Consider the following 72,089-nt stretch of genomic DNA (forward strand, 5'->3'; position numbering starts at 1 on the left):
TTTATGACTGTATCTTGTTTCATTTTATACATATACCACAATCACTAATGCATTCATCAGTTGAACTGATATTGTGTCTCTACATTTTTGCCATTATCTACAGTGCACTTCTGAATTGTTTAGTAGTTTCTGGGTATCTGTTTTACACTACTATGTATATATCTATGGTCACATGATATTTTTATTCTCAACATACTGGAGAAATAGTGAAGTGTTTTCCATGGTAACTATATCATTCTAGGTAACCACCTGAGATATGTGAGCTTTCCAGTCCTTCCACGTTGCATTGACAATGCACTTGTGATCTTTTCTCTTTGCTTTATCACTGCATTCTTGATGAACTAGCATATTGTCTCACTGCATTTTCAATTTTCCCTCCGTGACGGATAGAGTGTCTGATTTGCATAGCAAAATGTCATAGATTGTGTGGCTTCCATAATAGAAGTGAATCTCTCACCATCCTGAAATTCCAAGAAGAAGGTGCCAGAACATTGCTTTCTCAGGAGGCTCTGTCAACAGGAAACTGCACAACAGGGTCTGACACTGAGGGTATCAGGATAAAGAAACAGCACTAGCAGAGCCACAGAAGTTGCTCTCCTCACAGACTCACACTCTGTTGACTGCTGTGCACTGGTGCTTTAATCCATGCTCAGCAGTTGCCTGGCCAATCACATAATAGTATCATCGTGGGTCATAAAAAACACAACTGTGACATCATCATCCACTCTCCAGGAGACCAGAGCCACTGAAGTGCCTTGAACCATTTCCTGTCCAGGGACTGATCCAGGACAGTCCTTAATCTTTGAGCCCTGAGTGTGACTTCACCATTCTCTGTGTTCCGTAGAGCCTTCTTTCTCATACTATAGAGGCCCTTGAGCCCACCCATAATGACTTGTCCAGAATCACCTTGCCACTTCAGAGAGGAGCAAGAACTGACATGAAGTTGGGTTGAGCACTGGCTAGAAAAAGTGCCCCATCAAAGAGTGTAACCTGATGAATATGATATCCTGATTGGTGCAGACAGGGTCTTCTAGTCTCTGATGGAGATTTTCAACAAGAACCACTTATCATAACTAGCAAGTTTGGGTATCAGACTCTTGATTGTCCTCATCATTTGCTGAGTAATGTCAAGGGAGTATTGGTACATGAAAGGGAGTATACAGATTTGTTTGGTGCTCTTGTCAGTTCTGACAGTCAGTATGAGCTCCGTGGATCTACCATCTGATTTCCACATGTGTGCCTATCAACTGGATGATTTCAGAGGGTTGAACGTAATTAAGTAGAGGTCAGGTTCGGCAGGAATTACCTGAGAATGAAAGGAAGGTCCACTGTCTTTTTGTGTGGGCTTAAAAGGAAGCTCAGTATATACTGTAGTTCTCCATATTTTACTTGTCAAAAACACTGAATTTCTCCATGGAAGTCAAACTCTGCCACCCCTTGGTAGGTGACATAACACAGAATTGGAAGTAACGATAGATTCTCTGTCCACACATGGAGTCCCACATGCCAAATATACAGACTCTCTGAGTCAAATGGTGAAAATAGGGAATGTTTCCGCATTTATGGTGATCAGAGTATTAAAGAAACACACATAACATGCACAAAATGTAGAAGATGAAACAGATGGCATGCAGTAGGAGACCCTCAGTAACAAGGAAGAGAATGGGAGCGGTACAGCAGGTCTGCAGCTATCTGAGTTTTATCCTGATTTACACTCTAAATCCTTCAGAATAGCCCAGTTTTGAACCCCACAAGAGAACACAACAGTTGCCCCAGTTCTCTGAACAATCCTTCCTTACCACTCGAAGGAAATATCTATGCTCACAGGTGAGGAGGCATATCTCATTTTGTTTCAGGCACTTCTTTCAAAGGGTAATGCTTCTCTCCCTTTCAATTCACAGTGAATGAAATCTGTGAAAACTCCTTTTCAAAATCAGTGCTCTCCCTGTAAAACAGTAATGTCCTCCATCAGGCAAACATCCACTGATACACTTATTTCTAGGAAGGGCACTTCTCCCTTTGAGACCTAAATTTCACTGGCAGTGTTTGTTTTTAGAACTCTGGAGCTTTCTCCTTAAGCTAAAGGAACTAGGAGTCAGGGCCATCACAACATTAGAGGACTTGTTCTTAAGAGAAGTGACTTACTGGGAATATCCCTTACATTGTTGTCATGAAATTCACACCACCACTTTGCCATTGGACCCTTTAAAAAATACCATTCAATTTTCTCATATGCCAAAAACATTGCGCTTTCCTTAATCCTTGTTGTTGAATACCATTTTTCTGATTACAAGTAATCAATAGAAACCTAAGCCATGCCACTCTCACTTCCCATCCATGCTGGCCCACACTGTGCGCCCTGGCAAACACTGACCTACCTTCTGCCCTATGAATTTACCATTGTCGGTCTGTTATCTTAATGGAGAGACAGCGTATATGACCTTTGGATGCTAGCTTCATTCCCTTGCCAATTTCTCAATATACTTTCTTCTGGTGGCCAGCTTAAGGACTTCTGTCACCTTTATGACTGTATCTTCTTTCATTTTAAACTTATACCACCTTCGCTAATGAATTTGTTAGTTGACCTGATATTGTCTCTCTACATTTTTGCCAGTGCAGTTCTGAACTCTGTTTAGGACTTTCTGGGCATCTGTATTAAACACTATTGTGTATATATTATGGTCATGTGAATTTTCCATTCTAAACATACTAGACAAATAGTGAACTGTTTTCCATGGTAGCTATATTCATTATATGTTTCCATCAGAGACATGTGAACGTTCCAGTTCTTCCACATCGCATTGTCAATGCACATGTGATCTTTTCTCTTTAGTTGATCACAGCATTCTTGAAGGATTAGCATATTGTCTCACTGTGCTTTTGATTTTCCCTCCCTGACCGATAAATTGTCTGATATTCATAGCAAAATACTATACCCTGTGTAGCTTCAATAACAGAAGTGTGTTTCTAACCATCCAGAAAGTACAAAGTGAAGGTGCAAGAATGTTACTTTCTAAGGAGGGTCAGTAAACAGGTAACTGCTCAGAATGTTTTATGATGCTGAGGGTTTCAGGAGGAAGGAACAGCCCAAGTAGAGCCACAGAAGTCACTCTCGTCCCAGACTCACACACTGTTGTCTGCCCAGCAGTGGTGCTTTAATCTGTGCCCAGCTGCCAAATGGACAATCACATATCAGTATCCTCATGTGTCAGAAAAAGGCTATTGTGACATCATCATACCTTCAGCAGAAGGCCACAGCCACAGAAGAGTCTTGGACCATTTGCAGTCCAGAGACTTATCCCGGACAGTCCTTCCATTATGAGCCCTGAGTATGAATTCACAATTCTCTGTGCTCCATAGAGGCATCTTTTCATACTACACAGGACCTGGGGCCCTGCCAAAATGACTTACCAGGAATCATCTTGCAAGTTAAAAGAGGAGCAAGAACAGACATGCACTTGGGGTTAGCTCTGGATCCAAAAAGTGCTCCATCAAAGAGTTCCTGGATGAATGTGAGCTCCAGATAGAAGCAGATCAGGTCTTCTAGTCTCTGATTGTGATTTTTAACCAGAAGCACTTATCATACCTAGCAAGTTTGGAAATCAGGTTCTTTATAGTCCTCATCATCTGTTGAGTAGTGTAAAAGAAGTGTTGGTACATGGTGAAGAAGAATACATATTTCTATGATGCTCTGTGAGTTCTCACAGACGTACTGGGTTCCATGGGTCAGCAATATGATTTCACTGATACATGCTTATCAACCGGTTGATTTCAAAGTGCTGGATTTTATTCAGTAGAGGTCAGGTTCACCAATAACTACCTAAGAAAGAAAGAAAGGCCCACTTTCTTTATGTGTGGGCTCGGTAGCTGGCTCAGTATATACTTTAGTTCTCCACATTCTACTTCTCAAAGACACTGAATTTCTCCAGGGAAGTCGTTCTCTGCCACCTCGTAGCAAGGTATGTAACAAAGAATTGGAAGTCACGATAATTTCTCTGACCACACATGGACTGCCACATGCAAAATTTACAGACGGTCTGAGTAAAGGGGTGAAAATTGGGAATGTTTCCTCAATTATGAAGATCAGAGTATTGAAAAAAGCACATAACATATACAAAATGTAAGAGATGAAACAGAAAGTCATGCCATAGGATGCCTTCAGTAACATGGAAGAGAATGGGAGAGGCACAGCACATCTGCAGCAATCCCAGATTTAGCCTGATTTAGACTCCAAGGTCTTCAGGATAGCACAGGTTTGAACCCTGCAATAGACCATGGTCATTCACCGGATCTCTGACGAATCCTTTCTTTCTACTTGAAGGAAATATCTATGCTCACAAGTGAGGAGGCCGGTCATGTTTTGTTTCAGAGACTTCTTTCAATTTGTAATGATTCTCAAATTTTCAATTCACAGTGAGTGAAATCTGTGAAAACTCCTTTCCAAAATCAGTGCTTTCTCTATAAAACAGCAAGATACTCCATCAGGCAAATATCCACCACCACACTTATTTCTAGCAAGGGTACTTCTCCCATTGGGACCTAAATTTCAGTAGCAGTGTTTGTTTTTAGAACTGAGGAGCTTTCTCGTGTACCCTAAAGTGTCTAGGAGGCAGGGCCATCAAAACATTAGATGACTTGTAGTTTAGGAGAGTTGCCCTCCTGGGAATATCCCTTATACTATTTTGGTAAATTTCAAACCACCAGTTTTCCATTGGAACCTTTAAAAGTTACAATTCAGTTTTGTAATATGCCATCAGCATTGTACTTTTCTCAATCCTTGCTGTCTAATACCATTTTTCTGAATACAAGCAATCAAAAGAAACCCTAGCCACGCACTTTCACTTCCCATCCACACTGCCCCACACCTTGTGCCCTGGCTAACACTGACCTGCCTTTGTTCCCTATGAATTTGTCATTGTCTGTCTGTTATCTTAATGGAGAGACAGCATATTTGTCCTTGGAATGCTAACCTTTTTCTCTTGCCAATTTCTCAAGATTCATTCTTGTGGTGGTCAACATCAGGACTTCGTTGACCTTTATGTCTATCTTGTTTCATTTTGTGCATATACCACCTTAGCTAATGCATTCATCGGTTGACCTGATATTGTGTTTCTACATGTTTGTCATTATCTACAGTGCAGTTCTGATTCTGTTTAGGAGTTTCTGGGCATGCGTTTTAAACACTATTGTGTATATGTCAATGGTCAGTTGATGTTTTCATTCTCAAACACCTGGACAAATAGCAAAATGTGTTCCTCGGTAGCTGTATCATTTTATTTATCTATCAGAGATATGTGAGTGTTCCAGGTCTTCTACATCCTATTGTCAATGCACATGTGATCTTTTCTTTTTGGGTGATCATGACATTCTTGAAGGAGTAGTATATTTTCTCATTGTGCTTTCGATTTTCCAACCCTGACTGATAAAGTGTCTGACTTTCAAAGCAAAATGTTATAGACTATGTTGCTCCAAAAAGAGAAGTGTATTTCTCACCATCCTGATAGTGCAAGATAAAGGTTTCAGAACACTGCTTTCTCAGGACGTGTGTCAACAGGAAACTGCTCAGCAGGGCCAGAGGCTGAGGGCATCAGGAGGAAGGAACAGCCTGAGCAGAATCACAGAAATCACTCTGCTCACAGACTCACCCCCTGAGGTCTTCCCAGCATGGGAGCTGGAATCCGTGCCCAGGAGCCACCTGACCAATCACATATCAGTACCCTCATGTGTCACAAAATGACTATTGTGACATCATCATCCCCTTACAGGAAGCCACAGCCACAAAGTTGTTTTGGACCATTTGTTGTCCAGGGACTTATCTAGGACAGTCCTTCCACTTTGAGGCCTGAGTGTGACTTCACCATTCTCTGGGCTCCATAGAGCCTTCTTTCTCATACTACAGAGGCCCTTAGGTCCAGACATAATCACTTGCCAGGTATCACATTGCTACTTCAAAGAGTAGCAAGAACTGACATGCAGTTGCTGTGAGTGCTGGCTGCAAAAAGTGCCCATCAACGAATTTTACCGAATGAATGTGAGCTCCAAATAGAAACAGATCGGGTCTTCTAGTCTGTGATGGTAATTATAAACAAGAAACACTTATCAATCCTAGCAAGTTGGGGCACCAAGTACTTGAATGTCCTCATCATTTGCTGAGTAGTGTCAAGGGCTTGTTGGACACAGAGAGGTAATATACACATTTGTAAGTTGGTCTATCACATCTGACATGCAGGATGGGCTCCAATGGTCAGCCATCTGAATTCCCCAAAGCGTGGTTATAAACCACATCATTTCAGAGAGCTGTATGTTAATTCAGTAGAGGTCAGGTTCGCCAGGAATTACCTAATAAAGAAAGGTATGTCCAATTTATTTGTGTGTGGGCTCGCTCTGTAACTGGCTCAGAATATAATGTAGTTCTCCATATTCTACTTGTCAAAGACACTGAATTACTCCGGGAAATACACTCTCTGCCACTGGTTAGCATGTGACCTAACAAAGATTTGCTAGTCACTATAGATTCACTGACCACACACTGAGTCCCACATTCAAAAATTACAGGCTCTACGAGTAAGAGTGTGAAAATTTGGAATGTTTCCTCAATTATGAAGATCAGAGTATTAAAGTAACGCACACAACATGGACAAAATGTAAAAGATGAAGCAGATACACATGCCATAGGAGGCTATCGGTAACATGAAAGAGAATGGGAGAGCCACAGCTGATCCACAGTAATCCGAATTTTAGCCTGATTTAGACTCCAGGTCCTTCAGGATTGCCCAGGCTTGTACCCCGCAAGAGACCATAGCCATTGCTCTGGCTCTGTGACCAATCCTTCCTTTCCACTCAAAGGAAATATCTAGGCTCACAGGTGAGGCGGCCCATCACGATTGTTTCAGAGACTTTTTTCAATGTGTAATGATTCTTCCCTTTCAATTCACAGTGAATGAAATCTGCTAATACTCCTGTCCAAAATCAATGCTATCTCTTCAAAACAGCAAACTACTCCTCCAGACATGTATCCACCACCACACTTATTTCTGGCAAGTGCACTTCTCCCACTGAGACCTAAATTTCACTGGCAGTGATTGTTTTTATAACTGAGGAGCTTTCTCATGTAGCCCAAGTGTTCTAGAGATTAGGGCCATTACAACATTAGTGGACTTCTGGTTTATGAGAGGTATCCTACTGGGAATATCCCTTACATTGTTTTGGGAAAATGAATACCCCCGGTTTGCCAATGAAACCTTTACAAAATACAGTTCAGTTTTGCAATATGCCACCAGCATTGTCCTTTCCACAATCCTTGCTATCTAATACCATTTTTCTGATTACAAGTGTTAAGTCCGGGAATCTTTTACCCCTTAGAAAGACAGAGACACACACGACAATGCAAGGTATATAGCGAGGTTTATTTCCAGCTAGCTGGGGTCCCGGTCTCTGCCCAACGCAGAGGGTTTTAACTAAGGACCCCTAGCCTACAAAGCTAAGGGTTTTTATAGCAGTTCTAAGGTGCTTAGTAATCACTAAAGTCTTACGGAGTACAGTATGGACTTTAATTCTCACATAACTAAGACATTCTGTACTTTTAAAAGTCTTAGGGAGTGCAGATTGTGCTATGCTTCAAGGCTGTTAGGCTGTTAATCTTACTCTGACTTTAAAGTAACAGTTCTTGAGCCCAGGGCTGCCAGGGCTGTTAACCCTATCTTTACCGTAAAGCGGCAGTCCTTATGCTAAAAAAAAAAAAAAAAAAAAAAAAGCAGGTCTTCCGGAGTGTAGTCAGGTCGCGGTGGCAGGCGCGGGAGCTCGGGTGTGGGCAGGTTGAGGGCTAAAGCTGATGCTGGTGTAGCTATTGCCGCCATCTTGGCAGCTTTGTCTGCTCGTCTGTTTCTTTTAGCTTCTGAAGTCCGTGCAGTCTGGTGCCCGGGGACGTGGACCACTGCAACAGCCCGGGGCATTTGCACCGCTATCAGCAGTCTCTGTATCTCAGGAAGATTGCGCAAAACTTTCCCTTCTGCTGTAACAAAGCCCTTCTCCCAGTAGATTGCGCCATGCACATGAATAGTGCTAAACGCGTAGTGGCTATTGGTGTAGACAGTCACTCGCTTCTCTTTGGCCCGTTCTAGCGCTTCCGCCAGGGCAATCAGTTCGGCCTTCTGGGCTGAGGTCCCCGGGGAAAGCGAGGCACTCCAAATAATGTTCCCAGCTTGGTCTACCACCGCTACGCCCGCTCTCTGCACACCTTCTATATTGAAGCTGCTTCCATCAGTGTACCATATCAACTCACTGTTAGGTAAAGCGGCGTCTTGGAGGTCGGGGTGCACTTGGGTGATTTTTGCCATGATCTCTTGGCAATCATGTAGAGGAGCTTCCAGATCCCGGGTCGGCAGCAGGGTGGCTGGATTCAAAGTGGTGGGTTCAGCGAAGACGATCCGGGGTGCGTCTAGCAAGAGTCCTTGGTAATGGGTTAGGCGGGCATTGGTCATCTATTTACCAGGGGGACATTTTAGGACCCCCTCTATGGCATGGGGGGTTACCACCTTTAGATGCTGCCCGAAAGTGAGTTTATCTGTATCCTTCACTATTAGGGCTACCGCCGCGATAATCCTTAAGCATGGGGGCCATCCTGCTGCAACTGGATCTAAATTCTTAGATAAATAGGCAACCGGACGTTTCTAAGGCCCCAGGCGCTGCATCAGAACCCGTTTCGCTGTTTCCTTTCTCTCATCAACGAAAAGAGTGAAGGGCTTCAGGGGGTCTGGCAATGCTAGGGCCGAGGCTCTTAAGAGGGGGACCTTGAGTGTCTTATATGCCTTCTGTTTGTCTGCCCCCCAGGCCCAAGGGACCTTGTCCTTGGTTGCATTATATAGAGGCTTTGCTATTTTAGCATACCCCATAATCCACAGCCAGCAGTAGCCTGTCGTCCCTAGAAACTTATGGACCTCTCGGGCTGAGGTCAGGACTGGAAATCTAAGAATAGTTTCTTTAATGGCCTCTGTCAGCCACCTAGTTCCTTCTTGCAGCTTATATCCCAGATAGATGACTGTTTGCTTGTATATTTGGGCCTTTTTTGCACTGGCCCTATAGCCTAGCTGCCCCAGCTCTTGGAGGAGGTTTCCAGTGGCCTGCTGGCATTCGGCTTCAGATGGGGCCGCCAGGAGCAAATTATCTACATACTGCAGGAGCGTAACTGAAGTATGGCTCTGGCGAAATGAGTCCAAATCCTGATTTAGGGATTTATTAAACAGAGTTGGAGAATTCTCGAAGCCTTGCGGTAGTCTTCAGGTTAGCTGCCCGGGGGTTCCCGAATTGGCATCATGCCATTCGAAGGCAAAAATGTGTTGGCTGCTAGGTGCCAGGGCTATGCTAAAAAATGCATCCTTTAGGTCTAAGGTAGAATACCAAATATGTGAAGGGGGTAAATGACTTAGTAAGGTATATGGGTTAGGGACCGTGGGGTGGATGTCTTTAACCCTCTTATTTACTTCCCTCAAGTACTGGACTGGCCTATAATCGTTCCCCCCTGGCTTCTTAATGGGGAGGAGTGGGGTGTTCCAAGCAGAATGGCAAGGTTTTAGTATTCCAGCTTCCAGGAGATGGTTAATGTGTGGGGCAATCCCTTTTCGCGCTTCAGAGGACATGGGGTACTGGCGGATCCAGACAGGCTGAGCCGAGGCTTTAAGTTTAACTACTACTGGTGCTTGGTGGACCGCTCGACCTACACCCACTATTTCTGCCCACGCCTGAGGGTACGTTTTAACCCAATAGTCCATCTCATGGGGCTATCCACAAGGGGGAAAGTTGGAGGGTCTGTCTTGCAGGGCAAACAGGCGATGTTTATCTGCAAGAGACAGGGTTAAAATATGGAGGGGCTGTCCTTGGCCATTTAATACTTTGATGCCATCCAGCTTAAAATGGATTTGGGCTTTGACCTTAGTCAGGAGATCGCGCCCCAATAAGGGGGCCGGGCATTCAGGGATAACCAGGAAGGAGTGGGTAACTTAGTGGCGGCCTAAGTCCATTTGGCGCTTACTGGTCTACCGATAAGCTTTAGACACAGTTGCCCCCTGCACCAAACTGGTTTTTTTTTTAGACAAGGGCTCTGTATGCTTGTTTAAAACTGAGTACTGAGCTCCTGTATCTACCATGAATCCTACTGGCTTCTCCTCCACATATGCAGTTACCCAAGACGCGGGGAGGGGATCCGAGTCCTGTCCCCTCTAATCACTGAATATCCCTGCCAGCAGAACTCGTGCGTCTTGCCCGGTTTGGCCCTGGCACTTGGGGCCTTCCCTCTTTCAATGTCCATACTCTCTACAGTAGGCACATTGTTTCCTATCCAGCTGGGGACGCGGCTTCCACGGTCGGGCTGGCCCGGCCAGATTTGGTCTTTCCCTGACAGTACCTTGTACGCCTGCCAACAAGATCTTGGCTATCTCCCTCTGCTGCCTCCTACTTTTCCTACTCTAATGTTTTCTGTCCTCCTTCCTGATTCGTTCCTGCAATTCCTGATTTTTTTTTCTAATTTTATCTTTCCTTTCCTTGGGAGTCTCTCGAGTGTTGAAGACTCTTTCTGCTACTTTCATTCAATCCTGAATAGACATCTCTCCTAGTCCCTCCTGTTTATATAATTTCTTTTTTATATCTGGGGCGGCCTGGTTTATAAAGGACATAATTACAGCCGACTGGTTCTCCTCTGCTAGGGGATCCAATGGGGAGTACTGCCTATAAGCATCATAGAGGCACTCCAAAAACACAGCCGGGCTTTCATTTTCCCCTTGCATTATAGCTTTTACCTTGGCCGGATTGATGGGGCGGCGTGCCGCCGCTCGGAGACCTGCCATAAGAGTCTGGCGGTAAACTCAGAGACGCTCCCTACCTTCTGCATTAGCATAATCCCACTCCGGTCTGTTCAAGGGAAAGCGCTTATTAATCAGGTTCGGTAGAGTCATTGGCCGTCCACTGTCGCCGGGGACATTCTTCCTGGCCTCGGTGAGGATCCACTCACGCTCTTCGGTGGTGAATAAAGTCTTAAGAAGCTGCTGGCAATTATCCCAAGTGGGACTGTGTGTGTGTATGACAGACTCAAACAGGTCAGTTAAACCTTTCGGGTCCTCAGAAAAAGAAGGGTTTTGGGCCTTCCAGTTGTACAGATTACTGCTTGAAAAGGGCCAGTACTGGTATGCACGCTCCCCACCTGGGCCAGTCCCTCCTATGGCTCACACGGGGAGAATTGTCGCCCCCGCGGAGGTGGAGGAGGAGGGCTCCTCCTCTGGAGTTTCTTCCCGGTGTCTATGGGACTTCAATCTTTTTGCGGGTCCTTGGACTACGGCAGGGGGAGCCAGGGTAGAGGGAGCTGTTGAATGAGGAAGCTCAGAGGCGGCTGCGGCCTCAGGCTGGAGTGGCGCCGGCGCGTAGGGGGGGGGTTCTCTTCAAAATCTAGATCTATCAAAGAGGGATATATGCTTGACCCTTCCTGTAGGATGGGTTTTGGGGCCGGCTTCTCCGGGGGTTTCGGGCTAGCCGTGGGCCCCGCCAGCTGGCAGGAGGGTTCTGAAACAGTCAGGACCTTGGGGGGATCTTCCGGCTTATCGGGGAGAAAGGGTTTAAGCCAGGAGGGAGGACTCTCCACTAAGGCTTGCCATACCAGAATATAGGGATATTGGTCCGGGTGGCGCCGATTAACAATCTCCCGGACCTTTTTAATGATGTCTAGAGAAAAAGTCCCCTGGGGGGGCAGCCCACATTAAAAGTAGGCTACTCTGCAGAGCAGAAGGTGTTAAACTTACTTTTTTTTAATTCCACGCCATAATCACGAGCTTTGGCGCGGATGTCAGGAACATGGCTCAGGAACAGAGTCTTAGGTGTTACTTGAACCTGTCCCATAATGGTTATAAAGAGAAACCAGGAAAAGACAAAAGAAAGGACCAAAAACACAATGCCAGAAAATACACAACTTCGCACAGGACTTTTCAACACTCACCGGCCGGTCAACCACACTACATCCACAGGCGCCGTTTCAATCACACCATACTCAGGATCCTTACCCTGGGCCCGTCCGAACGGCGTCCACTGCGGACATCGTTGTGCCACCTTCTCGTCGGGGACGTCTCCCACGACTTCCAGAGTTGGAGCCTCCAGGGTCGTAACCCGCTCCTTTCCCATGAGAATACTCAAAAAAACCAGACCAAGCACAGACCACCAGACCAAGCAGAGACCTGTTTCAGCCTCTGGCCGAGGACTTGTTTCAGCCTTCCCTGATTAAGACCGGGGAGCCCTGTTTCAGACTTCCTCCGGTCAGAGGTGGCCAAACCTCTTACCGCGGTTCCCTCTATAAACCTCGGTATCGGGAGTTGTCTGTTTCTCTGAGAGGGGGGGATCTCGGACGAGCCCCCAAATGTTAAGTCCGGGAATCTTTCACCCCTCAGAAAGACAGAGAAACACACGACAATGCAAGGCACACAGCGAGGTTTATTTCCAGCTAGCTGGGGTCCCCGTTCTGCCCGACTAAGCGGGTTTTAACAAAGGACCCCTAGCCTACAAAGCTAAGGGTTTTTATAGCAGTTCTAAGGTGCTTAGTAATCACTAAAGTCTTAGGGAGTACAGTATGGACTTTAATTCTCACATAACTAAGACATTCTGTACTTTCAAAAGTCTTAGGGAGTGCAGATTGTGCTATGCTTCAAGGCTGTTAGGCTGTTAATCTTACTCTGACTTTAAAGTAACAGTTCTTGAGCCCAGGGCTGCCAGGGCTGTTAACCATATCTTAATCGTAAAGCGGCAGTCCTTATGCTAACAGTCCCTTACATTAGCAGTCAACAGAAACTTGAGAGATACAACTTTCACTTCCATACAAGCTACCCTACACCTTGTGCCCTGGCAAACACTGACCTGCCATCTTTCCCTATAAATTTGACATTGTCATTCTGTTATCTTAAGGGAGAGAGAGCATATGTGTGCTTGGGGTGCTAGCTTCTTTTGCTTGCCAATTTCTCAAGATGCTTTGTTGCTGTTGGCAGTATCAGGACTTCTGTCACCTTTATGACTATATCTTGTTTTATTTTACACATATACCACCTTCGCTAATGCATTCATCTGTTGACCAGATATTATGTCTCTAGAAATTTGCCATTAACTACAGTGCAGTTCTGAATTGTGTTTAGGAGTTTCTGGGCATCCGTTTTAAACACTATTGTATATATATCAATTGTCACGTGATATTTTCATTATGATCATCTTGGAGAAATAGTGAACTGTTTTCCACGGTAGCTGTATCATTCTATGTATCCAGAGAGAACTGTGATCATTCCAGTTCTTCCACATTACATAGTCAATGCACATATGATCCTTTTTCTTTGGTTGATCACAGCATTCTTGAAAGAGTAGCACATTGTCTCATTATGTTTCGATTTTCCCTCCAAGACTGATAAATTGTACAATTTTCACAACAAAATATTACAGACTGTGTGGCTTCAATGACAGAAGTGTATTTTTCACCATCCTGACAATCCAGGATGAAGGTGCCAGAACATTGTTTTCACAGGAGAGTCTTTCAACAGGAAACTGCTCAGCATGGTCTGATGCTGAGGGCATCAGGAGGAAGCAACAGCCCAAGCAGAGACACAGAAGTTGCTCTCCTCATAGACTCACACTCTGCTGTCTGCCAAGCACTGGAGATGTACTATGTGCCCAGCAACCACATGGCCAATCACATATCAGTATCCTCAGGTGTCACAAAAAGTCAACTGTGACATCATCCTCCCCTCTCCATGAGGTACAGCAACAGTGGTTCTTTGAACAATTTGCTGCTCAGACATTTATCCAGGACTGCCCTTCCTCTTAGAGCCCTGAGTGTGACTTCAGCTTTCTCTGTGCTCAATACAGCCTTCTTTCTCATAATATAGAGGTCCGTGGGCCTAGCCATAATGACATGCCAGGAATCACCTTTCCACTTCAGAGAAGAGGAAGAACTGACATGCAGTTGGTGTGAACACCTATTCCAAAAAGTGCCAAATCAAAGAGTGTTACCAGATGAATGTAGCCACAGATAGAAGCAGATAGGTTTTTCTAGTCTGATGGAGATTTTCAACAAGAACCACTTATCAAACCTAGCAAGTTGGGGCATCAGGTTCTTTATTGTCCTCATCATTTGCTGAGGAGCATCAAGTTACACAGAGAGAAAGGATACACATTTGTATGGTGCTCTGTCAGTTCTGACAGGGAGGATGGCCTCAATGGGTCTGCCATCTGAATTCCCTGATACCTGCCTATAAACCCGCTGATTTCAGAAGTTTAGATGTAATTCAGTAGAGGTCAGGTTCTTGAGGAATTACCAAAGAAAGAAAGGAAGATCCACTTTCATAGTGTGTTGGCTCAGTAGCTAGCTCAGTATATAGTGTAGTTCTCTATATTCTATTGTCAAAGACACGGATTTCTCCGGGAAAGACACTCTCTGACACCCCTTAGCAGGAGACTTAACAAAGAAGAGGACATCACGATAGATTCTCTGACAACACATGGAGTCCCACATGCAAAATATACAGACTATCAGTAAAAGGGTGAAAATTGGGAATGTTTCTGGAATTATGAAGATCAGAGTATTAGTGTAATGCATACAACCTATGCAAAATATAAAAGTTGGAACAGAGATGTATACCATAGGAGGCCTTCAGTAACATGAAAGAGAAAGGAAGAGGCAGAGCAGATCTGCAGCAATCCGAGTATTAACATGATTTAGACTCCAGATCCTTCCGGGTAGGCCAGGCTTGAACCAGCAAGATCACAGCTGTTGCCCCGGATCTCTGACCAATCCTTACTTTCCACTCGATGGGAATATTTATACTCACAGGTGAGGAGGGCCATCACATTTTGTTTCAGAGACAACTTTCAATGTGTAATGATTATCTCCCTTTCAATTCACAGTGAATGAAATCTGTAAAAACTCCTTTCCAAAATCAGTGCTTTCTCTATAAAAAGTTAATTTACTTTAAAAGTAATAACTTTAAAGAAATAGAACAAAAAATCATCAGATTTGTTTGGAACCACAAAAGACCCTGAATAGCCAAAGCAATCTTAAGAAAAAAGAACTATAATGGAGGTATCACACTTCCTGACTTTGGCTTGTACTACAGGGCCACAATAATCAAAACAGCATGGTATTGGCAGAAAAACAGACACATAGACCAATGGAATAGAATTGAGAACCCAGAAGTAAAACCACATAAATATGGACAGATAATTTTTGACAAAGAAGCTGAAAACATACAATGGAGCAAAGACAGCCTCTTCAATAAATGGTGCTGGGAGAATTGGATAGCCACGTGCAAAAGAGTGAAACTGGACTGCTATTTGTCACCATGTACCAAAGTTAATTCAAAATGGATCAAAGACTTAAGCATAAGACCTGACACAATAAACTGCATAGAAGAAAACATAGGTACTAAACTTATGGACCTTGGGTTCAAAGAGCATTTTATGAACTTGACTCCAAAGGCAATGGAAGTAAAACTAAAATAAATGAATGGGACTATATGAAACTTAAAAGCTTCTGCACAGCAAAAGAAACCATTGACAAAATAAAGAGGCCACCAGCTGAATGGGAGAAGATTTTTGCAAACAGTGCCTCCGATAAGGGGCTAGTATCCAGAATGTACAAGGAACACATGCAACTCAACAACAAAAAAACAAACAACCCAATTGAAAAATGGGCAGAGGACTTGAAGAGACATTTCTCCAAAGAGGACATACAAATGGCAAATAGACATATGAAAAAATGCTCAACATCACTAATCATCAGAGAAATGCAAATCAAAACCACAATGAGATATCACCTCACCCCAGTCAGAATGGTGATCATCAACAAGACAAATAGTAACAAATGTTGGAGAGGCTGTGGAGAAAAAGGAACCCTCATCCACTGTTGGTGGGAATGCAGACTGGTGCAGCCGTTATGGAAGGCGGTGTAGAGGTTCCTCAAAAAATTATGAATAGAATTGCCATATGACCCAGCAATCCCTCTCCTGGGTATCTACCCAAAAAATCTGAAAACATTTAGAGATAAAGACACATGTGCTCCAATGTTCATTGCAGCTTTGTTTACGGTGGCCAAGACATGGAAACAACCAAAATGTCCTTCGATAGATGAATGGATGAAGAAGTTGTGGTATATATACACAATGGAATACTATTCGGAGGTAAGAAAAGATGATATAGGAACATTTGTGACAACATGGATGGATCTTGAGAGTGTAATGCTGAGCGAAATAAGTCAGACAGAAAAATCAGAGAACCATGTGATTTCACTGATATGTGGTATATAAACCAAAAGCAACAAAAGAACAAGACAAACAAATGAGAAACAGAAACTCATAGACACAGACAATGGTTTGGTGGTTGCCAGAGGGTAAGGGGGTGGGGAGTGGGGGGTGGGAGATGAGGGTAAGGGGGATAGAATATATGGTGATGGAAGGAGAACTGACTCTGGGTGATGAACACACAATGGGATTTACAGATGATGTAATACAGAATTGTACACCTGAAATCTATGTAATTTTACTAACAATTGTCACCTCAATAAATTTAATAATAAAAAAAAAAAGTTAATTTACTCCATCCGGCAAATATCCACTACCACACTTATTTCTAGCAAGGCCACTTCTCCCATTTGGACCTTAATTTTACTGGCAGTGTTTGTTTTTGAATTGAGAAGTTATCCATGTAGGTTAAAGTGTTTCGGATGCAGGGCCATCACAACATTAGGCAACTTGTGGTTTAGGAGAGGATCGCGAATAGGAATATCCCTTACATTGTTTTGGTAAAATTCACACAACAAGTTTGCCATTGAAGCCTTTAAAAAAATACAATTCCGTTTTGTAATATGCCAACAGTAATTGTGCTTTCCTCAATCCTTACTGTCTAGTAACATTTATTGTGATTACAAGCAATCAATAGAAACACTAGCCTTGAAACTTTCAATTCCCATCCATGCTGCCCCACACCTTGCTCCCTGGCAAACAATGACCTGGCTTCTTTCCCTATGAATTTAACATTTTCCTTCTGTTATCTTAATGGATAGACAGCATATGTCGTCTTGAGATGCTAGTAGCTTCTTTCTCTTGCAAGTTTCTCAAAAGACCTTCTTGCAGTGGCCAGCATCAGGACTTCTGTCACCTTTATTACTTTGCCTGGTTTCATTTTATACATATAGCACCTTCTCTGATGCATTCATCAGTTAACATCATATTGTGTTTCTACATTTTTGCCATTTCTACAGCGCAGATCTGATTCTGTTTAGCAGTTTCCGGGCATCCATTTTAAACATTATTGTGTATACATCAATGCTCATGTGATTTTTTTCATTCACAACAACCTTGACAAATAGCTAACAGTTTTCCTTAGTAGCTATATCATTGAATTTATCCAGCAGAGACATGTACACATTCTAGTTCTTCCACATCACATTGTCAATGCACATGCAATCTTTATTCTTTGATTGAATATGGCATTCTTGTAAGAGTAGCATATTGTCTCATTGTGCTTTCGATTTTCCCTCCCTGACAGATAGTGTCTGATTTTCATAGCAAAACGTTATAGATTGTGTAACTTCAATAACAGAAGTATATTTTTCACTATCTTGAAAATCCAAGATGAAGATGCCAGAACGCTGCTTTCTCAGGAGGGTTTGTCAACAGGAAACTGCTCAGCAGGTTCTGATGCTGAAGGAGTCGGTAGGAAGGAACAGCCTGAGAAGAGCCACATAATGTTCTATCCTCACAGACTCACATTTGGTTTTCTGCCCAGCACTGGAGCTTAATCCGTGCCCAGTAACCATCTAGCCAATCACATATCAGTATCCCTTATGTCACAAAAATAGAACTGTGACATCATCATCCCTTCTCAAGGAGGCCATAGTCACAGAGGTGCCTTGGACCATTTGGCCCTGAGACTCATCATGGAAAGTCCTTCCACTTTAAGCCCTGAGTGTGACTTCACCATTCTCTGTGCTCCGTGGAGCATTGTTTCTAATATGACAGAGGCCCGTGGGCCCAGCACTAATGACTTACCAGAAATAACCATCCACTTCAAAGTAGAGCTAAATCTGGCTGCAGTAGGTATGAGCGCCTACTCTAATATGTGCCACATCAAAGTGTGTATAGGATGAATGAGAGGTCCAGATAGAAGCAGATAAGGTCTTCTAGTCTCTGATGGTGATTTTCAACAAGAACCACTTATCAACATAGCAAATTGGGGCATCATGTTCTTGATTGTCCTCATTATTTGTTTAGTAGTGTCAAGGGAGTGTTGGTACATAGAGAGGAAGGATACACATTTGTATGTTGCACAGTCTGTTCTGACAGGCAGGATGGGCTCCATGGCTCTGCCATCTGAATTCATCGATAGTGGCCTATCAACCTGCTGATTTCAGAGTGTTGGGTGTAATTTAAGAGGTCATGTGCACCAGGTATTACCTAAGAAAGAAAAGAAGGTCCACTTTCTTTGTGTGTGGGCTCTGTAGTTGGCTCAGTGTGTAATGTAGTTCTGCATATTCTGCTTGAAAAACACACTGAATTTATCTGGGGAAGACACCCTCTGCATCCCCTTAGCAGGTGAAATAACAAAGACCGGATGTCACGATAGTTTCACTGACCACATGTGGAGTCACACATGCAAAATGTACAGACACTAAGAGTAAAAGAGTGAGAATTGGGAATGTTTCCTCAATTATGAAGATCATAGTATTAAAGTAACACACACAATATGTGCAAAATATAAAAGATGAAAAAGATAGTTTGCCGCAGGAGGCCATCAGTGACAAGGAAGAGAATGGGAGAGACACATCAGATCTGCAGGAATCCGATTTTTAGCCTGATTTAGACTCCAGGTCCTTCAGTATAGTCCAGGCTTCAACCCCACAATAGACCATAGGCGTTGCCCCGGGTCTCTGACAAATACTTCCTTTCCACTCAAAGGATATGACTATACTTACAGGTGAGGAGGTCCATCACAATTTGTTTCAGAGACTTCTTTCAATATGTTATGATTCTCTCCCTTTCAATTCACAGTGAGTGAAATCTTTGAAAACTCCCTCCCAAAATCAGTGTTCTTTCTGTAAAACAGTCGTATACTCCATCAGGCAAATATCCACAACCAAACTTATATCTACCAAGGGCACATCTCCCATTGATAACTTAATTTCACTGGCAGTCTTTGTTTTTAGAACTGAGGAGCTTTCTCTTTATCCCAAAGGGTCTAGGATGCAGGGCCATCACAACATTAGAGGACTTGTGGTTTTGGAGAGGTACCCTACTGGGAATATCCCTTACAATGTTTTAGTAAAATTCACACCAAAAGTTTGCCATTGAAACCATTAAAAATACAATTCAGTTTTGTAATATGCCAACAACATTGTTCTTTCCTCAATCCTTGCTGTCTAATACCATTTTTTCTTATTACAATCAATCAATAGAAACCCAAGCCATGTTGCCGCATGCCTTGTGCTCTGTCAAACACTGACCTGCCTTCTTTCCCTATGAATTTGACTTTGTCCTTGTTATAGGAATGGAGAGACATTGTATGTGGGCTCAGGATGCTAGCTTCTTTCTTTTGCCTATTTTTCTAGATACTTTCTTACTGTGGTCACTATCAGGACTTCTGTCACCTAAATGAGTGTATCTTGTTTCATTTTATACATATACCACCTTCGCTAATGCATTCATCAGTTGATCTGATATTCTGTCTCTACATTTTTGCCATTATCTACAGTGCAGTTCTGAATTCTGTTCAGTAGTTTCTGGGCATCCATTTTAAAAACTATTGTGTGTATATCAATGGTCATGTGATATTTTCATTCTCAATATACTGGAAAAATAGCAAACTCTTTTCCATGATAGTTATATCATACTATGTATTCAGCAGAGACATGTGAGCATTCTGTTCTTCTCAGTACATCGTCATGGCACATGTGATCTTTTCTCTTTCGTTTATCACAGCATTCTTGAAGGAATAGCATATTCTCTCATTTTACTTTCGATTTTCCCTCCTTGACCAATAAAGTGCCCAGTTTCAAAGCAAAATGTTATAGACTTTGTGGCTTCAATATCAGAAGTGTATTTCTCACCATCCTGAAAGGGCAAGATGAAAGTTCTGGTACGTTGCTTTCTCAGTTGTGTCTGTCTACAGGGAACCTCTCAGCAGTGTCAGCTGCTGAATGAGTCAAGAGGAAGGAACAGCCTGAGCAGAGCCTGAACAGAACTTGCTCTCATCACAGACTTCTCCTCTGTAGTATGCCCAGCACTGGAACTTTAATCCGAGCCCAGCAGCTCTGTGGCCAATCACATATCAGTATCCACATGTGTCACAAAAAGACAACTCTGACATCTTCATCACCTCTCCAGGAGGCCACAGCTACAGAGGTACCTTGGACCATTTACTGCACAGACACTTATCCAGGACTGTCCTTCCACTTTGAGTCCTGAGTGAGCCTTCACCATTCTCTGTGCTCCATAGAGTCATCTTCTCATATCACAAAGGGCTTTGGACCCAGCGATAATGACTTGCCAGGAATCACTTCAAAGAAGAGCAAGAACTAACTTGCACTTGTTGTGTGAACTGTCTACAAGTAGTGCCCCATCAAATAGTGTTACCAGATAAATGTGAGCTTCTGATACAAGCAGATCGGGTCTTCTAGTCTCTGGTGGTGATTTTCAACAAGAACCACTTATCATGCCTAGCAATTTTGGGCATCAGTTTCTTGATTGTCCTCATCATTTTCTGAGTAGTGTCAGGGACTGTTGGTACATGGAGAAGAAGGAGACACATTTGTATAGTGCTCTGTCAGTTCTGACAGGCAGGATGGGCTCCATCAATCTGCCATCTGAATTCCCTGATACGTGCCATCAACCGGCTGATTTCAGAAGGTTGGATGTAATTCAGTATAGGTCAGGTTCACCAGGAATTACCTGATAAAAAAAGGAGGATCCACTTTCTTTGTGTGTGGGATTAGAATCAAGCTCAGTATATATTGTAGTTCTCCATATTCTACTTGTCAAAAACACTGAAATTCTCCAGGAAGTCACTCTCAGCCACCCCTTAGCAGGTGATGTAACACAGAATTTAAAGTCACGAGAGATTCTCTGACCACACATGGAGTCACACATGCAAAATATACAGACTTTATGAGTAAAAGGGTGAAAATTGGGAATGTTTCCTCAATTATCAAGATCAGCGTATTAGATCTTTGGCGGTGGAAACCCAGCCCATATCTGTGGCTGTGGAAACATGTCCCACATCTGTGAGGGTGGAAGTGCCACCAGCATCCACAGCTGCCGAGACATCGAGGATCCCAGGATGGAACAGTGAACACAAAAGCCAGGAGGTGAACTCTTTACCTGCATTCCACAGCTGATCTCTCCTGCTGAGGAGGCAGCCAGTTGGGCCCTAGGACCGACAAAATACACAAACTCCATACATGGGTCCCTCCCCCCACTCTTCTAATCCTACCCCCACCCTTCCAGAAACTTAACCTGGCCCCTGAACTGAGGAGTAGTGTCAGATTACAGAGGAACCTTAGTATTCAGGCACTGGGAAGACAGACATGCAGCTCTGACCCAGGGGAAAGGCTGAAAAGAGTGTGATTTTTGCTGGGCTAGGAGAGAAGAGACTCCGTCAGCCTCAGCCACCACCTTTTCTGGCTTGCAGGAAGAGTGTGACATGGCTGGGCTGGAAGAGAGAAGACCCATCCATGCCCAGCCCCCACACTTTCTGGTCTGCTTAGGGCAGGGCAATTACAACTGCGGAGGCACTCCCAGGGATCAACAGTATATGGCAGATACAGCTCTGAGCTTTCAGTAGTTCAGAAATCTTCCACCTGCCACATACACACACACACACACACACACACACACACACACACACACACACGCACACATGGAACAAGTGCTCTAAGACTCAGGAGAATGGGACACAGGGTTGTTAGTGCTACTCTCAGTGCACATAGATGCAGGCAAGGGCAGAAACTGCACTGACTTTGTAGAAACTATCATCAAGACCCCTCAGCCCCACACATCTAAATCTCTGGTCCCAATGTCATTCTGGGCTGCAGATGACCGTCTCTGCATGCACAATACAGATAGGACTATTTGGAACAGCAGAGGATAACCTGGAAATTACTTGGTGGACTTAAGCCAAGACTGGTGCTTCTTTTACTGTTTGTTTGTTTTTGTTTTGTTTTGTCTTTATAACTTTGATATCTTTGCCCGCGTTGAGTTTGTGTTGTCAGTTGTTTTTACATGAGTGTTTGATTTTTTTCTTTGTTGTTGTTGTTGTTGTTGTGTTTGGTGATTTGCTTTCTTCTGAAATTGCCCTACCAGGACCCAGCTTAAGAGGCACAAAATTAAACACACCGAGAGGCCAACCAACTCCAGACCAAACCAGAGTACTACTGGATTTGACCTACAAGTGACACACCCAGAGGGAATCCTCTACAGGCACAGGAGCCGATACAGATCGAACCACATTTAAGTGGTCAACCCTCATGCGGCAGAATACCCTGTGGTGGGCAAAGCCAAGTTTCACAACTAGTCAGCCTAGGAGTTAACCCCACCTACTCACAAGTGAAAAGCAATTAAAGGTCTTCTTTAACAGGACAAAATAAACAACACAAGACTCACCTTTGGAGCACACGCAGAGGAGAAGAATGAAGCAGCTCAAGTGAAATATAAAGAAAACATACTACATAAGATGACCCAGCAAGAACTAAGTACTCTAGGGAATGTATCTAATACATCAAAGCAAACATAGAGAGTCAGTCAGAATGGGGAAACAAAGAAACATGTCCCAAATAAAAGAACAGAAGAAACCTCCAGAAATGGAACCAAATGAAACAGAGGTAACGAACCTATCAGAGACAGAGTTCAGAACACTGATGATAAGAATGTTTAAGGAGCTTAGAGATGACACAAAGAAGGATAGAGAGATCATAAAGAACAACCAGTTAGAAATAAAGAACACAATTACTGAAATAAAGAACTCACTTGAAGGAATTAACTGCTGGTTAGATGAAGCAGAGGATCGAATCAGCGACTTAGAAGACAAGATAGCAGAGATCACCCAAACAGAACAACAGAGAGAAAAAAAGAATAAAAAACAATAAAGATGGTTTAAGAGACCTCTGGGATAACATCAAGCACAACAACATGTACATCATAGGAATACCAGAAGGTGAAGAGTGGAAGCAAGGGATTGAGAACATATTTGAAGTAATAATGTCTGAAAACTTCCCTAACCTGAAGAAGGAAACCAACATACAAGCCCAGAAAGTGCAGAGAGTTCCAACCAGGGTAAAACCAAACAGATCCACACCAAGACATAATATAGTTAAAATGGCAAAGGTTAAAGACAAAGAGATAATCTTAAAAGCAGCAAGAAAAAGACTAAGGGTTACATACAAGGGAACTCCCATAACACTATCAAATGAGTTTTCTAGAGAAATGTTGAAGGGCAGGAGGGATTGGCAGGAGATACTCAAAGTGATGGAAAACAAAGGCCTAAAACCTAGATTACTTTACCCAGCAAGGCTATCATTTAAAGTTGATGGAGAGATAAAAAGCTTCCCAGAAAAGAATAACATAAAGGAATTTATTACCACGAAGCCAGCATTGCAAAAAAAATACTAAATGGACTTCTGTAAGTAGAAGAAAGATGTAAACAATCTAACTACAAATTTTAAAATGGCAATAACTATGTACCTATCAATAACCACTTTAAATGTAAACAGATTAAATTCTCCAGTCAAGAGACATAGGGTGGCTGAGTGGATATGAAAGCAAGCCACTTGTATGTGCTATATACAAGAGACTCACCTCAGATCAAATTACACACAAAGGCTGAAAGAGAAGGGTTGGAGTAAGATATTTCATGCTAATGGAAGTGAGAAAAATGCTGGCATTGCATTACTTATATCTAGAAAATAGACATTAAAATGAAGAATATATTAAAAGACAAAGATGGGCACTATATAATAATAAAGGGATCGATCCAACAAGAGGACATAACCCTAGTAAACATCTATGCACCCAACATAGGAGCACCTAAATATATAAAGCAGATATTGACTGACATAAAGACAGAGATCAAAAGTAACATTATCATAGTAGGGGACTTCAACACACTTCTAGCAACAAAGGACAGGTCTTCCAGACAGAAAATCAATATGAAAACAACAGCCTTAAATGATACGTGTACCACTTGGATTTAATCAACATTTTCATTTCTTTTTTAATTTATTGTGGTTACAATTGTGAGTAAAATTACATAGATTTCAGTTATACAATTCTGTATAACATCATCTATAAATCCCATTGTGTGTTCACCACCCAGAGTCAGTTCTCCTCCCATCACCATATATTTGAGCCCTCTTACCCTCTTCTCCCACCCCCCCCTTACCCTCTGATAACCACTACATTATTGTCTGTGCATACGAATTTTTGTTACTCATTCACCCCAAATCTGCACAATACATGTTCTTCTCTAGTGCATATGGATAAGTTTCCAAGATACACCATATGTTAGGACACAAAACAAGACAAGATAAATTTAACAAAAACTGAAATCATACCAATTGTCTTCTCTGACCACAATGCTATGAAATTTGGAATGAACTACAGAGAAAAAAAACACACAATACTGTAAGACACACCAATTCATGGAGGCTGAATGACATGTTACTAAAAAATGAATGGGTCAACCTGGAGTTCAAGGAAGAAATCAAAATATATCTCGAGACAACGAAAAATGAAAACACTATGAGCCAAAATCTATGGGATGCTGTAAAGCATTCCTAAGAGAGACATTCTGAGAATTGCAGGCCTACCTAAAGAAACAAGAAAAATCATTAATCAACTGTTTATCTTCACACTTAAGAGATCTAGAAAAACAATAGCAAAATAAGCCCAAAGGGAGTACAAGGAAGGACAAAATAAAGATCAGAGAGGAAATAAATGAAATAGAAACCAGAAAAACAATACAAAAAACTATGAATCCTAGAGTTGGTTCTTAAAGAAGATAAACAAAATCGACAAACCTATAGCCAGACACATTTAAAAAAAGAGGGAGAACACCAAAATTAATAAAATCAGAAATGAAAGAGGAGAAGTGACAACAGACACTGCAAGAATAAAAAATAAATAAATAAATTACTATGAGCAACTATATACCAACAAATGTGACAAACTGAAAGAAATGGACAGTGTCCTAAAGGCATACATCCTTCCAAGGCTAACTCAAGAAGAAAGAGAAAACCTGAATAGACTGACTACCATCAGGAAAATTGAATCAGTAATCAACAATCTCCCAACAAACAAAAGCCCTGGACCAGATGGCTTTACAGGTGAATAATACAAAATGTTCAGAAAAGAATTATCACCTACTCTCCTCAAACTCTTCAAAAATCCAGAAGGAGCGAAGGCTCCCAAACATTTTTTCTGAAGCCACTGTCACCCTGATCCCAAAATCAGAAAAAGACTCCACAAAAAAAGAAAACTACAGGCCACTATGTCTAATGATCATAGATGCAAAAATCATCAACAAAATATTAGCGAACAGAATTCACCATCTATGATAAACCCACAGCTAACATCATACTCAATGGGGAAAAGCTAAAACCATTCTCCTTAAGATAAGGAACAAGTCAAGGTAGCCCACTTCCTTCACTTCTATTCAACGTAGTGGTGAAAGTTTTAGCCACAGCAATCAGACAAGAAAAATAAATAAAAGGCATCGAAATCGGTAAGGAGGAAGTACATTGTCATTATATGCAAAGGACATGATACTATATATAGAGTACCCTAAAGACACCATCAATAAACTATTAGAGTTGATAGATGAATTTAGTAAAGTAGCAGGATACAAAATTAATATTCAGAAATCAATTGCATTTGTATATATCAATAATAAAACATCAGAAGGAGAAATTTAAAAAGCAATCCCATTTACAATTGCTTCAAATTCTATAAAATAACTGGGAATAAATTTAACCAAAGAAATAAAAGATCTGTACTCAGAAAATTATAAGACACTAAAGAAAGAAGTGAAAGAAGATACAAATAGATGGAAACACATCCCATGTTCACGGATAGGAAGAATTAATATAGTTAAAATGTCCATACTGCCTAAGGCAATATACATGTTCAACACAATTCCTATCAAACTACCAACAACGTTTTTTACAGAAACACAACATATAATCCTAAAATTTATATGGGACCATAAAAGACCCCAGATAGCCTCAGCAATCTTAAGAAATAAGAACAAAGTGGGAGATATAACAATATCTGACATCAAATTATACTACAAGGCTACAGTAATCAAAACAGCATGGTACTGGCATAAAAGCAGACACATAGATCAATGGAACAGAATAGAGAGTCCAGAATTAAGTCCTTGCCTATATGGCCATTTAATCTACAACAATGGAAGCAAGAATGTATGGTGAGGTAAAGACAGTCTATTCAATAAATGGTGCTGGGAAACCTGGACAGAAACATGCAAAAAGATGAAGCTGGACCACCTCCTTACACCATATACAAAAATAAATTCAAAATGGCTTAAAGACTTCAATGTAAGATCTGAAATCATAAAATTCCTAGAAGAAAACATAGGAAGAAACTTCACAGACATTACCCGGAGTAAGATTTTTACTGATATATCTCCTCGTGTAAGGGAAGTAAGAGAAAATAAATAAATAAATAAATAAATAAATAAATAAATAAATAAATAAATAAACAAACATGAGGGATTACATCAAACTAAAAAGCTTTTTCACAGCAAAGGAAACCATCAATAAAACAAAAAGGGAATGTACTGAATGGAAAAATATATTTGCCAAAGATATATCTGATAAGGGGTTAGTATCACAAATTTATGAAAAACTCACTCAATTCAATTAGAAAAGAAACAAAAACAACCCATTTAAAAAATGGGGAGTGGACATGAAGAGACATTTTTCTAAAAAGGACATACCGATGGCAAACAGATATTTGAAAAAATGCTCAAACTCACTAATCATTAGAGAAATGCAAATAAAAACCCCAATGAGATACCACCTCACCCCAGTCAAAATGGTTATCATCAATAAATCAGCAAACAACAAGTGTTGGTGTGGATGTGGAGAAAAGGGAACCATTGTGCCCTGTTGGTGGGATTGCAGATTGGTGCAGCCACTATGGAAAACAGTATGGAAGTATCTCAAAAATCTGAAAATGGAACTGCCTTATGATCCAGCCATTCCACTCCTAGGTATCTATCCGGAGAAATCCAAAACTCTAATTACAAAAACTTTATGCACTCCTATGTTTATGGCACCAATATACACAATAGCCAAGACATGGAAACAACCAAAATGCCCATGTGTAGATGACTGGATTAAGAAACTGTGGTGCATTTACACAATGGACAATTAAGCAGCCATAAAGAAGAAAGAAATCTTCCCATTTGGAACAACATGGATGGATCGAGAGGACATTATGTTAAGTGAAATAAGTCAGACAGAGAAAGATAAATACCATATGATCTCACTTAAATGTGGAAACTAAAGAAAATAATAAGTGAATGAACTAATCAGAAACAGTTTTAGAGACATAACCACAGTCATTAACCACAAGATGGCCACGGGGTTCTGAAAATTAATTTGGGGAATACAATCAATAATGTAAAGATTTGGTAGGGTATCTGATGGTCTCATCAGGGAGACCACCTCATGGATGATGTAGATGCCTAATCGCTGCATTGTACACCTGAATCCGTGCTGAAGAATAATGAATGTTAACTGCAAGGTTGTATGTATATGTATGTATATACACATATATGTATATATGTATGTATTTGTATATGTATGTACTTACAAGAAGCAGAGTAAACCATTAGGAATAGAGACAGTAGAAACATAATGGCTCCATGCGATGTGAGAGGAATAGTGGATGGGGGGAAGAGGGTTCATCCAGTGCGAGGGATATAAAAGATAAACATCTAAGTATTACTTTGTCTTGTGCACCTGAAACTGATAAAAAAATAAAAATAAAATAAAAAATAAAACAAGAAGGGGAAGCTTATAAAAGGATCATAGGGCTAAGATTCCTTCCACTTGACAGCATTCATTTGCACTTACCTTGTTATTTTTTTCCTTACATGTTTAAATGAACTCCTGACAGCACTATTTTTTGCTTTTTCCTTATGTAGTGGACATCTTTTTTTCTATCCACACTATTTCTTAAGTTCCCTTGAGGAAGCCATGGTGTTTACTCGTGAAATTGACAATTCATTTCTTGTTTGATGCCATTGTAATCACACTGTCAACTTTGCAAGATGTTAATTAAGGAATAAGAGACAATTGTGTGTGCTTTACAAGGCAGATTATGACATGCCTGGCATGCTCAGTGATTGAGCATTGAAATGTGTTTCCTCTGCTCCTCACTATGTGTTATAGCTCAATTAAACATTCTGTAAAGGAAAAACAAAACAAAACAAAAATAAACAAAACAAAGAAACAAACAAAAACACACTCAACATATGTTGCCTCCAAGAAAACATTTCAGATACAAGGACGATTATAAACTCAAAGGAAAAGGGTGGGAATTGACACTCAAAACAATTGGTATTGATTCTCATTTGTTTGTCTTGTTCTTTTGTTGCTTTTGGTTTATATACCACATATCAGTGAAATCACATGGTTCTCTGCTTTTTCTGTCTGTCTTATTTCGCTCAGCATTACGCTCTCAAGAGGTGGGGGATGAGGGTAAGGGGGATAGAATATATGGTGATGGAAGGAGAACTGACTCTGGGTGATGAACACACAATGGGATTTATAGATGATGTAATACAGAATTGTACACCTGAAATCTATGTAATTTTACTAACAATTGTCACCTCAATAAATTTAATAATAAAAAAAAAAGAACAATTGTTATTGAGAGATAAGCAGTAACCATACTGACATCAGATGAAATAGACTTCAGGATAAAAAAGGTAAAAAGAGATAAGTGTGGATATTTCATAATGGTAAAGAGGACTACATCACACGAAGATATAACTATCACCAATATTTATGTCTTCAATCAGGACACACTAAATATACAAAGCAATTACTACATATCTAAAGGGAGAAATTGACCAAAGCACTATTATTTGAGGAAACCTAAACACTATTGACACCTTTGGAAAGATTATCCAAACAGAAAATAAATGAGGAAATATCAGCAGTAAATAACAAATTAGATAAAATGGACATAGTTGACATTTAGAGAGCTCTTCATCCTAGAACATCAGACTATACTTTCTGTTCTCGTGTACATACAACATGCTCAAGGATAGGTCATATATTGGGACATGAAACTGGCTTCAGAAAACTTAACATGATTGAAATCAGCCCAAGCATATACTCTGATTGCAAGACTTTGAAATTGGATATCAACTGCTAAAATCAACCATGATAAAACACAAATGTATTAAAATTAAATGACCTACACTTATGTGACAATTGGTACAAAGAACAAATAAAAGGAGTGATCAAAACTACATAGAGATCAAAATGGCGGCATGAGGTGAGCCTCTGTAAAGCTCCGCTGGAATTGACAACGAATCAAATAACAATAACTCCACAAAGGACTCCCTGCACAGCAGAGAGGCAAGACAAAGAGGCCCAGTACCGAAGTCACCTACAGGTGGGCAAATTGTGCATGCGGGGAAGGAGAAACGGGAGAAGTGCGGAGACAGAGCCCCACAGCTGCAGGACGCAGACCTATCTCAGTGCTCCGAGCTTGCTGCTTACCAGAACTGCCACAGCTGCAGGAGAGGGAAGAACTCAGACTGCTAGGGCTCCACATGTGGCCCACAAGGCTGAGGAGGCAGCATATAACACATCTGTACCAACGTTCATGGCAGAGACCGTGGAGAATAGACTAAGGGAAGAAGGCTGAAAACATACTTTAAGCCCTCACTGCCGAGCAGAGAATGGAAGCCTTAAGCACTGAGACGAGCCGCCCCCTGCCTGCCCTCCCAGAGCTCGCCCACCCCCACCTGCCTAGTGCTAGAAAAAGAACAGTAGCAGTGTCAGATCAAAATAATAGAATATTTGCTGTTCTGAGAACTGTGGACCGCAGACACAAATTCGCAGCCAAACAAATTCTGGCAAAGGGGAGAGAGCTGTGGACACAGGACCGATGTGGTGGTGGTTGCTCCAATTTTTCTGGACCACCTCTCACAACTCACCCTGCCCCTGATCCTACCTCTCTGGGCAGATCCCTACAGCAGTAAAGAGAACTGCTGAAATGTATGGGCTCTGTATCTGGATCTGGAAGAGCTTTGGAATGTCAAAAGCTCTCCGCATACCCACCAGGCCACTGAGCCCTGTGACCTAGACGAACTATTAACAGAGGAGAAGGCCGTCTCCCAGGGAATCCCTCCATTGTGTGAGAAGCTGGAATAGTGCACAGAAAACATAGCACTACCACGTGAGAGAAGAAAAATAAGCTGCAGTTGGAGAAAAAATAAAACATTCTACCAACAAGTACTGGAAAACAAAAGAAAGACCTCTTTCTATAAACCTGTTGCAGAAGCCACTCCTGTAGATGTTTAGGAAGAGAAATAGTAAATCAGTAAATGCCATGAATAACGAAGGCAACAAGATAGCTCAGAAAGAAAGTGAAAAGTCTCCAGAAAAGGCACTTAAAGATACAGAAATATTAAAGATGATATAATACAGAATTGTACACCTGAAATCTATGTAATTTTACTCACAATTGTCACCCCAATAAATTTAAAAAATAAATTAAAAAAAAAAAAGATACAGAGATATGTGAGTTAAATGACAGAGAATTCAAGATACAGTTCTGAAAAAAACTCAACAAGATGCAAGAAAACACAGATAGGCAGTTAGATAAAATCAGAAACACAATCAAAGAACAGCAAAATCATTTTAAGAAAGAGACTGAAATTTTAAAAAAAGAACCAAATAGAATTTCTGGAGGTTAACAACACAATAGAATAAATTAAGAATAAAATAACCAGCTTAGGTAGTAAAGTGGACCAGATGGAGGAAAGAATCAGTGACATCGTAGATAGAAACATGGAAATTAAACAGATGGAAGAAGAAAGAGTCTTGAGGCTTAAAAAAATACAAGAACTCAACAAGAACTTTGTGACTCCATCAAAAAGAGGAATATAAGAATAATGTGCATACCAGGAGAAGAAAGAGAAAAGGGAACAGAAAATATATTCAAACAGATTGTCTATGAGAACTTCCCAAACTTGTGGAAAAAGCTGGTCCCTCGAATCCAAGAAGCAAATAGAAAACCTAATTAACTCAATCCCAACAGGCCTTCTCCAAGGCACATTGTATTGAAACTGTCTATAATGAATGACAAAGAAAATATCCTCAAGGCAGCCAGGGAAAATAAGATGGTAACATACAAAGGAAAGACCATTAGATTATCATTAGATTTTTCAGCAGAAATTCTACATGCCCGGAGGGAGTGGAACCAAGTGTTCAAACTATTGAAAGAAAGAAATTATGAGCCAAGAATAATATATCCAGCAAAGATATCCTTTAGATATGAAGGAGGAATAAAGACCATTCCAGACACACAGAAGCTGAGGGAATTCACTAATACATGACCTGCACTAGAAGAAACACTAAAGGAGGCTATTCGACCCCCATCAACAAGGACAATGTGTGGCAACCAAAACATAAAAAGGGGGAGAGTAAAGGCCTGAATCAAAATATGGGAATGGAGAAAGTAAGTGTGCTGAAGAAAATGGAATACTCTAAATATCAAACATTCTTTTGCATAAACTTAAGGGTAATCACTCAAAAAAATCCAGAACTGATATATATATATATATATATATATATATATATATATATATATATATATATATATATATATATATATATATATATATATATATTACTAACAGAACTAAAGGGAGAAATTGACCAACACACAATTATACTAAAGGATTTAATACATCATTGACAGCTATGGATATATCATCCAAACAGAAAATAAAAAAAGGAAATAGCATCCCTAATTGATACATTAGATGAAATGGACATAATTGATATTTATAGAGCACTTCATCCTAAAATATCAGACTATACATTCTTTTCTAGTGTACATGGAACATTCTCAAGGATAGACCATATATTGGGACATAAAGTTAGCTTCAGCAACTTTAAGAAGATTGAAATCATACCAAACATATTCTCTGATAACAAGGCTATAATATTGCATATCAACTGCAAAAAGAAACAGGAAAAAACACAACTACATGGAGAATAAATAACATACTTTAAAAGAATGACTGGGTCAAAGAAGAAATTAGAGGAGAGATCAAAAGATACATAGAAAAAAATGACAATGAAAATATATCTTACCAAAATTTTGGGGATGCAGCGAAAGCAGTTTTAAGAGGGAAATATATCATTACAAGCCTATCTCAAGAAACAAGAAAAATCCCAAATAAATAATCTCATGTTACACCTTAAAGAACTAGAAAAAGAAGAACAAGTGAAACCCAAGGTCAGCAGAAGAATGGAAATAACAAAAATCAGAGCAGAACTAAATGAAATAGAGAACAAAAAGACAATAGAAAAAACTAATGTGACAAAACGCTGGTTCTTTGAAAAGATTCACAAAATTGACAAACGCTTGTCTAGACTCACTAAGATAAAAAGAAGGACGACACTAATTAACCAAATCAGAAACGAAAAAGGGGAATTTATCACGGACACCACAGAAATACAAAGGATCATCCAAGAATACTATGAAGTACTATATGCCACAAAATTCAATAACCTAGAAGAAATGGAAAAGTTCTTAGAAACATATAGCCTTCCTAGGCTGAACCATGAAGAACTGGAAAATCTAAACAGACCAATCACCAGTAACAAAATTGAATAAGTCATCCAAAATCTTCAAAAAGCAAAAGTCTGGTACCAGATGGCTTCACTAGTGAATTCTACCAAACCTTCAAAGAGGATCTAATACCAATGCTGCTCAAACTCTTCCAAATATTGAAGAAGAGATAGTACTCCCTCACTCATTTTAGGAAGCCAACATTACCCTGATACCAAAACCAGGTAAGGACAGAACAAAAAAAGAGAACTACTGAGCAATATCTCTGATGAATACAGATGCAAAAATCCTAAATAAAATACTAGCAAATCGAATACAACAATGTATTAAGAAGATTATTCATCACGACCACGTGGGGTTCATCCCCGGGGTACAAGGATGATACGACAACCGCAAAACCATCAGTCTGTTACATCACATAAACAAAATAAAATATAAAAATCATATGATATTAATTGACCCAGAAAAAGCATTTTACAAGATACAACCCCCATTTATGGTTAAAACACTTAATAAAATAGTATAGAAGGAAAACAGCTGAACATAATAAAGGTCATATATGACAAGCCCTCTGCTAATCTCATAATTAATGGTGAAAAACTGAAGCCCTTTGCTCTATGTTCAGTAACATGACAGGGCTGTCCCCTATCACCTCTGCTGTTGGAAGTGCTTGCCAGAGCAATCAGGAAAGAGAAAGAAATAAAATTCGGAATGAAGCAGTTAAATTATCACCCTTTGCAGATGACATGATGCTATACACAGAAAACACTAAACATTCCACCAAAAAGCTATTAGAAGCAATCAACGAATACAGTACAGTTGCTGTCTTCAAAATCAACGTACAAATCTCCATTGCTTTCCTATATACTAACAATGAAATCTCAGAAAAAAAATTCAACAAGCAATTCCTTCTGCAATTGCATAAAAAAGAAAAAATAGCTTGAAATAAACTTAACCAAGGATGTGAAAGACCTATATGCTGAAAAGTATAAAACATTTTTGAAAGAAATTGAAGAAGACACAAGAAATGGAAAGACATTCCATGCTCATGGATTGGAAGAACCAACGTAGTTAAAATGGCCATATTACCCAAAGCAATATACAGATTTAATGCAATCATCATCAAAATCCCAATGGCATTTTTTAAAAACATAGAAGAAAAAATAATCTTTTAAAATAATCTTTTAAAAACATAGAAGAAAAATAATTGTGATTTGTTTGGAATCACAAATGACCCCGAATAGCCGAAGTAATCTTAGAAAAAAACAACAATAATGGCGGTATCACACTTCCTGACTTTGGCTTGTACTACAGGGCTACAATAATCAAAACCACATGGTATTGGCAGAAAAACAAACACATAGACCAATGGAATAGAATTGGGAACCAAGAAATAAAACCACATAAATATGGACAGATAATTGTTGACAATGAAGCAAAAAACATGCAATGGAGGAAAGACAGCCTCTTCAATAAATGGTGCTGGGAGAATTGGATAACCACGTGCAAAAGAATGAAACTGGACTGCTATTTGTCACCATGTACCAAAAGTAAATCAAAATGGATCAAAGACTTAAGCATAAGACCTGACACAATAAACTGTATAGAGGAAAACATAGGTATTATACTTATGGACCTTGGGTTCAAATAGCATTTTGTGAATTTGACTCCAAAGGCAATGGAAGTAAAAGGTAAAATAAATGAATGGGACTATATGAAACTTAAAAGCTACTGCACAGCGAAAGAAACCATCGACAAGATAAAGAGGCCACCAACTGAATGGGAGAAGACTTTTGCAAACAGTGCCTCCCATAAGGGACTAATATCCAAAATATGCAAGGAACTCATGCAACTCAACAAGAAAAAAACAAACAACCTAATTGAAAAATGGTCAGAGGACCTGGGGAGACATTTCTCCAAAGAGGACATAAAAAAGGCAAATAGACATAAAAAAATGCTCAACATCACTAATCATCAGAGAAATGCAAATGAAAACGACAATGAGCTATCACCTCACCCCAGTCAGAATGGCTATCATCAAGAAGTCAAATAGTAACAAGTGTTGGAGAGGCTGTGGAGAAAAGGAACCCACATACACTGTAGTTGGGAATGTAGACTGGTTCTGCCGTTGTGGAAGGCAGTGTGGAGTTTCCTCAAAAAATTATGAATAGAATTACCATATGACCCATCAATCCCTCTCCTGTGTATCTACCCCAAAAATCTGAAAACATTTATACATAAAGACACGTGTGCTCCAATGTTCATTGCAACTTTGTTTATGGTGGCCAAGACATGGAAATAACCAAAATATACTTCGATAGATAAATAGATAGAGAAGTTGTGGTATATATACACATGGAATACTATTCTGTGGTAAGAAAAGATGATATAGGACCAAATGTGACAACATAGTTGGATCTTGAGAGTGTATTGCTGAGTGAAATAAGTCAGACAGAAAAAGCAGAAAACCACGTGATTTCAATGATATGTGGTGTATAAAACAAAAACAACAAAAGAACAAGAGAAACTAATGAGAACAGAAACTCATAGACACAGACAATAATTTATTGGTTACCAGAGGGTAAGGGTGGTGGTGGGTTGGAGATGAGGGTAAGGGGGATCAAATATATGGTGATGGAAGGTGAACTGACTCTGCGTGGTGAACACAGAATGGGATTTATAGATGATATAATACAGAATTGTACACCTGAAATCTATGTAATTTTACTAACAATTATCACCCCAATAAATTTAAAAAATAAATTAAAAAAAAAGAAAAATGGAAAATTACAATTCATTCATGGTATGATTACAAGAATATTGTGCTATCGTCTTTCGAGGTACTATTATACCATTTATCTGATTCCAAACAATTCATGCCATTGCCACCAATGCCATTGGGCTTTCATTTCCCATTCTCCACTCATCTTGTGTCCTGGCAAACACTGACCTGCCATCATTTAATATGCATTTGAGTATGGTGGTTCTGTTATATAAATGGAGTAACACCACAGGTTGGCTTGTGAACCTAGCTTCTTTCACTTGCTAAGGTCTCAAGATTCATCCTTGTCTTATGCACTATCCGTACTTCCTTCATCATTATGGCTGTAGAGATATTTCATTTTACACATATACCACCTTTGTTAATTTATTCATCCGTTGATGTGATACTGAGTTTCTACATTTTTACTATTATTTATATTGCACCTCTTGATTCAGTGTAGAAGTTTCTGTGCACCTGTTTTGAACTCTTTTTTCTATATATCAATGGTGATATGGTATTTTCATTTTCAACACACTGGCCAAGTAGCAAACTATTTTACACAGTAGTCATATCATTCTATATCTCCACCGGAGACATGTGAGTGTTCCAGTTCTTCCACATCATTGTCAACCACATGTGATGTCTCTTCTGGTTGATCACACTATTCTTGAGGCTGTAACATATTATTTTATTGTGCTATCGATTTCTGCTTCCCTAACCGGTAAAGTATTAGTGTGTTAGATTTTCATAGCAAAATGTTATAGACTGTGTGGCTTCAATAACAGAAGTGTACATCTCACCGACCTGAAAGTCCAACAAGAAGGTGCCATGAACGTTGCTTTCTCAGTAGGGTCTTGTAACAGGAACTGCTCAGGAGTGTCTGTCATTGAGTGTGTCAGTAGGAAGGCCCAACTAGAGCAGAACCACAGACTTCATTCTTTTGAAAACCTCACTCTCTGTTGTCTGCCCCGCATTGGAGTTTAATCCCCATTCAGCACGAATTCTAAACTTGATGAGCCTACTCACCTATGAACATAGACATTTCCTGGGAGTGGAAATGAAGAATTGGTCAGAGATTTGGGTCAAGGGTTGTGGTCTCTTCCAGGGTTCAGGCCTGAACTATAATGAAGCACCTGATATCTGGACCAGGGTCAACCTCAGTGTGGAATCAGAGTCCCAGAGAGCAGTTTCCAGGCTTCTGGCCTTTTGTAAGGAGGTGGAAACAATCTCATCTCAAGTTCCGTGTTTTTCACAGTAATCCAACTGTGACATCATCGTACCATCATCAGATGGTCACAGCCACAGCAGTGCCCTGGCCAATTTTCTTATCAGAGTCATAACCAGACAGTCCTCCCCTTCGAGCCCTGGGCTCCATGTGCAACATCTTCTGTGCTCCATAGATCCAGCTTACTCATATACAGTGTTCTGAACCAGCGATAATGAATGCATAGAAATATCGTGCCATTTCAAAGAGGAGCAATGTCCTGATATGCAATCTCTGTGAGCCCTGGCTCCAAAAAGTGCTCCATCCCAGAGTGTTCAGGAATCAATGTGAGCTCCAGAAATGAAGTAGAAGGGGGATTTCCCTCTCTGTTGGTATTCTCAACAATGGCCACATATCTTTCCTAACTGGTTGGGCATCAAATTCTTTACAATTGATGCACTTTTGCTGACTAGTTTCAAGGGGGTGTTGGTGCACAGAAAGGCATAGTAGAGATTTGCATGGTCCCCTATCAGTTCAGATAGTCATGATGGGCTCCATGGGTCTGCCACCTGAATACGCTGTTACAAGCCTCTCAGCGGGCTGATTTTGGAGGGTTGGATTTAGTTCAGTAAAAGTCATATTTGAAGAAAATATGTAAGAAAGAAGGAAAGGTCCAGTTTCTCTGGGTGTTGGCTCAGTAGCAGGCACAGTATATACTGTGGTTCTCCTTATTTTACTTATCAAAGCACACTCTAAATTTTCTGGGGAGGATACTCTCTGCCATCACCTATCAGGTGATGTAACAAAGAATTGGAAGCCACGATAGATTCTCTGGCCACAAATAGATTCCCATATGCAAAATGTACTGGCTCTCTGAGTAAAAGTATGAAAATTGGAAACGTTGCCTTAATTATGAAGATTGGAGTATTAAAGAAACACACACAACATGCACAAAATGTAAAAGATGAAACAGATAGACTTGATGTAGAAGGCCCTAAATTATAGGGAATAGAATGGAAGAGGCACAGCAGACCCAGAGCAATCTGAGTTTTAGCTTCATCCAGATTACAGGTCATTCAGTATAACCTGGTCGCAACCCTGGGAGAGACCACAGCACTTGACCAGGCTCTCTGAGCAATCCTTCCTTTCCACTCCAAGAAAATGTCTTGGCTTACAGGTGAGTAGACAGATCATGTTTTGTTGTAGGGACTTCTTTCCATGTGTAATGATTTTGTCCCTTTCAATTCACAGTCAATGAAACATGTGAAAAGTCCTTTCCAAAACCAGAGCTCCTTCTGTAAAAACGAAATCAACTCCATGAGGCAAATATCCACCACCACACTTCTTTCTAAGAAGGACCCTTCTCCCATTTGCACCAAAATTTCAGAGGCTGTGTTTAATGATATTTATAACTGAGAACCTTTCTCATGTAGACAATAGGGTATAGTAGGCAGGGCCATCAGAGTATTGCAGGTCTTGTGATTTATCAGAGGTGTCCTACTAGGACTAATTCTTAGAGTGTATTGGTAAAACACACACAACAAGTTTGCCATTGGGAAAATTGAAGATTACAATCCAATCATGCTAGATGACAAGAACTTTGTGCTATCATCAATCAGGTGATCTATACCATTTATCTGAATTCAAACAATCAATAGAAACACCATGCCATGGAGTTTTCATTTCCCAATCTCTCATCTTGGACGAAACCAAACACTGACCTGCCTTCTTTCCCTATGCATTTGACTATTGTGGTTCTTTTATGTAAATAGAGTAACACCATAGATGGCCTTCTGAAGCTAGATTCTTTCCCTTGCCAAGGTCTCAAGATTCATCCTTGTCATAGCCACTGTCAGACTTCCTTCATCATTATGGCTGTCCAGATATTTCATTTTATACAAAAAGCACCTTTCCTAATTTTTTCATCAGTTGATGTGATATTGCGTTTCAATATTTTTGCTATTATCTATAGTGCAGCTCTGAATTCAGTTTAGAAATTTCTGTTCACCTGATTTAAACTTTTTTCTATGTATTAATGGTGATATGATATTTCCATTTTCAACACACTGAACAAATAGTGAACTTTGTTCCAGAGAAGTCATATCATTCTATGTGTCCACTGGAGACATGTGAGTATTCTAGTTCTTGCACATGATATTTTCAACCACATGTGATGTTTTCTCTTCTGGTTGATAACACCATTGATAAGGGTGTAACATATTTTCTTATTGTGCTATCAATTTCTGCTTGTTTGACAGGTAAAATGCTAGTGTATTCATATTTTTGTGGCAAAATATTATACACTGTGTGGCTTCAATAACAGAAGTGTATATCTCCATCCTGAAAGTCCAAGATGAAGGTACCATGAGAGTTGTTGTCTCAGGTGGGGCTTGTAACAGGTACCTGCTCAGCAGGGGCTGACCCTGAGGGTGTCAAAAAGAAGGCCCAGCATGATCAGAACCACAGAGATTGCTATTCTCACAGACTAACTATCTGTTGTCTTCCTGGCACTGGAGTTTTATCCCTATTCAACAACCTCTAGGCCTATCCCATCTCAGGGTCCTCATGTGTCACAATGATACGACTGTGGTCACATCGTCCCATCACCATGTGTTTCAGCCACAGAAGAGCCCTGGACTATTTCTTACCAGAAACATATTCATGACAGTCCTCCTCATTGAGCCTTGGGATACACCTGCACCATCCTCTGTTTTCTGCACAGCTAGCTTACTCATACTACAGAGGCACTTGGGCCCAGAGATAATGACTTGCCTAGAATCACTATCCCAGTTCAAAGAGGAGCAATATCCTGACATGCAGTCTGTGTGAGCCCTGGCTCCAAAAACTGTTCCATCCAAGGGTGTTCAGGAATGAAAGAATGTGAACTCCAGAAATGAAGCAGAAGAGAGCTTCTCATCTCAATTGTTGAATCTCAACAATAAAAATTGTGGAAACACAGTATCACATCACCTGATGTATAAATAGCAAAGGTAATATACATATAAAAGGAAATATCTCTACAGCCATGATGAAGTGGCTATGAAAGTGATGAATCTTGAGACCTTGGCAAGTGAAGGAAGCTAGCTTCGGAAGGCCTCTTATGGTGTTACTCGATTTACATAACAAAATGATAATTGTCAAATTCATAGAGAAAGAAGGCAGGTCAGTGTTTGCCACTGCCCAAGATGAGGGGAGAATGGGAAGTGAAAACTCCATGTCATGGTGTTTATATTGATTGTTTGGAATAAGAATAATGGTATAATATAGCCTCGATTGATGATACCACAATGTTCTTGGTCTTTTAGAATGACTGACTTGTAGTTTTCAATTTTCTCAATGGCAAACAGGATTGTGTGCATTTTAACAAAAGAATGTAAGGGTTATTCCTAGCAGGACACCTCTCATAAACCATAAGTACTTTAACATTCTTATGGTCTTGCCTACCAGATCCTTTTGGATACGTGACAAAAGTTCTGAGTTTATAAATCATTAAACACTGTCACTGAAATTTTGTTACAAATGGGAGAAGGGCCCTTCTCAGAAAAAAGTGTGTTGGAGGACACTTGGCTAATGGAGTTGATCACAGTATTATATAGAGAAAACTATTTTCTGAAAGGAGTATTCACAGATTTCAATCACTCTGAAATGAAAGGGACAGATTCATAACACATGGAATGAAGTCTCTACCACAAAACATTTAGAGACTACCACCTGTGAGTGGAGACATTTCATTAGAGTGGAAAAGAAGCATTGGTCAGAGAGAACGACCAAGGACAGTGGTCTCTCACACAGATCCTAGAGGATATACTGAAGGACATGCAGTCTAGACCATAATAAAACTCAGATTGCTGAGGGTCTGCTGTGCCTCTTTCATTCTCTTCCATATAACTTAGAGCCTCCTATGCCATTCCAACCTGTTTCATCTTTTACATTTTGCACATGTTTAGTGTGTTTTTTTTTTTGTTTGTTTTTTTTTTAAATTAAATTTATTGGGGTGACAATTGTTAGTAAAATTACATAGATTTCAGGTGTACAATTCTGTATTACATCATCTAGTGTGTTTCTTTAATACATTGATCTTCCTAATTGAGGAAACATTGCCAACATTCACTCTTTCCGTGAGAGTGTCCGTACATTTTGTATGTGAGAAACAATGGGTGGCCAGAAAATCTATTGTGACTTCCAATTCTTTGTTATATCACCTGTTAAGTAGTGGAAGAGAGCATCATCCCTGGAGAAACTTAATGTCCTTTGACAAGTAGAATAAGGAGAACTACAGTACGCACTGAGCCAGCTATTAAGCCAACACACCAACAAGTGGACCTTCCGTTCTTCTTAGGTATTTCCAGGAAAACTTGATGTCTATTGAATAAAATCCACCCAATTCAAATAGGCCGGTTTATAGGCATGAATTGTAGTATTCAGATGGTAGTCCCAGAATCTCTTCCTGCTTGTCAGAACTGACATAGGAACATACAAACGTACATCCTGCCTCTCTGTGTACCAACACTCCCTTGACACCACTCAGCAAATGTGTAAGACTATCAAGAACCTGGTGCCCAAATTTGCTAGGTATGAAAAGTGGTTATTATTGTAAATCACCAACAGAGACTAGAAGACCTGAGTTTCTTCTTATGTAAAGCTCACATTCATCAGGTACCACTCTTTGATACAGCAATTTGGAGCCAGCACTCACGCCAACTGCATATCAGTTCTTGCGCTTCTTTGAAGTGGCAAAGTGAATCCTGAGAAGTCATTATGCCTGGGCCCAAAGGCCTCTGTAGTATGATTAAGATGGCTCTACGGAGCACAGAGAATGGTGCAAGTGGAGTCAGGGCTCAAAATGGAAGGACTGTCGTGGATAAGTCTCTGAGCAGGAAATGAGCCAAGGCACCTCTGTGGCTGAGACCTCCTGGAGAGGTGATGATGATGTCCCAGTTGTCTTTTTGTGACACATGAGGCTACCGATATATGATTGGACAAGTGGGTGTGGGCACGGATTACCACTCCAGTGCTGGGCATACAACAAAGTCTGAGACTGAGAGGAAAATGAGATCTGTGGCTCTGCTTGGGCTCTTCTTAGTCTTGAAATGCTCAGCGTCAGACTGCTGAGCAGTTTCCTGTTGACAGACCCTACTGAGAAAGCAACGTTCTGGCACCTTCAACTTGGACTTTCAGTGTGATGAGAAACACATTTCTGCTTTGAAGCCACACAGTCTATAACATTTTGCTATGAAAATTGGACACTTTGTCTGTCATAGAGGGTAAATCGAAGCACAATGATACAACATGCTACTCCTTCAAGAATCCTGTCATCAACCAAAGAGTAAAGTTCATATGTGCATTGACAATGTGCTGAGGAAGAACTAGAACATTCACATGTCCCTGCTGGATACATAAAATAATATAGTTATTGTGGAAAACAGTTGGCTATTTGTCCAGAATGTTGAGAATGGAAATACAACGTGACCATTGGGAAGTGGAAGTTGCATGGCTTGTGTTTCTATTGATTGCTTGTAATCAGAAAAATGGTATTAGACAGTAAGGATTGAGGAAAGCACAATGCTATTGGCATGTTAAAAAACTGAATTGTAGTTTTCAAAGGTTCCAATGGCAACCTGGTGGTTTGAATTTTACCAAAAAATGTAAAGATTAATCCCAGTAGGGCACGTATCATGCACCACAAGTCCTCTAATGTTGTGATGGCTCTGCGTGCTAGATCCTTTGGGCTACATAAGAAAGCACCTCAGTTCTAAATACAAATATTGCCTATGAAATTTAGATCTCAATGGGAGAAGTTCCATTTCTAGAAATAATTGTGTTGGTGAATACTTGCCTGATGGGGTACGTTACAATTGTACAGAGAGAGAACTGATTTTGAAAGGATTTTTCACCGATTTCATTCACTGTGAATTGAAATGAGAATCATTACAAATTGAAAGAAGTCTATGAAACAAAATATGATGGGCCTCCTCACCTGTGTGCATAGATATTTCCTTCGAATGGAAAGGAAGGATTGGTCAGAGAGTCAGGGCAATGGCTGTGGTCTCTTGCAGGATTCAATCCAGGGCTGTCCTGAAAAACCTGGAGTCTAAATCAGGCTAAAACTCGGATTGCTGCGGATCGCCTGTGACTCTCCCTTTATCTTTCATGTTACTGAGGGCCTCCTATGGCATGCCTATATGTTTCATCTTTTACATTTTGCAAATATGAGTGCTGTACTTTCATATTCTGATCTTCATAATTGAGGAAACATTCCCAATTTTCACCATTTTACTCATAGAGTCTGTACATTTTGCATGACGGACTCCATGTATGGTCAGAGAATCTATAGTGAATTCCAATTTTTGTTATGTCATCTGCTAAGGTGAGACAGAGAGTGTCTTCCCCAGAGAAATCCAGTGTCTTTCACAAGTATAATATGATGAACTACAGTATATACTGATACAGCTACTGATTTCCCACACAAAGAAAGTAGATCTTCCTTTCTTTCTTAGTTAATTCCCGGCATACATGACCTCTTCTGGATTTCATCTAACTCTCTGAACTGATCCAGTTGATAGGCATCAGGGAATTTAGATGGCAGACCCATAGAGCCCATCCTGCCTATCAGATCTGACCTAGTACCATACAAATGCGTATCCTTCCTCTCTGTGTACCAACACTTTCTTGACACTATTCAGCAAATGATGAGGACAACCAAGAACCTGATGCCCCAACTTGCTTGGTATGATAAGTGGTTCTTGCGGAAAATCAGCATCAGAGACTAGAAGACCCGATCTGCTTCTATCTGGAGCTTACATTCATCCAGTAACTGTTTGATGGGGGGCAGTTTTAGGAGTCAGCGCTCACACCAACTGCATGTTATTTCTTGCTCATCTTTTAAGTAGCCAGGTGATTCCTGGCAAGTCATTTTGGCTGTGACCTAGGGCCTCTGTATTATGAGAAGGTGGCTCTATGGTTCACAGAGAATGGTGAAGTCTCACTCAGATCTCAAAGTTGAAGCACTGTCCTGGATAAGTGGCTGTGCAGCAAATGGTCCAATGCACCTTTGTGGCTGCGGCCTCCTGGAGAGGGGATGATGATGTCATGGTTGTCTTTTGTGACACATGAGGATACTGACATGTGATTGGCCAAGTGGCTGATGGGCAGAGATTCCAGGTCTACTGCTGGGCAGACAACAGAGTGTGAGTCTGTGGAGAGCAACTTCTGTGGCTCTGCTTGGTCTGTTCCTTCCTGCTGATGCCCTCAGCTTCAGACACTGTTGAGCAGCTTCCTGTTGACCAACCTTCCTGAGAAACAACATTCTGGCACATTCACCTTGGACTTTTAGGACTGTGAGCAATACACGTCTCTTATTGAAGCCACACAGTCAATAACATTTTGCTATGAAAATCGGACAATTTATCAGTCAGGGAGGGAAAATCAAAAGCACAGTGAGAATATATGTTACTCCTTCAAGAATGCTGTGATCAACCAAAGAGAAAATATCATGTCTGCTTTGACAATGCAATGTGGGAGACCTGGAATTTTCACAGGTCTCTGATGGATACATAGAATGATATAGCTATCGAGGAAAACAGTTCGCTATTTGTTCAAGATGTTGAGAATGAAAATATCACGTGACCATTCATATATACACAATAGTCTTTAAAACAGATGCCCAGAAACTTCTAAACAGGATCAGATCTGCTCTGTAGATAATGCAAAAAATGTAGACATGCAATAACAGGGTAACTGATGAATGCATTAGAGAAGGTGATGTATGTATAAAATGAAACAAGATACAGCCCTAAAGGTGTGAATTTTACCAAAAAAACGTAAGGGATATTCAGAGTAGGGCACCTCTCATACACCAGAAGTCCTCAACGTTGTGATGGCCCTGCCTGCTAGACAGTTTGGGCTACATGAGAAAGCTCATCAGTTCTAAATCCAAATACTGCCAGTGAAATTTAGGTCCGAATGGGAGAAGTTTCCTTGCTAGAAATAAGTGTGGTGGTAGATATTGGCCTAATGGAGCAGATAACCAATTTACAGAAAGTGCACTGATTTTAGAAAGAAGTTTTCACAGGTTTCATTCACTGTGAATTGAAAGGGAGAGAATAATTAAACATTGAAAGAAGTCTCTGAAACAAAACATGATGGGCCTCCTCACCTTTGAGCATAGATATTTCCATCGAGTGGAAAGGAAGGATTGGTCAGAGAGCTGGAGCAACAGATTTGGTCTCTTGCAGGATTCAAGCTGGGGTCTCCTGAGGGACCTGGAGTCTAAATCAGGCTAAAAGTCAGAATTCTGCTGATCTGCTCTGCCTCTCCCTTTCTCTTCCATGTTACTGAAGGCCTCCTATGGCATGCCTCTCTGTTTCATCTTTACATTTTGCGCATGTCGTGTGTGTTACTTTAAGACTCAGATCTTTTTTTTTTCATTCCATTTATTAAAAAGATAAAACAAACTTTTAAACATATGATTGATTTCTAAATTTATAAGCATTTTGCACTTACTCCCCCTACCATCACAGTTGCTTTCTTTTTCGTCTTTCAAATTTCATATCTGTTCTCTTTAACTTATCATTTAAATATCACCTTTATGGTCTCAGTTCAGATTTTGATGTATTTGTTTTATTAGATTCAGGTGCGCAAGACAAAGTAATACTTAACGTTTATATTTTATCCCTCACACTGTGTGAACCCTCCTCCCCCATCCACTATCCCTGTGACATCGCACAGGGCCATTACATTTCCACTGTCTCTCTTCCTAATGCTGTACTCCGCTTTTTGTAAGTACATACATGTACACATACATACATATATACATATATGTGTATATACATACATATACATACAAACTTGCAGTTGACATTCATTATTGTTCAGGCATCTACATCATCCCTGAGGTGGTCTCCCTAATGAGACAAGTGTCCGTCGGATACCCTACAAAATATTTAAAACATTATTGACTACATTCCCCAAATTAATTTTCAGAACCCCGTGGCCATCTTGTGGTTACTGACTTTTTTCCAATCACCTCACTTCCTCCCATATCCCCACCCCCGCCCATCTAGTAACCTCAGTTTTTCCTCTATGTCTCCAAAACTGTTTCTGATTAGTTTATTCACTTATTATTTTCTTTAGATTCCACATATAATGAGATCATATAGTATTTCTCTTTCTCTGTCTGACTCATTTCACTTAACATAATGTTCTCTAGGTTAATCCATGTTCTTGCAAATAGTAAGATTTTTTTTTTTTCTTTAAGGCTGCTTAATACTCCATTATATAAATGTACCACAGTTTCTTAATCCTGTCATCTACACATGGGCATTTTGGTTGTTTCCATGTCTTGGCTATTGTGTATATTGGTGCCATAAACATAGGAGTGCATAAAGTTTTTGGAATTAGAGTTTTGGATTTTTCCAGATAGATACATAGGAGTGGAATTGCTGGATCATAAGGTAGTTTCATTTTCAGATTTTTGAGATACCTCCATACTATTTACCATAGTGACTGCAGCAATTTGCAATCCCACCAACATTTCAAAGGGTACCCTGTTCTCCACATCCATGCCAACACTTGTTTGTTGATTTATTGATGATAGCCATTTTGACTGGTGTGCAGTGGTATCTCATTATAGTTTTTATTTGCATTTTCTAATGATTAGTGAGTTTGAGCATTTTTTCAAATGTCTGTTTGCCATGTGTATGTCCTATTTAGAAAAATGTCTCTTCATGTCCTCTCTACATTTTCTATTGGGTTGTTTGTTTTTTGTGGAGTTGAGTTCAGTGAGTTTTATATAAATTTGTGATATTAACCCCATATCAGATATATCATTGGCAAATATATTTTGCCATTCAGTAGGGTCCCTTTATGTTTTATTGATGGTTTCCTTTGCTGTGAGAAAAACTTTTTAGTTTGATGCAATCCTACATGTTTATTTTTATTTTTTTCTACTACTTCCCTTATGCGAGGAGATATATCAGTAAAAATCTTACTCTGGGTAATGTCTGTGAAGTTTCTTCCTATGTTTTCTTCCAGGAATTTTATGGTTTCAGGTCTTACATTGAAGTCTTTTTTTTATTATTATTATTAAATTTATTGAGGTGACAATTGTTAGTAAAATTACATAGATTGCAGGTGTACAATTCTGTATTACATCATCTATAAATCCCATTCTGTATTCATCACCCAGAGTCAGTTCTCGTTCCATCACCATATATTTGATCCCCATTACCCTCATCTCCCACCCCCATCCCCCACCCTCCTTACCCTCTGGCAACCACCAAACCATTGTCTGTGTCTATGAGTTTCTGTTTCTCATTTGTTTGTCTTGTTCTTTTGTTGCTTTTGGTTTATATACCACATATCAGTGAAATCACATGGTTCTCTGATTTTTCTGTCTGACTTATTTTGCTCAGCATTACACTCTCAAGATCCATCCATGTAGTCACAAATGTTCCTATATCATCTTTTCTTACCGCCGAATAGTATTCCATTGTGTATATATACCACAACTTCTTCATCCATTCATCTATCGAAGGACATTTTGGTTGTTTCCATGTCTTGGCCACCGTAAACAAAGCTGCAACGGATATTGTAGCACATGTGTCTTTATCTCTAAATGTTTTCAGATTTTTTGGGTAGATAACCAGGAGAGGGATTGCTGGGTCATATGGCAATTCTATTCGTAATTTTTTGAGGAACCTCTACACCGCCTTCCATAATGGCTGCACCAGTCTGCATTCCCACCAACAGTGGATGAGGGTTCCTTTTTCTCCACAGCCTCTCCAACATTTGTTACTATTTGTCTTGTTGATGATCGCCATTCTGACTGGGGTGAGGTGATATCTCATTGTGGTTTTGATTTGCATTTCTCTGATGATTAGTGATGTTGAGCATTTTTTCATATGTCTATTTGCCATTTGTATGTCCTCTATGGAGAAATGTCTCTTCAAGTCCTCTGCTCATTTTTCAATTGGGTTGTTTGTTTTTTTGTTGTTCAGTTGCATGAGTTCCTTGTATATTCTGGATACTAGCCCCTTATCGGAGGCACTGCTTGCAAAAATCTTCTCCCTGTCAGTTGCTGGCCTCTGTATTTTGTCAATGGTTTCTTTTGCTGTGCAGAAGCTTTTAAGTTTCATATAGTCCCATTTGTTTATTTTAGCTTTTACTTTCATTGCCTTTGGAGTCAAATTCATAAAATGCTCTTTGAACCCAAGGTCCATAAGTTTAGTACCTATGTTTTCTTCTATGCAGTTTATTGTGTCAGGTCTTATGCTTAAGTCTTTGATCCCTTTTGAATTAACTTTGGTACATGGTGACAAACAGCAGTCCAGTTTCATTCTTTTGCACTTGGCTATCCAATTTTCCCAGCACCATTTATTGAAGAGGCTGTTTTTGCTCCATTGTATGTTTTTAGCTTCTTTGCAAAAATTATCTGTCCATATTTATGTGGTTTAATTCTGGGTTCTCAATTCTATTCCATTGGTCTATGTGTCTGTTTTTCTGCCAATACCATGCTGTTTTGATTATTGCAGCCCTGTAGTACAAGCCAAAGTCAGGAAGTGTGATACCTCCATTATAGTTCTTTTTTCTTAAATTGCTTTGGCTACTCGGGGTCTTTTGTGGTTCCAAACAAATGTGATGATTTTTTGTTCTATTTCTTTAAAATATGCCATTGGGATTTTGATGGGGATTGCATTGAATCTTTATATTGCTTTGGGTAATATGGACATTTTAACTATGTTGATACTTCCAATCCATGAGCACGGAATGTCTTTCCATTTCTTTGTGTCTTCTTCAATTTCTTTCAAAAAATTCTTATAGTTTTCAGCATATAGGTCTTTCACATCCTTGGTTAAGTTTATTCCTGGGTATTTTATTCTTTTTGCTGTAATTGCAAAAGGAATTTTTGTTTTGTTTTGTTTTGTTTTGTATATTTCTTTTTTTGAGATTTCATTCTTAGTATATAGGAAAGCAATAGAGTTTTGTACATTGATTTTGTAGCCAGCAACATTACTGTGTCCGATGATTATTTCTAATAGCTTTTTGGTGGAAAATTTAGGGTTTTCTATATATAGCATCATGTCATCTGCAAAGAGTGATAATTTAAATTCTTCATACCCAATTTGGTTGCCTTTTATTTCTTTCTCTTGCCTGATCGCTCTGGCAAGGTCTTCCAACACTATGTTGAAAAGCAGAGGTGATAGAGGACAGCCTTCTCGTGTTCCTAAACATAGAGCAAAGGGTTTTAGTTTTCAACATTAATTATGAGATTAGCAGAGGGCTTGTCATATATGACCTTTATTATGTGAAGATATTTTCCTTCTATACCTATTTTATTAAGTGTTTTAATTATAAATGGAGGTTGTATCTTGTCAAGTGCTTTTTCTGCATCAATTATTATAATCCTATGACTTTTGTCTTTTATTTTTTGTGTGTGATGTTTCACATTGATGGATTTGCTTATGTTGAATCATCCTTGTGCCCCGGGGATGAACCCCACTTGGTTGTGATGAAGAATCTTTTTAATGCATTGTTGTATTCGATTTGCTAGAATTTGATTTAGGATTTTTGTATCAGTATTCAACAGAGATATTGGACTGTAGTTTTCTTTTTTTCAGCTGTCCTTACCAGGTTTTGGTATCAAGGTAATGTTGACTCATAAAATGAGTTAGGAGTTACTGTCTCCAATTTTTTGGAAGAGTTTGAGCAGGATTGGTATTAGAATCTATTTGAAGCTTTGGTAGAATTCACTAGTGAAGACATCAGGTCCCGGACTTTTGCTTTTGGGAAGGTTTTAGATGACTGATTCCATTTCGTTACTGGTGATCAGTCTGTTTAGATTTTCCAGTGCTTTATGGTTCAGTCTTGTAAGGCTCTATGTTTCTAAAAACTTGTCCATTTTTCTAGATTATTGACTGTGGTGGCATGTAGTCCTTCATAGTATTCTTGGATGATCCTTTGTATTTCTGTGGTGTCCGTGATAACTTCCCCTTTTTCGTTTATGATTTGGTTAATTAGTGTCTTCTCTCTTTTTATCTCAGTGAGTCTAGCCAAAGGGTTTGTCAATTTTGTAATCTTTTCAAAGAACCAGATCTCTGTCACATTAATTCTTTCTATTGTCTCTTTGTTCTCTATTTCATGTAGTTCTGCTCTATTTTTTGTTATTTCCTTTCTTCTGCTGACCTTGGGTTTCACTTGTTCTTCTTTTTCTAGTTCTTTAAGGTGTAACATGAGGTTATTTATTTGGAAGTTTTCTTGTTTCTTGAGATAGGCCTGTAATGAGATAAATTTCCCTCTTAAAACTGCTTTTGCTGCATCCCAAAAATTTTGGTAGGATATATTTTCATTGTCATTTGTTTCTATGTGTCTTTTAATCTCTCCTCTAACTTCTTCTTTGACCCAGTCGTTCTTTAAAAGTATGCTATTTAATCTCCCTGTATTTGTGATTTTTCCCTCTTTTTTGCAGTTGATATCCAATTTCAAAGCCTTGTGATCAGAGAATATGTTTGGTATGATTTCAATCTTCTTAAATTTGCTTATGCTGATTTTATATCCCAATATATGGTCTTTCCTTGAGAATGTTCCATGTGCACAAGAAAAGAATGTATAGTCTGATGTTTTAGGATGAAGTGCTCTATAAATGTCAATTATGTCCATTTCATCTAATGTGTCAATTAGGGCTATTATTTCATTATTTATTTTCTGTTTGGATGATCTATCCATAGCTGTCAATGATGTGTTTAAGTCCCCTAGTATAATCGTGTTTTGGTCAATTCTTCCTTTAGTTCTGTTTGTAGTTGCTTGGTATATTTTGGTGCTCCCTGATTGGGGGCATAAATATTGATGACTGTTATGTCTTCTTGTTTTACAATTCCCTTCACCTTATGAAATGTCCATCTTTGTCTCTTGTTATCTTTTTCACCTTGAAGTCTGTTTCATCTGATATCATTATGGCTATACCTGGTTTTCTCTGCATACCATTTGCTTGCAGTGTCAATTTCCACCCTGTCTCTTTTAGTCTATGCTTGTCCTTGTAGCTGAGATCTATCTCTTGGAGACAGCATATGGTTGGGTTTTGTTCTTTGATCCAGTCTGCTACTCTGTGACCTTTTATTGGTGAGTTCAGTCAATTTACATTCAGGGTGATTATCGATATGTGAGGATTTCCTGTCAGTCTATCTTTAGTTTTCTGGTAAGGCTGTGTCTCCATTATTTCTTTGCCTTTTTGTTGTTGTCTATTATTTCTGTGTGGTGGTATTCTATGATGTTTCCCTCAGTTTCTTCTCTTATTACAGTATATATATATCAGTTCTGGATTTTTTTTTTTTGAGTCATTTCCCTTACGTTTATGTAAAAAGAAAGTTTGATGTTTAGAGTGTTTTGTTTTCTTCAGCACGCTTACTTTCTCCATTCCCATATTCCGGTTCAGGCCTTTACTCTCCCCTTTTTTATGTTTTGGTTGCCACAGATTGTCCCTTTTGATGGTAGTTGAAAAGCCTCCTTTAGTATTTCTTGTACTGCAGGTCGTGTAGAAGAAAATTCCCTCAGCTTCTGTGTATCTGGAAAGGTCTTTATTTCTCCTTCATATCTAAAGGATATCTTTGCTGGATATAATATTCTTGGCTCTAATTTCTCTCTGTCAATAGTTTGAATATTTGATTCTAGTCCCTCCTGGCTTGTAGAGTTCCTGCTGAAAAATCTGATGATAATCTAATGGGCTTTCCTTTGTAAGTTACCATCTTCTTTTCCCTGAGTGCTTTGAATAGCTTTCTTTGTGATTGATATTATACATCTTCAGTACAATGTGCCATTTAGAAGGCCTTTTTGGATTGAGGTAATTAGGTGTATTATGTGCTTCTTGGATTCGAAGGACCAATTCTGTCCAAAAGTTTGGGAAGTTCTCATCGACGATTTGTTTGAATATATTCTCTGTTCACTTCTCTCTTCTCCTTCTGGTATGCCCATTATTCTTATATTGCTCTTTCTGATGGAGACAGAAAGTTGTTGTAGAATACTTTCATTTCTTTTAAGTCTCAAGTCTCTTTATCTTCCATCTGTGTAATTTCCAGGTTTCTATCTTCGATGTCACAGATTCTATCCTCCATCTGGTCAACTCTACTGCCTAAGCTGATTATTTCCTTCTTAATTTATTCTATTGAGATCTTAATCTCCAGAAATTATTTTGGTTCTTTTTTAAATTTCAATCTCTTTCGTAAAATGCACATGCTGTTCTTTGATTGTGTTTTTGTGATAATTTAACTGCCTATCTGTGTTTTCTTGCATCTCGTTGAGTTTTTCAGAACTGCAATCTTGAATTCTCTGTCATTTGACTCACATATTTCTGTATCTTTCTGGAGATTTCCGTTTCTGGAGATTTTTCACTTTCTTTCTGAGCTATCTTGTTGCCTTGGTTATTCATGGCGATTACTGTTTTACTATTTCTCTGCTTAGACATCTACAGGAGTAGCTTCTGCAACAGGTTAATAGGAAGCGGTCTTTCTTTTGTTTTCCAGTATTTGTTGGTAGAATGTTTTATGTTTTCTCTAACTGTAGCTTATTTTTCTTCTCCCAAACGGTAGTGCTATGTTTTGTCTTCACTATTCCAGCTTCTCACACAATGGGGGTATTCCTTGGGAGACGGGCTTCTCCTGTGTTAATAGTTCATCTAGGTCACAGGGCGCAGTTTCCCGGTGGGTATGCGGAGAGCTTTTGATGTTCCAAAACACTTCCAGCTCCAGATTCAGAGCCCATATGTTTCAGCAGTTCTTATTACTCCTGCAGGGATCCGCCCAGTTAGGTGGGGTAATGGGCAGGGTGAGTTGTGAGAGGTGGTCCAGAGGAATATCAGCGCACACCACCACAGCTGGTGTTGCTTTCACAGCTCCCTCCCCTTGCCAGAAATAGTTAGGCTGTGAATTTTTGTCTGCGGTCCACAGTTCTCAGAACAGCAAATATTATTTTATTTTGATCTGACACTGCTACTGTTCTGTTTCTAGCACCGGGCAGGTGGGGGTGGGGCAATCTCTGGGAGGGTAGGGTGAGGGTGGCTAGTCTCATTGTCTAAGGCTTCTGTTCTTTGCTCAGCAGTGAGGGCTTAAACCACCATTTTCAGCCTTCTTCCCTCAATCTTTGCTCTGAGGTCTCTGCCGTGAGCGTTGGGCTCAGCCATGTTATATATGCCCCCTCAGCCCTGTGGGCCATAAGCAGAGCCTTAGCAATCCGAGTTCTTCCCTCTCCCACAGCTGCAGTAGTTTCAGGAAGCAGCGAGCTCGGAGCACTGAGCTAGGTCTACGTCCTGTGCCTTCACGGCTCCGTCTCCACACTTCTCTCTTTCCTCCTCTCCTGTTCGCATGGTTCGCCCACCTGTTGTGATAGCCCTGCCTACTAGGCTATTTGGACTACATGAGAAAGCTCCTAAGTTCTAAAAACAAACACTGCTAGTGAAATTTAGATCCCAATGGTAGAAGGGACTTTGCTAGAATTAAGTGTGGTGGTGGATGTTTGCCTTATGGAGTAGATTACCATTTTAAAAAGAGAACACTGAATTTGGAAAGGAATTTTCAGGAATTACCTTCACTGTGAATTGAAAGGGAGACAATCATTACCATTGAAAGAAGTCTCTGAAACAAAACGTGATGAGCCTCCTATGCTCTCAGCATAGTATTTTCTTTGAATGGAAAGGAAGGATTGGTCAGAGAGCCTGGGCATCGGCTGTGGTCTCTTGGGGGTTGCAGCCTGAGATATCCTGAAGGACCTGGCCTGTAAATCAGGCACAAACTTGGATTGATGAGGATCTGCTGTGCCTCCCCCATTCTCTTCCATGATACTGAGGGCCTTTTATGGCATGCCTCTCTGTTTCATCTTTTATATTTTGCACATGTTGTGTGCATTATTTTAATGCTCAGATCTTCATAATTGAGGAAAGATTCCCTATTTTCACCATTTCAGTCATAGAGTCTGTACATTTTGCATGTGGGGCTCCATTTGTGGTCTGAAAATCTGTCGTGACTTACAATTCTTTGTTACCTCATCTGTTAAGTGGTGGCTGAGTGTGTCTTCCTGAAGAAATCAGTGTTTTTGACAAGTAGAGTATGGAGAACTAAAGTATATTCTGAGCCAGCTACTGAGCCCACACACAAAGGAAGTGGTCCTTCCTTTCTTTCTTAGGTAATTCCTGGCAAACGTAACTTCTATTGAATTATAACCAACCTTCGAAAATCAGCCTTTTGATAGGCACCTATGCAGAATTTAGTTGGCAGACCCATAGAGCCCATCCTGCCTTTCAGAACTGATGGAGCTCTATACAAATATGTATCCTTCCTCTCCGTGTACCATCACTCCCTTGACACTACTCAGCACATGATGATGTCTATCAAGAACCTGATACCCAAACTGCTAGGTATAAGTGGTTTGGGTTTAAAATCACCATGAGAGACTAGAAAACCCGATCTGCTTCTAACTGGAACTCACATTCATCTGGGAAAACTCTTTGATGTGGCACTTTTGGAACCAGTGCTCACACCAACTACATGTCAGTTCTTGCTCCTCTTTGAAATGGCAAGGTGATTCCTGGCATGTCATTTTGGCTGTTCCCTAGGGCCTCTGTAGTATGACAAGATGGCTCTATGGACCACAGAGAATGGTGAAGGACACTCAGTGCTCAAACTGGAAGGACTGTCCTGGATAAATCTCTGGGAGCAAATGGTCCATGACAACTCTGTGGCTGCAGCCTCCTGGAGCGGGGATGATGATGTCACAGTTGTCTTTTTGTTACACATGAAGATACTGATATGTGATTGCCCAGGTGGCTACTGTTCATGGTTTAAAGCTCCAGTGCTGGGCAGACCACAGATTTTGAGTCTTGAGGAGAGCGACTTCTGTGATACTGCTTGTGCTGTTTCTTACTCCTGAGGCCCTCAGTGTCAGAACCTGCTGAACAGTTTCCTGTTGACAGACCCTTCTGGGAAAGCAACTTTCTGGGAACTTCATCTAGGACTTTCAGGACGGTGAGAGATAAACTTCTTTATTGAAGCCACACAGTCTATAACATTTTGCTAAGCAAAAAGGACATTTTATCTGTCAGGGAGGAAAAATCAAAAGTACAATGAGACAATATGCTACTCCTGCAAGAATGCTGTGATCAACCAAAGAGAATAGATTGCATGTGCATTGAAAATGTGATGTGGAAGAACTGGAATGATCACATGACTCTGGTGGTTACGTAGAATAATATAGCTACCGTGGAAAACACTTTGCTATTTGTGCAGTATGTTGAGAATGTAAATATCATGTGACCATGGATATATACACAATAGTCTTTAAAACGGATGCCCAGAAACTCCTACGCAGAATTCAGAATTGCACTGTAGATAATGGCAAAAATGTAGAAACACAATATCAGATCAACTGATGAATGCATTTGTGTAGTGGTATATGTATAAAATGAAACAAGATACAGTCATAAAGGTGAAAGAAGTCATGATGCTGGCCACCGCAAGATTGTATCTTGAGACATTGGCAATAGAAAAAGCTAGCATACCAAGGCCACATACGCTGTCTCTTGATTAAGATGCCAAAATGGCAATGTCAACTTCATAGGGAATGAAGGCAGGTCAGTGTTTGCCAAGGCACAAGTTGTGAGGCAGTGTGTATGAGAAGTGAATCTTGAATGTCTTGCTTTCTATTGATTGCTTGTAATCAGAAAAAATGGTATTAGACAGCAAGAATTGAGGAAACCACAATGCTATAGCATATTACAAAGCTGAATTGATTTTTTTAAAGGGTCCAATGGGAAATTGGTGGTGTGAATTTTACAAAACAATGTAAGGCATATGCCCCGTAGGTCACCTCACTTAAACCACAAGTCCTCTAATGTTGTTGTGGCCCTGCCTCCTCGACCCTTTGGGCTACATGAGAAAGCTCCTCATTTCTAAAAAACAATGCCAGTGAAATTTAGGTCTCTATGGGACAAGTGTCCTTTCTAGAAATAAGCATGGTGGTGGATATTTCCCTGATGGAGTAGATTACCATTTCACAGAGAGAGCACAGATTATGGAAAGGAGTTTTCACAGATTTCATTCACTGTGGATTGAAAGGGAGAGAATCCTTTTGTATTGAAGAAGTCTGTGAAACAAAACATTATGGGCCTCCTCACCTGTAAGCATAGATATTTCCTTCAAGTGGAAAGGAAGAATTGGTGAGAGAACGTGGCAAAGGCTGTGGTCTCTTGCGAGTTTCCAGCCTGGGCTATCCTGAAGGACCCGGAGTGTGAATCAGACTAAAACTCGGATTGCTGTAGATCTGCTGTGCCTCTCCCTTTCTCTTCCATGTTAATGGTGGCTTTCTATGGCATTCCTACCTGTTTCATCTTTTAAATTTTGTGCATGTTGTGTGCATTGCTTTAATACTCTGATCTTCATGATTGAGGAAACATTCCCAATTTTCACACTTTTACTCATAGAATCTGTACATTTTGTATGGGACTCCATGTGTTGTCAGAGAATCTATTGTGACTTCCAGTTCTTTGTTACATCTCCTGCTATAGGGAGGTAGAGAGTATCTTCCCCCAGAGAAATTCATTGTTTGGCCAGTAGAATATGGATAAACTACAGTATATACTGTACCAGCTACTGAGCCCCGTAACAAAAAGAGTAGAGCATCCTTTCTTTCTCAGGTAATTTCTGGTGAACCTGACCTCTGCTTAATTACATCCAAACCTCTCAAATCACCTTATTGATAGGGACATGTTTTGGAATCAGATTGATGACCCATGGAGCTCATCCTGCCTTTCAGAACTGAGAGAGCACCATACAAATATGTATCCTTCCCTCTCTGTACCAAAACTCCTTGACACTCAGCAAATGATGAGGACAATCAACAACCTGAAGCCCCAACTTGCTAGGTATGATAATTTGTCTTGTTGAAAATAACCATCAGATACTGGAAGACCCGATCTCCTGTCTTGAGCTTACATTTTTTGGTAGCACTCTATGATGGGACACTTTTTGGAGCCTGTACTCATACCCACTGCATATCAATTCTTGTTCCTCTTTGATCTTCAAGGTGATTCCTGGCAAGTCGCTATGTCTGTGTCAAACGGCCACTGTAGTATGAGAAAGAAGGCTCAATGGAGCACAGAATATGGTGAAATCACACTTATGGCTCAAAGTGGAAGGCTGACCTAGTTAAGTCTGGGCAGCAAATGGTACAAGGCACCTCTGTGGTTGCGGCTTCCAGGAAGGGGGATGATGATGACACAGTTGTCTTTTTGTGACATATGTGAACACTGATATGTGACTGGCCAGGGTGCTGCTGGGCACAGATTATAGCTCTAGTGCATGGCAAACAACAGAGTGTGAGTCTGTGAGGAGAGTGAACTCTGCGGCTCTGCTTGGGCTGTTCCTTCCTCCTGACAGCATCAGTGTGAGACCCTGCTGAGCAGTGTCCTGTTGACAGACCTTCCTGAGAAAACAGCATTCTAGCACCTTCAGCTTGGAATTTCAATACGGTGAGAAATACACTTCTGCTATTGAAGCCACACAGTCTATAATATTTTGCTATGAAAATCAGACAATTTGTTGGTCAGGGAGGTAAAATCGAAAGCACAATGAGAGAATATGCTACTACTTGAATTATGCTGTGTTCAACCAAAGAGAAAAGATCACATGTGCATTGAAAATGTGATGTGGAAAGACTGGAAAACTCCCATGTCTCTGCTGGATACAGAGAATTATATAGTTACTTTGGAAAACAGTTCGTTATTTTTCCAGTATGTTGAGAATGAAAATACAATGTGACCATTGATATATAAATTACTGTTTTAAACGGATGCCCAGAAACTCCTATACAGAATTCAGAACTGCATTCTAGATAATGGCAATAATGTAGAGACACAATATCTGGTCAACAGATGAATGCATAAGCAAAGGTGTTATATATATAAAATGAAAGAAGGTACAGTCATAAAGGTGAGAGAAGTTCTGATACTGGCCACAGCAAGAAAGTATCTTGAAAAAATTGGCAAGAGAGGGAAGCTAGCATCCCAAGGCCACTTACCTTGTGTCTCCATTGAGATAACAGATCGACAATGTCAACTTCATAGAGAAAGAAAGCTGGTCAGTGTTTCCATGGCCCTAGATGTGGGGCAGCATGGATAGGAAGTGAAAGTTGCATGGCTTGGGCTTCTATTGATGTTTGTAATCAGAAAAAATGGTACTAGACAGTGAGAATTGAGAAAAGCACAATGCTGGTGGCATATTACAAAACTGAAATGTTTCTATTAATTGTTCCAATGGCAAACTGGTGGTTTGTATTTTACCAAAACAATGTAAGGGATATTTCCAGTAGGCATATCTCATAACCCACAAGTCCTCTATTGTTGTGATGGCCCTGCATTCCAGACACTCAGGGCCACATGAGAACGCTCCTCAGTTCGAAAAACAAATACTGCCAGTGAAATTTATATCCCTATGGTAAATGTGCCATTGCTAGAGTTATTGTTGTGAAAGATATTTGCCTGATGGAGTAGATTGCAGTTTCACAGAGAGAGCACTCATTTTGGAAAGGGGTTTTTACAGATTTCATTCACCGTTAATTGAAAGAGAATCATTACTCATTCAAAGAATTCTCTGAAATAAAATGTGATGGGCCTCCTCATCTGTGGGCATAGAAATTTCCTTTGAGTGGAAAGGAAGGATTGCTAGGAGAGCAGGGGCTTTGGCTGTAGTGAATTACATGGTTCAAGCCTGGGCTATCCTTAAGGACCTTGAGTCTAATAAGGCTAAACCCTGGATTGCTGGAGATCTGCTGTGCCTCTTTCATTCTCTTCCATGTTACTGAGGGCATCCTACAGCATGACTATCTGTTTCATCTTTTATATTTTCGCATGCTATGTTCATTCCTTTAATACTCTGACCTTTGTGATTGAGGAAACATTCCTAATTTTCACCCTTTTACTCATAGAGTCTGTACATTTTGCATGTGGCACTCCATGTGTGGTCAGAGACTCTATCGTGACTTCTAATTCTTTGTTACATCACCTGCTAAGGGTTGACAGTTAGTGACTTCCCCAGAGAAATTCAGTGTCTATGACAAGTTGAATATGGAGAACTACAGTATATACTGAGCCAGCTACTGAGCACACACAAAAAGAAAGTGGACTTTCCTTTCATTTTAGATAATCCCTGGTGAACCTGACCTCTAATGAATTACATCCAACCCTCTGAAATCAGCCAGCTGATAACTACGCATTAGAGAATTCAGATGTCAGACCCATAGAGTCATCCTGCCTGTCAGAACTGACTGAAAAGCATACATATGTGTTTTCTTGCTCTCTGTGTGCCAACACTCCCTCAACACTACTCAGCAAAAGATGAGGACAATCAGGAACCTGATGCTCTGACTTTCTTGGTATGATAAGTGTTTTTTTTTTTTTGAAAATCACCATCAGAGACTAGAAGACAAGATCTACTTCTATGTGGAGCTCAAATTCATCTGATAACACTCTTTAGGGGGCATTTTTTGGAGCCACCACTCACACAAACTGTAGGTCATTTCTTGCTACTCTTTGAAGTCGCAAGGTGATTCCTGACAAGTCATTATAGCTGGGAAAAATGGCCACTGTAGTATGAGAAAGATCGCTCTATGGATCACACAGAATGTTGAAGTCACTCTTAGGGCTCCAAGAGGAAGGGCTCACATGGATAAGTCTCTGGGCAGCAAATGGTCCTAGGCAACTCTGTGGCTATGGCCTCCTGAAGAGGGGATAATGATGTAACTGTTGTTGTTTTTTGTGACACATGAGCATACTGATATGTGATTGGCAAGGTGGCTGCTGGGCATTGATCACAGCTCCAGTGCCGGGCAGACAACAGTGTGTGAGTCTGTGAGGAGAGTCAGTTCTATGTCTCTGCTTGGGCTGTTTCTTCCTCCTGAAGAACCTCAGTGTCAGACCCTGCTGTGCAGTTTCCTGTTGACAGACCTTCCTGAAAAGCAACATTCTGGAACCTTCATATTGGACTTTCAGGATGTTGACAAATACACTTCTGTTATTGAAGCTACACAGTCTGTCACATTTTGCTATGAAAATTGGAAACTTTATCGGGCAGGGAGTAAAAATTGAAAGCACAATGAGACAATATGCTACTCCTTCAAGAATGCTGTGATCAACAATAGATAAAAGATCACATGTGTGTTGACAATGTAATGTGTAAGAACTGGAATACTCACATGTCTCTGCTGGATACATAGAATGATATAGCTACGGTGGAAAATGTTCACTCTTTGTGCAGGATGATGCAAATGAAAATATCCTGTGACCATTGATACATACAAAATAGTGCTTTAAATGGATCCCCAGAAACTCCTAAATAGAATTCAGAACTGCACAGTAGATAATGGAAACAAGTAAGAAATACAATATCAGGTCAACTGATGAATGCATTAGTGAAGGTGGTATATGTATAAAATGAAATAAGATACAGTCATAAAGGTGATAGAAGTTAAGATGCTGGCCTCAGCAAGAATGTATATTGAGAAATTTGAAAAGTAAAGAAGCTAGCATCCCAAGGCCACATTCCTTGTCTCTCCATTCAGATAAGAGACAGACAATGACAAATTCATATGGAAAGATGTCACGTCAGTTTTTGCCAGGATGCAAGGTGTGGGACAGCGTGAATGGGAAGTGAATGTTGCATATTGTGTGTTTCTGTTGATTGCTTGTAATCAGAAAAATGGAATTACACAATAAGGATTGAGGAAAACACAATGCTGTGGGCATCTTAAAAACTGAATTGTGTACTTTGAAAGATCCAATAGCAAACTGGTGGTGTGAGTTTTACCAAAACAATTTAAGGGATATTTCCAGCAGTCCACCTCTCCTAAACCAAAGTCCTCTAATATTGTGATTGCCCTGCCTCCTAGTCCCTTTGGACTTCATGAGAGTGCTCCTCAGTTCTAAAAACAAACACTGTCAGTGGAATTTAAGTCTCAAATGGAGAAGTGCCCTTGATAGAAATCAGTGTGGTGGTGGATGTTTGCCTGATGGAGTACATTCCTGTTATACAGAGAGATAACTGATTTTGGAAAGGAGTTTTCACAGATTTTATTCACTGCTAATTGAAAGGGAGAGAATCATAACCTTTGAAAGAAGTCTCTGAAAGAAAACGTGATGGGCCTCCTCACCTGTGAGCATAGATATTTCCTTCATGTGGAAAGGAAAGATTGATCAGAGACCTGGAGCAATGACTGTGGTCTCTTGCGGGGTTCAAGCTTGGGCATCTCTGAGGAACCTGGAGTCTAAATCTGGCTACACCTCAGATTGCTGTGGATCTGCTGTGCCTCTTCTATTTTACTGAAGGCCTCCTACAGCATGCCTATCTGTTACATCTATTACATTGTGTGCATGTTGTGTGCATTAACTTAATACTCTTTTCTTCATAATTGAGGAAATATTCCCAATTTTCATACTTTTACTGACAGATTCTGTACATTTTGCATGTGGGAATACATGTTCTTTCTTATGTCACTTTCTGAAGGGTTGATAGAGAGTGTCTTCCCAGAGAAATTCAGTGTCTTTGACAATTAGAATTTGGAGAACTACAGTACATACTGAGCCAGCTATTGAGCCCATACACAAATAAAGTGGGCCTTCCTTTCTTTCTTAGGTAATTCCTGGTGAACCTGACCTCTACTGAATTACATCCAATACTGTGAAATTAGCCGGTTGATAGGAACATATCAGGGAATTAAGTTGGGAAACCTATGGAGCCCATCCTGCCTGTCCGAACTGATGGAGCAAACATACAAATGTGTGTCTTTCCTCTCCATTTACCAATATTCCCTTGACACTACTCAGCACATGATGAGGACAATCAAGAACCTGATGCCCAAACTTCCTAGGTATGGCAAGTCATTCTTGTAGAAAATCACCATGAGAGACTAAAAGACCTGATCTTCTATCTGGAGTTCAAATTCATCCAAGAACACTCTTTGATGGGGCAATTTTTGGAAGCAGTGCTCACTCCAACTGCATGTCATTTCTTGCTCCTCTTTGAACTGGCAAGGTGCTTCAAGGCAAGTCATTTGGCTGGTCCCAAGGGCCTCTGCAGTTTGAGAAAGAGTGGCCTACAGGAACAGAGATTGGTGAAGTGACACTCAGGTCTCAAAGTGGAAGGAGAGTGCTGGATAAGTCTCTGGACAGAAAATTGTCCAAGGCACCTCTGTGGCTGTGGCCTCCTGGAGAGGGGATGAGCATGTCCCATAGTTTGTTTTGTAACACATGAGGATATTGATATTGGACAGGCAGCTGCTGAGCACAGATTATAGCTCCATTGCTGGGCAGACAACAGGGTGAGTCTGTGATAAGAGCGAATTCTTTGGGTATGCTCGGGCTGTTCCTTCTTCCTGAAGGCCTCAGTGTCAGTCCATCCTGAACACTTTCCTATTGACAGATCCTACTGAGAAAATGTTTTCTGGCAACTTGACCTTGGACCTCCAGGAGGGTGAGAAATACGCTTCTGTTATGGAAACCACGCAGACTCTAACATTTTGCTATGAAAATGGGATATTTTATCAGTCAGGGAGGAAAAATGGAAAGGACAATGAGACAATATGCTTCTCGTTTAAGAATGTTGTGATCAACCAAGGAGAAAAGATGGCATGTGCATTGACAATGAGATGTGGAAAAACTGGCACACTGACATGTCTCTACTAGATAAATAGAATGATATAGATACTTTGAAAAACATTTCACTATTTGTCCAGTATGTTGAGAATGAAAATATCACGTGACCATTGATATATACACAGTAGTGTTTAAAATGTATGCCCAGAAACTCCTAAACAGAATTCAGAACTGCACTATAAATCATGGTGAAAATGTTGAAAGACAATATAGGGTCAAGTAATGAATGTATTAGCGATGGTGGAATATGTATAAAATGAAACATGACACAGTCATGAAGGTGACATTAATCTTGATATTGGCCACAGTAAGAATGTTTCTAGAGACATTTTCGAGGGAATGAAGCTTGCAACCTAAGCCACATACGCTGTCTCTCGATTAAGGTAACAGAAGGACAATGTCAAATTCATTGGGAAAGAAAGCAGGTCAGTGTTCAACAGAGCACAAGGTGTGGGACAGGGTGGATGGGAAGTGAAAGTTGCACTGCTTGGGTTTCTGTTGATTTCTTGTAATCTAAAAATGGTATTACACAGCAAGGATTGAGGAGACCACAATGCTCTTGGCATATTACAAAACTGAACTGTACTTTTTAAAGTTTCTAATGGCAAACTGATAGAGTGACTTTCACCAAAAAAAGTAAGGGATATTCCCAGTAGAGCACCTCTCCTAAACCACAAGTCCTCTACTGTTGTAATGGCCCTGCCTCCTAGACCCTTTGGGCTACATGAGAAAGCTCCTCAGTTCTAACACAAACACTGCCAATGAAATGTAGGTCCCAATGGGAGAGGTACCCTTGCTAGAAATATGTGTCGTGGTGTATATTTGCCGATGGAGTAGATTTCAATTTTAAGGAGAGAGTTCTGTTTTTGGAAGGTAGGTTTCACAGATTTCATTCACTGTGAATTGAAAGGAGAGAATCATTACACATGGAAATAAATCTCTCAAGTAAAATGTGATGGGCATCTTCACCTGTGAGAATAGATATTTCCCTCGAGTGGAAAGATGGATTGGTCAGTGATCCAGAGACATGGCTGTGGTCTCTTGCTGGATTCAAGCCTGGGCTATCCTGAATGATCTGGAGACAAATTCATGCTAAAACTCAGATTGCTGTGGATCTGTGGTGCCTCTCCCATTCTCCTGCATGTTACTGAGGGCCTCCTACTGCATGCCTATCTGTTTCATCTTTTGAATTTTATGCATGTTGTGTGTGTAACTTTTTTTTTGGTTTATAATCTGATCTTCATAACTGAGGAAACATTTCCTATTTTCACACTTTTACGCATAGAGTCTGTACATTTAGCATATGGGACTCCATGTGTGGTCAGAGAATCTATTGTGACTTCCTATTCTTTGTTACATCACCTGCTAAAGGGTGGCAGAGAGTGTCTCCCCCAGAGAAATTGAGAGTCTTTGACAAGTAGAATATGGAGAACTACAGTTTATACTGGTGCAGCTACCCACTAACAAAGAAAGTAAACCTTCCTTTCTTTCTTAGGTAATTCCTGGTGAATCTCACCTGTAGGGAATTACATCCAAACCTCTGAAATCAGCCAGTTGATAGGCACCCTTATGGGATACAGATGGCAGACCCATGGAGCTCATCCTGCCTGTCACAACTGATAGAGCACCATACAAATGTGTATCCTTCTTCTCCGTGTACTAAACCACACTTGACACTACTCAGCACATGATGAGGAAAATAAAAACAACCAGATATGCCAACTTGCTAAGTTTGATAAATGGTTCTTGTTGAAAATCAATGTCAGAGTGAGAACACCTGATATGCTTCTATCTCGGGCTCACATTCATCCAGTAACACTCTTCGATGGGGCACTTTTTGGAGCCAGTGCTCACACCACCTGTACGTCAGTTCTTGCTTGTCTTTGAAGTGGCAATGTGATTCCTTGCCAGTCATTTTGGCTGGGGTCAAGAGGCTCTGTTGATTGAGAAAGAAGGCTCTACGGATCACAGAGAATGGTGAATTCACATTCAGAGCTCAAAGTGGATGGACTGTCCTGGATAAGTACCCGGGCAGCAAATTGTCCAAGATACCTCTGTGGCTGCGGCCTCTTGGACAGGAGATGATGATGTCACAGTTGTCTTTTAGTGATACATGAGGAAACTGATATGTGATTCACCAGGCAGCTGCTGGGCACAGACTGCAGCTCCAGTGCTGGGCAAACAACAGAGTGTGAGTCTTTGAGGAGAGTGACTTCTGTGGCTATGCTTGGGCTTCTCCTTCCTCCTGACGCACTCAGCGTCAGACCCTACTGAGCAGTTTCCTGTTTACAGACACTCCTGAGGAAGCAAGAGTGGCACCTTCATCTTGGACTTTCAGGACGCTGGGAAATACACTTCTGTTATTGAAGCCACACAGTGTGTAACATTTTGCTATGAAAATTGGACAATTTCTTAGTCACGGATTGAAAATAGAAAGCACCATGAGACAATATATTACTCCTTCAAGAATGCTGTGATCAACAAAATAGAAAAGATCACATGTGTGTCGAAAATGCAATGTGGAAGAACTGGAAATCTCACATGTCTCTGCTGAATACTCAGAATAATATAGCTACCTTGGAAAACAGTTCGCTATTTGTCCAGAATGTTGAGAATGAAAATTCCACGTGACCAATTATATATACACCATTTTTTAAAAACGGATGCCCAGAAACTCCTAAACAGAATCGGAACTGCACTGTAGATTATGACAACAATGTAGAAACACAATATAATGTCAACTGATGAATACATTAGTGAAGTTTGTATATGTATAAAGTGAAACAAGATACAGTCATTAAAGTAACAGAAGTCCTGATGCTGGGCACCACAAGAAAATATCTTGAAAAATTGGCAAGAGAAAGAAGCTAGCATCCCAAGGCCACATACTCTGTCTCTTCATTAAGGTAACAGGACAACAATGTCATATTCATAGGTATAGAAGGCAGGTCAGTGTTTGCCAGGATGCAAGGTGTGGGGAAGTGTGCATGGGAAGTGAAAGTCGCATAGCTTGGGTTTCTACTGATTGCTTGTAATCAGAAAAAAATGGTATTAGACAGCAAGTAGTGAGGAAAGCCCAATGCTGTCGGCATATTACAAAACTGAATTGTGTTTTTTAAAAGTTCCAATGGCAAACTGGTAGTGTGAAATTTAGCAAAGTACTATAAGTTTTATTCCCAGTAGGGCCCTTCTCCTAAACTACAAGTCCTCTAATGTTGTGAAGGACCTGCCTCTTAGACGCTTTGGCCTACATGAGAAAGCTCCTCAGTTCTATAAACAAACACTGTCCATGAAATGTCGGTCCCAATTGGAAAAATGTCCTTGCTAGAAATAAGTGTGGTGTTGGTTATTTCCCTGATGGAGTACATTACCGTTTTACAGCGAGAGCACTGATTTTGGAATGGAGTTTTCACAGATTAATTCACTGTGAAATGAAAGGAGAGAATCATTAACTATTGTAAGAAGTCTCTGAAACAAAACATGATGGGACTGCTCAATTGTGACCATAGATATTTCCTTCGAGTGGAAAGGAAAGATTGGTCAGAGAGTCGGAGAAATGGCTGTGGTCTCTTGCGGAGTTCAAGGCTGGGCTATCCTGATGGAGCTGGAGTCTAACTCAGGCTAAAACTCAGATTGCTGTGGATCTGCTATGTCTCTCCCATTCTCTTCCATGTTACTGAGAGCCTCCTACGGCATGCGTATTGTTTCATCTTATACATGGTGCGCATGTTGTGAGCATTTCTTTAATGCTCTGATCTCCATAATTGAGGAAATATTCCAAATTATCGCACTTTTACTCACAGAGTCTGTATATTTTCCATGTGGGAATCCACGTGTGGACAGAGAATCTATCATGATTTAAAGTTCTTTCTTACATCAGCTGCTAAGGGGTGGCAGAGAGTGTCTTCCCCAGAGAATTCATTGTCTTTGACAAATAGAATATGGAGAACTACAGTATATACTGATCCAGCTACTGAGAAAAGACACAAAGAACGTGGACCTTCCTTTCTTTATTAGGTAATTCCTGGTGAACCTGACCTCTACTGGATTATATCCAACCCTCTGAAATCAGCCGCTTGATAGGCATGCATCAGGGAATTCAGATGGCAGACCCATGGAGCCCACCCTGCCTGTCAGAACTGACCGAGCACCATAAAAATGTGTATGCTTCCTCTCCATGTACCAACACTCCCTTGACACTACTCAGCAAAAGATGAAGACAATAAAGAACTGATGCCCTGATTCATTAGGTATGATAAGTGGTTCTTGTGGAAAATAATCAGCAAAGACTAGAAGACCTGATCTACTTCTATCTGGAGCTCACATTCATCATGTAACACTCTTTGATGGGGCACTTTTTGGAGCCAGCATGCACACCAACTTCATGTCACGTCTTGCTCCTCTTTGAAGTGTAAAGTTGATTTATAGCAAGTCATTAAGATGGGGCCCAAGAGCCTCTGGAGTATCAGTAAGAAGGCTCTGTAGAGCACAGAGAATGGTGAAGTCATACCCGGGGCTCTAAGTGGAAGGAGTGTCCTTAATGAGTCTGTGTGCCACAAATGGTCCAAGGCACCTCTGTGGTTGTGGCCTCCTGGAGAGGAGGCCAACTTATTTCAGACAACTGATTTCAAAGTTGTCTTTTTGTACCACATGAGGACATGGATATATGATTGACCAGGCAGTTGCTGGGCATAGATTACAGTTCCAATGAGGGTTATACAACACAGTGTGAGTCTGTGAATAAGATCGACTTCTGTGACTCTGCTCAGGCTGTTCCTTCCTCCTGACACTCTCAGGGTCAGGTGCTCCTGAGCAGTTTCATGTTGACGGACGCTCCTGAGAAAGCAATGTTCTGGCACCTACCTCTTGAATTTCAGGATAGTGAGAAATACATTTATCTTATTGAAGCCTCACAGTCTATAATGTTTTGCTCTGAAAATCGGACAATATATCAATCAGGGAAGGAAAATTGAAAGCACAATGAGACAATATGTTTCTCCTTCAAGAATGCTGTGATCCAACCAACGACAAAAGATCACATGTGCATTGACAATGTGATGTGGAAGAACTGGAATGCACACTTGTCTCTTCCAGATACATAGAGTGACATAACAACTTTTGAAAACAGTTCGCTATTTGTCCTGGATGTTGAGAATGAAAATATCACATGACCATTGATATATACACAATAGTGTTTAATACAGATGCCCAGAAACTCCTAAACTGAATTCAGAACAGAAGTATAGATAATAGCACAAATGTAGAAACACAAAATCAGGTCAACTGATGAATTCATTAACAAAAGCATTAGTGAATGTATAAAATGAAAAAAAGATACAGTCATAAAAGTGACAGTTGTCCTGATGCTGGCCACTGTAAGATAATTACTTGAGAAATTAGCAAGTGAAAGATGCTACCATCCCAAGGTATTATAGGCTGTCTCTCGATTAAGATAACAGACAGACAATGTCAAATACATGGGGAAAGAAGGCACATCAGTGTTTTCCAGGGTTCAATGTGTGTGGCAGCTTGGTTTGTAAATGAAAGTTGCATGGCTTGGTTTTCTATTGATTGCTTATAATCAGAAAATTTGTATTAGACAGTAAGGATTGAGGAAAGCACAATGCAGTTGGCATATAATAAGACTGATTGCATTTTTGTAAATGTTCCAATGGCAAAATTGTGGTGTGAATTTTACCAAAATTATGTGAGGGATATTTGCAGTAAGGGACCTCTCCAAAACCACCGGTCCTCTAATGTTGTAATGGCTCTGCCTCCTAGATCTTCTGGGCTACATGAGAAAGCTCCTCAGTTCTAAAACAAACAATTCCAGTGAAATTTAGTTCCCAATGGGACAACTGCCTTGGTATAAATAAGTGTGGTGATGGATATTTGTCTGAAGGAGATATTACCGTTTTACAGAGAAGGCAATGATTTTGGAAAGGAGTTTTCACAGATTTCATTCACTGTGAATTGAAAGGGAGATAATCATTACATTTGAAAGAAGTCTCTGAAACAAAATGTGATGGTCCTCAACTGTGAGCATAGATATTTCCTTTGAGTGGAAAGGACAGATTGGTCAGAAAGCTGAAGCATCAGCTGCTGTCTCTTTGGTGTTCAAGCCTGGGGTATCCTGACACATCTGGAGTCGAAATCAGGGTAAAACTTGGATTGCTGCGGATCTGCTCTGCCTCTCCCATTCTCTTTCATTTTACTGAGGACCTCCTATGGCTTGCCTATCTGTCTCATCTTTTACGTTTTGCACATGTTGTGTGCATTTCTTTAATACTGTCATCTTCATATGGAGGAAATATTCCCAGTTTTCACCCTTTCATGAGACTCTGTACATTCTCCATGTGAGAATCCCTGTGTGGTAATAGAATCTATCGTGACTTCCAGTTCTTTCTTATGTCACATGCTAAGCAGTGGCAAAGAGTGTCTTCCCATGGAGAAATTCAGTATATTTGACAAGTAGATTTAGGAGAACTACCTTTTATATTGAGCCAGGAAACAAGCCCACTCACAAAGAAAGTGGAACTTCCTTTTTTCTTTGGTAATTCCTGGCAAACCTCACCACTACTGAATTATATCCAACCCACTGATATCAGTCTCTTTATCAGCATGCATGAGGGAATCATATGGGAGACCAATGGAACTCATCCTGCCTGTCAGAACTGACAGAGCAACATACAAAGGTGTGTCCTTCCTCTCCATGTACCAACACATTCTTGAAACTACTCAGCAAATGATGAGGACAATCAAGAACCTAATGTCCCATCTTACTAATTTTGACAAGTGATTCTTATTGAAATTCACCATCAGAGACTAGAAGACCTGATCTGCTTCTATCTGAAACTCACATTCATCCGGATACCCTCTTTGATGGGGCACTTTTTGAGCCAGAGCTCAGACCAACAGCATGTCATTTCTTGCTCCACTTTGAAATGGGAAGGTGATTCCTGGGAAGTCATTATGTCAGGGCCCATGGGCATCTGTAGTATGAGAAAGAAGGTTCTATGGAGCACAGAAAATGGTGAAGTCACACTCAGGATTCAAAGTGGAAAGAGTGTCCTGGATAGGTCTGTGGCCAGCAAATTTTCCAAGGCACCTCTATGGCTAAGGCCTCCTGGATACGGGATGATGCTGTCACAGTTCTCTTTTTGTGACACATGAGCATACTGATATGTGATTGGCCAGGTGGCTGCTGGGCACGGATTACAGCTCCAGTGCTGGACAGACAAGAGAGTCTGAGTCTGTGAGGAGAGAGACTTCTGTGGCTCTGCTCGGGCTGTTCCTTCCACCTGATGCCATCAGTGTCAAACCCTGCTGAGCAGTTTCCTGTTGACAGACCCTCCTGAGAAAGCAATTTTTTGGCACCTTCATCTTGGACTTTCAAGACAATGATAAATAAACTTCTGTTATTGAAGCCACACAGTTTGTAATATTTTGCTATTAAAATTGGACACTTTATTGGTCATGGATGGAAAATCGAAAGCAAAATGGACAACATGCTACTCTATCAATATTCCTGTGATCAACCAAAGAAAAAGATCACATGTGTGTTGAAAATGTGATATGGAAGAACTGGAACTCTCACATATCACTGCCTGATTCATAGAATGATATAGTTACAGTGCAAAACAGTTCACAATGTGTCCAGTATGTTGAGAATCAAAATATTCTGTGACCATTTATATGTACACAGTAGTGTTTAAAAATAATTCCCAGCAACTTCTAAAGAGAATTCAGAACGTCACTGTAGATAATGGCAAAAATGTATACACACAATATCATGTCATCTGATGAATGCATTAGTGAAGGTGGTATATGTATAAAATGAAAAAGATACAGTCATAAACTGGACAGAAGTCATGATATTGGCCACCATAAAAAAAGTGTCTTAAGAAATTGGAATGAAAGAAGCTAGCATCCCAGGGCCAATTATGATGTCTCTCCATTAATAACAGAACGACAGTGTCAAATTCATAGGGAAAGAAGGCAGGTCAGTGTTTGCCAAGGGCGCAAGTGTGGGGCACTGTGGATGGAAAGTGGAAATTGCATGGCTTGGGTTTCTATTGATTACTTTTAATCACAAAATGGTATTAGGCAGCAAAGATTGAGGAAAGCAAAATGCTGTTGATATATTGCAAAACTGAATTTTATTATTTAAAGATTCCAAAGGCAAACTGTTGGTGTGAATTTTACCAACACAATGTAAGGGATAGTCCAGTAGTGCAACTCTCCTAAACCACAAGTCCTTTACTCTTCTGATGGTCCTGCCTCCTATATCCTTTGGGCTACATGAGAAAGTTCCTCAGTTCTAAGAACAAACACGGCCAGTGAAATTTAGATCCCCATGGCATAAGTGCCCTTGCTAGAATTAAGTGTGGTGGTAGATATTTTCCTGATGGAGGAGATAACCATTTTAAATAGAGAGCATGGTTTTGGAAAGAGTTTCCACAGAATTCATTCACTGTGAATTGAAAGAGAGAGAATAATTACACTTTGAAAGAAGACTCTGAAATAAAACGTGATGGGCCTCCTCACATGTGAGCATAGATATTTCCTTCACTTGGAGAGGAAGGATTGGATAGAGAGCTGAAGCAATGGCTGTGGTCTCTTTGGGAGTTGAAAACTGGGCTATCCTGAGGGACCTGTAGTCGAAATCAGGCTAAAACTCGGATTGCTTTGGATCTCTTCTGCCTTTCACATTCTATTCAATTTTATTGAGGACCTCCTATAGCATGCCTATCTGTTTCATCTTTTACATTTTGTTCATGTTGTGTGTGTTACTTTAATACACTGATCTTCACAACTAAGGAAACATTCCCAGTTTTCACCCTTTTACTCATAGAGTCTGTCTGTACATTTTGCATGTCTGTCTCCACATGTGGTGAATGCATCTATAGCGACTTCCAATTCTTTATTATCTCACCTGCTAAGGGGTGGAGGAGTGTCTTCCCTGGAGTAAGTCAGTGTCTTTGACAATTCGAATATAGAAAACTACAGTATATCCTGAGCCAGCTACTGAGCTCACATACAAAGAAAACGGACCTTCCTTTCTTTGTTAGGTGATTCCTGGCGATTCTGACCTCTACTGAGTTACATGTATCCCTCTGAAGTCAGCCGGTAGATAGGCACACATCAGGGGATTCTCATGTCAGACCCATGGAGGCCATCCATCCTGTCAGAACTGAGAGTGCATCATACAAATGTGTAACCTTCAACTCTATGTACCAACTCTCTCTAGACACTACTCAGCATATGATGAGGGCAATCAAGAATCTGATGGCCCGACTTGTTAGGTATGATGCTTGGTTCTTGTTGAAAATCACCATCAGAGACTAGAAGATCTGATCTGCTTCTATGTGGAGCTCACATTCATCCGTTAACATTCTTTGATGGGGCACATTTTGGAGCCAGCGCTAGGACCAACTTCATGTCAGTTTTTGATCCTCTTGGAAGTCCACAATGAATTCTCTCAAGTCATCATGCCTGTGCTAAATGGCCTCAGTAGTATGAGAAAAAAGGCTCTACAGA

This window comes from Rhinolophus sinicus, unplaced genomic scaffold (genome assembly GCF_057876585.1).
Source record: "Rhinolophus sinicus isolate RSI-liver-muscle unplaced genomic scaffold, RSI-T2T HiC_scaffold_23, whole genome shotgun sequence".
NCBI classification, from domain to species: Eukaryota; Metazoa; Chordata; class Mammalia; order Chiroptera; family Rhinolophidae; genus Rhinolophus; species Rhinolophus sinicus.